Source organism: Myxocyprinus asiaticus, chromosome 9 (genome assembly GCF_019703515.2).
Source record: "Myxocyprinus asiaticus isolate MX2 ecotype Aquarium Trade chromosome 9, UBuf_Myxa_2, whole genome shotgun sequence".
Taxonomy (NCBI): domain Eukaryota; kingdom Metazoa; phylum Chordata; class Actinopteri; order Cypriniformes; family Catostomidae; genus Myxocyprinus; species Myxocyprinus asiaticus.
In genome coordinates, this window is record NC_059352.1 from 34,514,439 (window position 1) to 34,586,527 (window position 72,089).

The following is a 72,089-nucleotide window of genomic DNA, read 5'->3' on the forward strand; positions in this document are numbered from 1 at the left end:
TTGGTGTTTCTATACAAATTTTGTGAGACAGAATTACATAAGAAGAAAATCTATAAAACAAACTCCAGCCAATAGGCAGGATAAAAACAAAGAATGTGTAGATTCATCAACATAACTGTCCCGAAAGTGTGTTCCTCCACACAAGCTTCAGCTGCTAGCGGAACCAGCACAAAAAAAAAAGCAGAATTGATTTTTGAAATTTGGCCTGTCTCCCTTAGCAGATATCCAAGCCAGAACTCTGTGAGCTCGCTCGATTTCCAGCTTATGGCCTGTTATGTCGAGCAGACTCAGGAAAAGCCTGTCCAGAAATTCTACCATATTCTAAACCTCTGCTTGCTCAGGAATTCCAACAATTCGGATGTTGTTCTGTCGGTTACAATTCTCCATATCTTCCAACTTTTCCCAAATGCGTTCCAAATCTGCCTTGGTCGCTAGCAGTTTAGCATCTAATTCCCTCTCCAATGACTCCAGCTAATCGATCCGTTTCTCAGCATCCCCCACTCTTGTAACCACCTCAGTGAATTTCGTCTCCATGGCAGTGATCAATCGATGTATTACAGCAAGCTCCTCCAAGTCCGCAACGATCTTCGTTAGCACTGCCGTCACGTTCATCAATTGTCGCCAAATTTCCATCACCTCACTGGCCAAATTGACTCCTGGGCTTTCGGCCTGCTGCTCAGGGGCTTCAGCTTGAGCACGTAAGTGTCTTTTAATGTCTCCAGAGCCCGAGGATTTCGAATTCTTTGGCATATTGTTTTCCTAGAACAGTTAAGAATCAGGGTGTATCGAGTCTCACCGGTTCATGACACAAAAAGTTTTAAAACTTGCAAAGTGCACAGAGCTCGCCATTCACACGTCCGAACCTTGCATGGCGCCACACGACTCCCAATACACATTTCTTGATTGTAGTTTGTCTTTGTCATTGTTTCTTTAGTCAGGTGTGACTAAACATGTTATAGAATAGATAGAAGTTCATCTGGCCATCTGGCCAAGCTTTAAATATGATGTTATTGATACTGGTGACAAACAGATTATTGGCTTAATGCCCCTGGCACTGATCTGTGATCAGTTCAAATTAAGCAGGGGTTCTGGAAGTTCATCATGGGAGACCTGGACATTAAAAGTGAGGTAGTGGACAGAAAGGTGCAAAGGCACCATGTCTTTGTTCTTTACTAATAGCTCAGGACAGTTCCAAGCATCCCCCTCTTAGTCCAGTAACATAGTACTAGCAGACTACATATATGCTACATTTTTTTTTTTTTTTCTAAAGCTGATTTTTTTTAAATTAATTTATTAAATACTCAAACAGTTGTTAAAGATCTATTTCTAAGTGTCAGTGATAATCTTTGGTTTTATAACAAATAACTCTGTTTCTAAATTCATCCAAGTAATCAGTATTGGAGAATTGCAGTTTTTCGAGCTTCATTGTGTCACTGGTGTTACCACTTTTATTTTTTTTTATTTTTTTTTCATATTTAACATATAAATGTTTTTATATTTATTGACTGTTATTCAAGAGTAAGTATTTTAAGTATTGTATCATTATATTTGTATTACTGTCCATCAGATATTTGTATAATTATAGCAAAGATATGATGGTGTAAAAGAGCAAATGCCACACAATCACACTTTTCACAAACCTAATTAAAATGAATAAAAGCATAATTTTTTACATTATAACAATAATCCTTCTGTGCCTGTAACTACTTGCAGAATAGATTGATAAATAACATTTGTGAAATGTATTTAATGACTAAAAACTATAAAGTAACACAAGTGACAAAAAGATGACAAAAACTTTCTTTAAATTATTATTAAAAAAAAATATTTTTTAACCTGTTAAGCTGCCATTTATGTGGATTCATAAAGCCAAGGGGCTTACCAATAAATGTAACCTAGGTTCAATGTTTAAAAATAAAATGTTTTAAATACACCAATTGTGGATTTTTTTGTAGTATGACCATTTTAAGTTATTCTTATTGGAAATTCAGATGATGAGGAATTATTTTTGGAAAGACAAGTGTGCTGAAAAGATGTAGGGGGCGAGTACATTCTTGTTCTAGAAAGCAAAGTTTCTCAGCTGCTTTGTGACATCAAGAATTTCAAAAAGTCTTTTTGGCCGAAAGAGAGAGACTGTAGATTTTAAATGTGTATACACACTGAAATAGAAATAGACATGGGCTAAAATTAATAAGACTTTAATGGGGTCTTTAAGAGTTTGTTGGCTGTGCTATTTGTTTAGAGATCATTGACAGTAGTTTGGAGAAAGGTCTAAAAGAATATGCTGAAATTCTAATCGTGATTCTTTACTTAATTCCTAAACAAAAAACTCAAAATGTCACCGACCCAGATGGGACTCGAACCCACAATCCCCAGCTCCGGAGGCTGATGCCTTATCCATTAGGCCACTGGGTCATCATAATGCACAAGGTATTTTGAGTGGTTAAAATGCATACTTCATGGAATTTCCTTTCAAAGTTTGCAGTTGACGATCATCAATGGAGAATTGTACAACAAACGGCTACATTATTGGGACGGTGTTGTCTTTTTCTGTTAAAGTTTGAGCTCTTCATATGGGGTGGTATCAAATCTCGGAAGAACTTCGGTTTTCGTTAAAAAAAAGAAAAAAAGAAAAGAAAAGAAAGGTATGTTCGACTTGAACTCGATTTACCGATCGGCGAGATTTGCCGTTTGCAGTCGGGGGGAGGTGTTGAAAAGAGAGCAGCCAAACCGGACACTTTGCGCTTCCCGTCGTTGTCTGAACCGACACCATTCACAGAAGATCACGCGATGTTTGCAGACGAAATGTGATTCAGATACAACAGATGGTTGAATTTTACACAAAATAATCAGAAACATTATTCATTTGAAAGGTTTATGTGCTGCATAATACAGTGCATGTTGGGCGTGCAAGAGGACGTGTGTAATCGTATCCGATATCTTCTTCAGAAAGATGGTTGGGCATGTCAAGAACCATTGTCCAATCACTGTTGTTCTTTCATCGTTGTAGCATTGCCCATAAATGCGTCACCGCCGGTAACGAGGAAATGGTAAGCGCCTTGAGTGTTTTTCTGAAAACTAAGTTAAATTCTTAATTTAAAAAAAAAAACTGTTTTAAACGATTCGGTTTCCAGTATTAGTAAGCGCGTCTCATCGCAGCTATTTTAACAGTTTGTATCACTAGTGCTAAAGAGGAAAGACTTACTTGAGTCTGGGTTAGAAAGCGGCTCAAATGAATCCGAAAATCTCAATGGTCTGTAACACGTTGCGTGTGTTAAAATATTTGATCAAATCCTTTTACCTACTTTCAACAGAGCAAAATGATTTCTACCGGGAGTGACAATGTCGCCCGTCTTAAGCAGTTTAAAAATAAAGGAAAAGATGCTAACCTAAGTCCTCTAATAATCCAGCAGGCTACGTCCGGTTTACAGATTCGTTAGTATTTGTGACAGTGTTTCATTTTCAATTGAAGGAATTAAGACAAAGGAGAATCAAAGTCATTGTGGATATCCGAAAGGCAAAGAAACTTGATCAGATGTTGAAAAGGAGAAATGTCAGCTGTGTTTCAGATGATGCCGTCTCCAACAACAACAAAAAAGTGACCCAGAATGCACAGGTAGAGTTGACATGCTGTAATTGTTGCATGAGTTTGGGTGTTGTAGGCTAATGTGTGCAGGTAACTCAAAGGTTTGTAGGTTCAAACCCCCGGATGGATTGAGTTATCACACTTAACCTCAGGTTACTTCAGGGGGTCAGTCTGTGTTCTACACGTACCGTATGTCATTCATATTTAAAGTCATCTAAATATCAAGTATTAAATTAAACAAAATCCTTTGCTTTACCACAGTCCTAACAGCACTGCAGCGTCGAGGAGATTTTCTGGGGCTTAAACAGCCAAACTCTCGATCATCAGTTACAAGCCACAAGCAGCAATGTAGGAGACTATTCAAAACAGAATCGCGCCACCTGGACAGTGCCGTCACAGATGCATTTAATTTGGAAGTTTGAACATTCTGAAAATGTCCAGCATTTGTATATAGTCATACTATGACACTGTGCCCTTCACCTTGGTTCATCCAAATGCTTTATGGATGACTCTGGTTTTGAAGTATGTGTTACGTCTTCATGACAAATATTTTACCCATTTGTAACAGCACAACAGTCAGGTTTCCGAAAGTAAAAACCCCATAATTTTTTTCTCACGTAGGAGAATAGATTTTTTTTACGAAAACAAAAACCTATCAAAACTAACTTGACCTGAGCTCTGAGGTTGTTAATTGATGGTATGCTTCTGTTGAAGCCACCAGTCCATGTTATTTCAACATAATTTTTTCAAAATCGAATGTAGTAGCAGAACCACATGGATCCAGCAGAAAAAGATCCACCAATCAGAAAATCGTGACCAAAAAATGTTAGAAGAGCCCATGTGGAAAATTAATTTGTATTAATCCTCATTATGCTTAGTTTCTTTTCTATTATTTATTAACTGTAAATTGCTTTCTGTAAATGAACCAAACATGTTCAGAAGCTTAGATAAATAGTTTCTCTTTGTGTAGCTAAGTCAACTGAAGTTTCTTTGTATGGCCATCTCTGCCAAGGTCAGAGAGGAAAAGGGAGGCAGAGAACTGTGTCTTATCAGAGGACACAGCGATGAGTGAAAAACATATTATTATGGAATGTGCTGAGAAAGACTAGTATGGATGAAAAATAAAGCATTTCAGGACAGGAACCTGTCCTTGTAAGGTGAAGAAAGATAGGAGGTTCTATGGTAATTACTTTTAATATTTAGCCAATCATTTAATTGATTCTTTGTCTTCTGAAAAATGAATATGCATGATTGTGTTGGATAAATATTCTGCATTTTGGAACTAACCCTTGTAGCTCTCTGAGGTATACTTTGGTAGTAGGAGGGCTACCTGGGCTCGTGAGTAAGAATAAAGATTTTCTTTGCTTGAGCTTTACCACTGGAGTGGCCTGATTCAATTTACAGGTGAATTTCCACTACATATCTTGTCATCCCATAGGCGGGCTCCAACAGCTCAGCGGAGTGACTGACTGACAACAACTGGACCAAATTTGAAGAGATCTAAAAAAATAAAATAATTGGACGAGACACCCACCTAACTACAGCAGTTGCTCACACTGAGTGACAGAGCCAACGACCCGGTGAGTTGATTTAATATATTTGGCTATTTTGGTAAATTAAGCATAAGAAAAGGAGTCGACTCTTAAGTGAACTGGGTTCACAGTTGCATAAAGCATTACAGAGATAGTTCTGATCAGAGGGGAGTTCCTGGTGAACTGGAGAGTTCACAGTTGCATATAGCTTTAAAGTTCGTGAATTTACTAGGATAATTTCTAGTATGTAGCTTACAACCTTCTTAGTAGATGTACTAAGACGTAAGAAATGGAGGGAAGGCTCTCAGAAGAGCTCTATAGAAAATAAAAAAATAAATAATAAAAAAATATATTAAAAATAAAAAACAATTATAATTTAAACTTAAAGGAGTAGTTCACCCAAAAATGAAAATTTGCTGATAATTTACTCACCCTCAGGCCATCCAAGATGATATCTGAGTTTCTTTCTACATCAAAACAGAATTTAAGAGTTTTAGGATTTCATTTCATGCCTTTTCATCTAAACAATGTAAGTGAATGTACTCCATTTTTTTGACGGTCCAAAATGCATATTTAGGGTGCATCAAAATAATCCACATGACTCCAGTCGACAAATAAAGTTCTTCTGAACACAAACGATTGATTATTTTGAGAAACAATACTTATATACTTTTTAACTACAAATGTTCGCTTCTGCACATCTCTGTGACGCGCGCTTATGAGAGGGATGACGTAAGCTCGTTGGTATGGTCACGCGTCACAAGGAGGAGTCAGGAAGCGCGTCATTGTTTACATTTTTTTTTTTTATTACTATTATTTGGAAATTATTTATTTTATATTGTTTTGAAATTGTTTTGGACTGTTTTGGTTTGTGAACAGTGCTTGTTCTTTGCTCTGTGCAAGTTTCTGTTGTAAACAATGACATGCTTCCTGACTCTTCCTCCACGTGACGCGTGACCTTACCAACGAGCTTACGTCATCCCTCTCATGAGCATAAATAAATGGGTTCCTCAAAGAGAAAAGAGAACACGGGACCTTTGAGAGAAATGGAAAAGGTTTATGGAGAAATAGATAAAAAAAACAAGTAAAGCTATGGCATAAATGGACAAAGGGCAAGTTCCCAGAAAATGGCACTTTAAGTGTTACAAAGTTAGAAGAGTGTAGGTGTTTATTGCAGAGCAGGAATACAAGAGGTGGAATAGATTGGAATGAATTTACAAAGTGGGAAAATGAGGCTAAGAAAAGACTTTTAGGTGAAAATAGACTGAAAAGAGAGCAAACCCTCGTCAGCTGACATCACTGGAGCTTCATCCTCTAAGCCAGCGGACCCAAGAGCAACCGTGAAAGAAGAACCAGTCTCTTCTCAAACCATATCTAGAGTGCATAGAGGTCACAGTACAGAAATGAGAGAGAGACCCAGTAAAGACCATCACACCTCCAAATCAAGAAAAACGAAGATGGAGGAAGACAACGACGATGAGTTCAGTGACAGCTTTTTTAACCTGATGATGCAAAGATGCAAATGCCATTGATCCAGTTTCCGAACCCATGGGCGGACAACCAGCAACAACATATGTGTACCGGCCACTTGAGCTGGCTGAATTGGACTCCATGGTTAAGGATATTACAAGCTCAAAAACCAACACTGAACAATGTATCTGGGACTTAGAGACTCTAGATGACATGGTCAAACTGACCAACCCAGAATGGACTAAAGTGATGGCTTGTGTTTTCAGACTGAAATGGGAACGTCTTTGTAAAGATCCAACATACCCATGGGATCCACGAGGCAAACGACCACTGACCACTGCCCCACCTACTGGACCCAACTCATGGATCATATAAGAGTGGAATTTCCTGTGACAAAGGACTAGGACAAAATGAATAACTGCAAACAGAAACCCGAAGAGACAGTGGATGATTACGTGGATCGGGTAGTCCAGGCCGTCAAGGATCACTCTGGACTGAATGATGAATGCGACAGGTCTCAAGTATGCCAGACAAGTTATAGCACAAGGACTAGACAAAAAGATCGCTGACATGACAAAGAGCAGTTGCATAGGATGGCAGAACAAGAATCTATAGGACTTTATTGACCATGCCAAACATGCTGAAAGCATCCTACATGACAGACAGTCTAAGACTCAGAATTCACTTGGTGTGTTGGACGTGGAGGACAGGGACGAAGCAGAGGCCAAGGTAGAGGTAAGGGTGCCCTAGGCACCTGTTTTAATTGCGGCCAATACGGCCACAGAACAATGAAGCAGGAATATAATCTCCCAAGATTCTCAGTGAATAATCCGAAATAAAAATAGGATGAGGAGGGAGAGTGGACTGGTAAACAGTGTGAAAATGAAAGTCAATGTATAATTCAAGCTCCAAAATTTGACCGATGACTTAGAAAAATTACCCATTCATTGAGTTTTCTGTGTGTAGTAAAAATATGATGTTTCTTGTCTATACTGGTGCCACCTATTCAGTGTTGTCAAAGGGCTCTTTGCCTTCTAAACCCAGCTCAGATTTGATCAAAACCATAGGCGCCTCTGATCTCCATATTTTTCTGAACCAATAGTTGCAAAATTGGGAAATAAATCACTCAAACACAGGTTCCTCCTGTCAGAGCACTGTCCAGTAAATCTAATGGGCAGAGATCTGTTAGGACGACTGAATATTCAATTTGATTGCTCAGACCACAGCTTTCAAATTACAAGCACTGAAATTGGCCTTTACTCACTACAGATCATTTCCAGCTGTTTTTATTCGTGGAATATTCCAATGTTCATCAACAGCTGTATGCAACATTGAATTTAACTGATTGGGAGTAACCAGAATTCTTGCATTGTACCAGTCTATTCTCCCACACGGGCCCAGACTTGTATGAAAAATATTGGTTCCCTGGGCCTATCAGTGAATGTTTTTTATTTATTTATTTATTTATTTATTTTTTTGCGCAATTAAAAAAGCACTCAAAATAATATTTTCATTATCATTTTTAAATTAACAAGTTTACAGCATTAGTAACCTCTTTTTATAAGACATAGAGCTACAAGACAGACAAATAAAGAGTTTGTTCTCTGTTAATATGAAAACAGAATGTTTAAATGCAAATGAAATACGCGCTCTTAAAAGTTCTCAGAACAGACATGGTGTAATTAAAAATATACAATATACAGTATGTACTGAAATTTTTTTTTATTGATTCAAAGATATATAACAAAGAAAAACACAACATGTATACATTGAATCAACATTTAACCCCCACTATTACCCCTCCCCAATCACCAACCCCACCCTGACCCACAACGAACACCCCTGTGATCACATATAAGAATACACACACACAAAAAAAAAGACAAAAGAGAAAAATAAATTATCATACATACATTTTTTTTTTTTATTTTTATTTTTTTAGTCATTAACAATTTTTATTGATTCCACACTCAAATCAACATAAACAGCACATGAAAACACGGAATCAATTTTCAACAAAATACACCCCGCTCCCTCCCTCCTTCCCCCCACCCACCCAACACACAACCCAGTGGTCAGACACAGAATAATAACAGACACGCATACAAGCAAACAGTCCAAAAAAAAAATAAATAAATAAATATATATATAAAAAAAAATACTCATATAAAAAAAACAAAAAATTGCCCAACAAAAAAGAAAAAGGGTTCGACACATCAATTAATTACATATACACCATTTAAACTGTCCTTCTCCACTGTTCCTCCCTGGCACCCTCCAAGAAGGCCAAATAAGTGCCCCACTTCTTCTCAAAGGCACCCAAGCTGCCCAGCCGCCTATGCGACATCTTTTCAAAGGCCGCCACTGTGCCCAATTCGGTGCACCACTCATGAAATGAGGGTGCACCAGCCGACTTCCATCCCCCAAGGATCATTTTCCTGCTGATCATCACACTGGTAAGGACCCAGTTTTCAATGTGTGTGTTCCCTAAGTTAACCCCTGCCCCATCCCCCAAAATACAAAGTCTGGGGCAGAATGAAATCTGAGTGCTCAGGATCTCACAGACATATCCTCGACCAAAACTCTTGAATCTTAGTACAATACCAAAAAACATGGGCTATGTCCCCATCCTCTGATTGGCATCGCCAACAGGTGGGTGTATCTTTAAGACCAAGCCTATGCAATCTAGAGGGAGTCCAATAAAAACGATGCAGAATCTTAAATTGAATGAGGCGCATCCATGCATCCCTAGACATAGACTTGGCATTTTTTAAAATCCTACCCCATTCTTCATCCTCCAGTACTAAATTCAAGTCTTTCTCCCATAACGTCTTGAGAGATGTCAAAACCCCATCCCCTAGACTCTGAATTAGCCAGGAATAGTACGCTGAAGCCTCGTGACCCTTTACAAAAGCCGCTAGTACTATCTCAAGAGTGTCTGCAGCTTTAGGGGGCTGTGTACTACACCCAAAGATGGTACAAAGTAGATGGCGCAGCTGTAAGTACCTGAAGAATTGAGATCTGGGAATCCCAAACCGGTGTGTAATATTTTCAAAGGATCTCAATGCTCCATTTTCATACAGGTCACCCAGCATAGCAACTCCCTTCTCAATCCATTCTGTCCAGCAAAAAGGGGACTTATTAATACACAGTTTAGGGTTTAACCAAATACTTGCGGCAACGTTCAGGTAAATGTCCGAATTGAGCACGCGGGAAACCCTTGTCCACACTAACTGCATGTGTGAGATAACAGGATGTGTCTTTAGTTCTCCGGGCAGCTTGGTAGAAAGACATTGCAATGGCAAGATAGGGGCAAGAAGTTCTTGTTCAATGCAGAACCAGGGAGGGGCTCTTTCAGGTGGAAGCGCCCAATGAGCCAAATGTCTGAGACCGAATGCATAATAATAAAACGAAATCTTGGGTAAGCCTAGCCCACCTTTGTCAATCGGCCTATGTAACTTATTGAATTGTAATCTGGGGCGTTTACCATTCCAAATGAAGGACTTTGCTATGCTTTCAAATTGCTTGGAATAAGAGAGGGGGACATCTACCGGGAGAGACTGTAGCAGGTAGTTAAATTTTGGAATACAGTTCATTTTAATAACATTAACCTTCCCAATCATCGATAAATGTAATGAAGCCCATCTACCCACATTGCGTTTTATTAAGGGGTCAAAATTAACTCTAACTAAATCAGACAAATTTGTGGGGAATAAAATTCCCCAAATACTTAATGCCCTGTTTGGGCCACTGGAAGGCGCCTGGCTGGAAGGCCGTTACTGGACAGTACGCTGTCAGAGACAACGCTTCGGATTTAGACCAGTTGACTTTGTATCCTGAGAATTTGGAAAAGGAATTAATAATTCTGTGGAGGCAAGGCATAGATTTATTAGGGTCAGAGACAAATAATAAAATATCATCTGCATAAAGCAGAAGCTTATGCGCCACGCCTCCCGCCACCACCCCTGGAAAATCATCCTCCTTTCTTATTGCGGCTGCTAATGGTTCCAGGGCAAGACAGAACAATAATGGGGAAAGAGGGCAACCCTGCCGAGTGCCCCTATCCAGAGTAAAATTATCTGAAATTAATCCATTTGTTTGTACTGCTGCTACAGGGTGTCTATAAAGTAACTTGATCCAACCAATAAACGTACTCCCGAACCCATAGATTTCCAAAATCTTAAAAAGATAATCCCATTCTACCATATCAAACGCCTTTTCTGCGTCAAGTGAGATGGCAGCGACCGGAGACTGATCATTCGCTCAGAATCAAGAGAATTGTTTTGCTTAGTCGTCAGTTTAGGGAGTTCTAATGGTTCCACAAATTTTCTAATATCTTCAACAGTAGACGAAGACATGGAACTATAGAGATCAAGCTAGAACTCTTTAAAAGCATTATTAATATCAATGGCTGAGGTAAAAATTTCACCACCAGCAGATTTCACTGAGGGAATGGTAGAAAAAGACTCTCTGCTTTATATATCTAGCCAAAAGCTTCCCTGCTTTGTCACCCAACTCAAAGTATGACTGTCTTGCCCTGAACAACCAAAACTCCACTTTCTGCGACAAAATAGTATTATATCTGTATTTCAATCGGGTCAATTCTCTGAGACCATCAGACAACATTCGGCGCTTCAGCTCTGCCTCAACACTTTTAATATTTCTTTCCAACTCCACGAGTTCTCGTACTTTGGATTTTTTGGTGAACGAGGCATACTGTATGATCCGACCCCTGAGAACCACCTTAAGTGCCTCCCAAGCCACGCCCACAGAGGATACCAAGGACCAGTTGGTCTCCATATAAACATTGATTTCAGTCTTTAACATTTGTTGGAAATCAGGATTTTGCAAAAGGGACACATTAAGGCGCCAACTATATGATTTCTTTTTCTCTATATGTGGCAACACCTCTAAACTCACCAGGGCATGATCTGAGACTAAAATGTTTCCAGTTGAGCAATCAACAACAGATGAAATGAGGGATTTGGATATCAAAAAAAAAAAAATCTATTCTAGAATAAATCTTATGGACTGATGAAAAAAAATTTATAGTCCCTACCAGATGGGTTCAAAAGTCTTCAAATATCCGTAAGACCAAGATTTTTACACATCCTGTGAAGCGTCAGTGTTGCTCCAGGGGGCTTGCACACTTTTGCTTCACTATGATCAAGGACTGAGTCCATCAAAAGATTAAAGTCTCCTCCCAATATTATATCATGAGGGGTGCCAGCGGCTTGCAACATCCCTTCCAGATCTATAAAAAAGTCCTGATCATCAACGTTAGGTGCGTAAGTATTAGCCAAAATAAATCTTTGCCCTTGAATTTCAACTAACACAATAATGACTCTCCCTAATTTATCTTTAATCTGTTTGAGACATTTGAATTGTAAATGTTTATTTAACAATATAATGACTCCCTTGCTCTTACTTGAGCCAGCACTAAAGAATACATGTCCACCCCATATCTTCCCAAATGTTTCAGCTTCATGCGGGGAGAGATGTGTTTCTTGAAGAAACACTATATCATATTTCTTATGTTTAAGAAAAGAAATAACCTTCCTTCTTTTTATGGGGTGCCCCAACCCATTCACATTCCATCTGGAGAGAGACAATCCACTCATATTAACATTTGACATATTGATATAATAGAAAAAATAAATTGTGTGTGAAAAACAAAATTATACAGACCACAGTCCCCATTAGTGAAACAATCAAACCCCGAACATCCCTCCAAACAAAACAAACTGAAAAAAGAAAAACGTGCGCATTAACCCCGCACACAACAGCGCCAACAGAAAAAAGAAAAACGTGCGCAAAAACATGCGCATTGCGCGGGCACGACAGCGCCAACCGGCGACAATCCCTCTAAACTCAAAAGGTCCATGAATGCACATGAGTCCCCACGACAACTTTGCCATTGGATTGCTCAATTTTGCCTCACAAATTTGTGAGGCAAAATTACATAACAGAAAATACTTTGTAAAATAAACCCAGCAAATAGGGAGAATGAACACAAAGAATGTGTAGATTCATTCACAGAACTGTCTCAAAGGTGTGATCTTCCATAAAACAAATTCCAGCTGATATAAAACCGTTCAGATATGTTCAATGAGCCGGCTGTTATGAGTTCAGTGGATGACGTAATAATTCCAATGTCTCGTAAAAAAAAACTCAACAAAACAAACTACAGCCAGCAGGAGGAATGAGCATGAAGGACGAACAGATTAATCCACAGCTGTTCCAAAGGAGTATTATTCAATAGAACAAGCTCCAGCCGTTAGGGGGAACCAATACAAAAAGAAACAAAACCGGCATCCTGGTTCCCCAGATGGTCGAGTCAATTCACTCGGAGGCCGCATAAACGTATATACCATGACTTACACAATCCGTCAGCTTTATAAAAGACATCCTTTGTGTGAGTATGTAGATATTTTGCGGTCATCCGTAGTGTCCACTCTCAATCTGTCCGGGAACTTCAATGCAAATGTAATCTTTCATCAATGCAAAAGTTTCTTTAAGGAAAAATGTTATTCACAAAACAAGCTCCAGCCGCTAGGCAGAGGCAACACAAAAAGCCCAAAATGTCGCCCAGCTTCCTCAAGAGTAAGTACAGCAAGTCAAGCCAACTCACATGAGAAACATCCAATGGTTTACTCAGACATTGATTCTATAAAAGACATTGCCAGATATGGACATGTAAATACTTTGCGACCGACCTTCGTTTCTATTCTCAGTTTGGCCAGAAACATCAGAGCAAACGAGATCTTTTTCCGATGTAAGAGTTTCTTGCATTCCTTGAACCGATCACGTTTCTCTCTTGTCGAACTCGCAAAGTCCGGGAACAAGAAAATATTATGGTTCTTCCAAGAAAGCTTCCCTTTGCTCCTTGCCTGGCGCATCACAAGATCTTTATCGGATGATCTCAGAAATCTGGCCAGAATTGATTGGGAGCTATCTCCCTCAGCAGATCCACGAGCCGGGACTCTGTGAGCTCACTTGATTTCCAGCTTGTGGCCTGTTATGTCGAGCAGCCTCGGGAAAAACTCGGGAAAATGCTCAGGAATTCCAACAATTCTGACATTATTCCTGCGGCTTCTATTCTCAAGATCTTCAAGCTTTTCAAGGAGATGTTCCAAATCAACTTTGGTCGCGGGTGTATTAGCAGTTAATTCCCTCTCCGAAGATTCCAGAAAATCTATTCGTTTTTCAACATCAGTCACTCTTGTACCTAACTCAGAGAATTTTATTTCCATCGCCGTAATCGATCGATCGTATTACAGCGAGATCCTCCAAGTCAGCAAGAATCTTCGTCAACATCACCAACATGTTGGACAACTGACACTGGATCTCCTCTTCTGCTGCGCCATCCAAATCGAGTCACTGGTCTGTAGGCCTGTCGGGGCTTTCATCCTGAACACGTAAGTATCTTTTAATGTCTCCAGAGCCTGAGGATTTTGACTTCTTTGCCATGTTTTGCAACAAAGGACAAATGTGTAACTGGGTGTTTCAAATTTCACCAGATTATAACATGAGAATAATCGAAAATTCAGCAAAGTGCGCAGAGCTCGTCGCTCACACGTCTGCTCCTTGCATAGCGTCACGTGACCCCCCCCCCCCAATTATCATACATAATTAAAATTATACTTCTCTCTCCACAGCCCCTCCCCGAGAGTCCCCCAAAATCGCTAAATAACTGCCCCATTTCCTATCAAACAAATCTCAAAACCCCAGCCTTCTACATGACACCTCCTCGAAATCTGCCACCCTCCCCATCTCTGCACATCACTCCGGAAATTAGGGCATACCAGCTGATTTCCATCCCCTTAAAATAAGCTGTCTGCCAATCATAACACTGGTCAGAACCCAATTTTTTATATTTATCCCCATATTGATGACTGCCCCATCGCCCAAAATACTGGGGCAAAATGAAATTTGAGTGCCCAATACATCACACATAAAACTCTGAACCTTCAACCAAAATTCATGGATCTTAACACACCACCAAAAAAACATGGGTTGTGTCTCCATCTTCTGATTGGCATCGCCAGCAGGTGGGTGTGTCTTTAAGACCAAGTCTAGGGGTCCTACATGACGCCATGCGAAGGGCAGACGTGTGAGACAGCTCTTCGCACTTTGCTAATTATTGTAATTATTTTCATGATATAATCCAGTGAAATTCGATACACCCAGTTACACATTTGCTGTTTGAGGTAAACATGGCAAAGAAGTCAAAATCATCGGGCTCTGGAGACATTAAAAGACACTTATGGGTTCAAGATGAAAGCCCAGATGGGCCTGTGGGACTCTATTTGGAAGGCGCGGCGGGAGAAGAAATCCAGTGTCAACTGTCCAACATGTCGGTGATGTTGACGAAGGTACTTAAGGACTTGGAAGATCTCGCTGTAATACGTCGATCGATTACGCCGATGGAAAAAAAAATTCTCTGAGTTAGGCACAAGAGTGACAGATGTTGAGAGACGAATCAATTATTTGGAGTCATCAGAGAGGGAATTAGCCGCTAATCCGCCCGCGACCACAGTTGATTTGGAACATGTTCTTGAAAAGCTTGTTTAGAGAATAGAAGCCGCAGGAATAACGTTCGAATTGTGGGAATTCCTGGATGAGCTTTTCCTGAGTCTGCTCGACATAACAAGCCATAAACTGGAGGTTGAGCGAGCTCACAGAGTCCCGGCTCACAGATCCGCTGAGGGAGAAAGGCCCCGATCGATTCTGGCCAGAATTTTGAGATCATCCAATAAAGATATCATTGTGCCAGGCGAGGAACAAAGGAAAGCTTTCTTGGAAGAATCACAGTATTTTCTTGTTTCTGGACTTTGCGAACTCGACAAGAGGGAAACGTGATTGGTTCAAGGAATGCAAGAAACTCTTACATCAGCGGAAGATAACTTTTGCTCTGATGTTACCTGCCAAACTGAGAATAAACACCAAGGATGGCTGCAAAGTATTTACATGTCCAAATCAGGCAATGTCTTTTATAGAACAATGGGTGAGTAACCATTGGGTGTTTCTCTTGTGAGTAGATTGACTCATTGTACATACAGTGCATCCGGAAAGTATTCACAGCGCTTCACTTTTTCCACATTTTGTTATGTTACAGCCTTATTCCAAAATTGATTAAATTTATTATTTTCCTCAAAATTCTACAAACAATACCCCATAATGACAACGTGAAAGAAGTTTGTTTGAAATCTTTGCAAATTTTTTAAAATTAAAAAATGAAAAAAAAAAAATCACATGTACGTAAGTATTCACAGCCTTTGCTCAATACTTTGTTGAAGCACCTTTGGCACCAATTACAGCCTCAAGTCTTTTTGAGTATGATGCTACAAGCTTGGCACACCTATTTTTGGGCAGTTTCTCCCATTCTTTTTTGCAGGACCTCTCAAGCTCCATCAGGTTTGATGGGGAGCGTCGGTGCACAGCCATTTTCAGATCTCTCCAGAGATGTTCAATCGGGTTCAAGTCTGGGCTCTGGCTGGGCCACTCAAGGACATTCGCAGAGTTGTCCCGTAGCCACTCCTTTGTTATCTTGGCTGTGTGCTTAGGGTTGTTGTCCTGTTGGAAGATGAACCTTCGCCCCAGTCTGAGGTCCAGAGTGCTCTGGAGCAGGTTTTCATCAAGGATGTCTCTATACATTGCTACATTCATCTTTCCCTCGATCCTGACTAGTCTCCCAGTTCCTGCCGCTGAAAAACATCCCCACAGCATGATGCTGCCACCACCATGCTTCACTGTAGGGATGGTATTGGCCAGGTGATGAGCGGTGCCTGGTTTCCTCCAGACATGACGCTTGCCATTGAGGCCAAAGAGTTCAATCTTTGTTTCATCAGACCAGAGAATTTTGTTTCTCATGGTCTGAGAGTCCTTCAGGTGCCTTTTGGCAAACTCCAGGCGGGCTGTCGTGTGCCTTTTACTGAGGAGTGGCTTCCATCTGGCCACTCTACCATATAGGCCTGATTGGTGGAGTGCTGCAGAGATGGTTGTTCTTCTGGAAGGTTCTCCTCTCTCCACAGAGAAATGCTGGAGCTCTGTCAGAGTGACCATCAGGTTCTTGGTCACCTCCCTGACTAAGGCTCTTCTCCCCCGATCGCACAGTTTGGCCGGGCGGCCAGCTCTAGGAAGAGTCCTGGTGGTTCCAAACTTCTTCCATTTATGGAGGCCACTGTGCTCATTGGGACCTTCAATGCTGCAGAAATTTTTCTGTACCCTTCCCCAGATCTGTGCCTCGATACAATCCTGTCTCAGAGGTCTACAGACAATTCCTTGGACTTCATGGCTTGGTTTGTGCTCTGACATGCACTATTAACTGTGGGACCTTATATAGACAGGTGTGTGCCTTTCCAAATCATGTCCAATCAACTGAATTTACCACAGGTGGACTCCAATCAAGTTGTAGAAACATCTCAAGTATGATCAGTGGAAACAGGATGCACCTGAGCTCAATTTTGAGTGTCATGGCAAAGGCTGTGAATACTTATGTACATGTGATTTTTCTTTTTTTCATTTTAATAAATTTGCAAAGATTTCAAACAAACTTCTTTCACATTGTCATTATGGGGTGTTGTTTGTAGAATTTTGAGGAAAATAATTAATTTAATCCATTTTGGAATAAGGCTGTAACATAACAAAATGTGGAAAAAGTGAAGCGCTGTGAATACTTTCCGGATGCACTGTACTCTGACTTTCAGAGGAAGCTGGGCATCATTTTTGTTTCTTTTTGCGTTGGCTCCGCCGAGCGGTTGGAGCTTGTTTTGTTTAAATAACATTACTTCGGCACGAGAGTCACGTGACGCCATGCAAGGAGCAGACGTGTGAGCGACGAGCTCTGCGCACTTTGCTGAATTTTTGATTATTTTCATGTTATAATCTGGTTAATTTTGATACACCCAGTTACACATTTGCCCTTTGTTGCAAAAAAATGGCAAAGAAGTCAAAATCCTCGGGCTCTGGAGACATTAAAAGACACTTACGTGTTCAGGATGAATTCCCCAACAGGCCTACAGACCCCGGGGACTTAATTTGGATGGCACGGCGGGAGAGGAGATCCAGTGTCAGTTTTCCAACATGTCGGTGATATTGACGAAGATTCTTGTGGATCTCGCTGTAATACGTTGATCGATTACGGCGAAGGAAATACAATTCTCTGAGTTAGCTACAAGAGTGACTGATGTTGAAAAACGAATTGATTTTCTGGAACCTTCGGAGAGGGAATTAACCGCTAGTCCGCCCGCGACCAAAGTTGATGTGGAACATCTCCTTGTAAAGCTTGAAGATCTTGAGAATAGAAGCCGCAGGAATAATGTCAGAATTGTTGGAATTCCTGAGCATGAAGAGGGCAGAGATATGGTGAAATTCCTAGATTAGTTTTTCCCGAGTCTGCTCGACATAACAGGCCACAAGCTGGAAATCGAGCGAGCTCACAGAGTACCAGCTCACTGATCTGCTGAGGGAGATAGGCCCAGATTGATTCTGGCCAGATTTCTGAGATCATCCGATAAAGATCTTGTGTTGCGCCAGGCGAGGAGCAAAGGGAAGCTTTCTTGGAAGAACCATAATATTTTCTTGTTCCCGGACTTTGCGAGTTCGATGAGAGAAACGCGATCGGTTCAAGGAATGTAAGAAACTCTTACATCAGAAAAATATCTCGTTCGCTTTGATGTTTCCAGCAAAACTGAGAATAGAAACGAAAAATGGTCGCAAAGTATTTACATGTCCAAATCTGGCAATGTCTTTTATAGAATCAATGTCTGAGTAAACCATTGGATGTTTCTCATGTGAGTGGGCCTGACTCGCTGTACTTACTCTTGAGGAAGCTGGGTGACATTTTAGGTTTTTTGCGTTGCTCTGCCGAGCGGCTGGAGCTTGTTTTGTGAATAACACTTTTCCTTAAAGAAACTTTTGCATTGATTAAAGATTACATTTGCATTGAAGTTCCCGGACAGATTGAGAGTGGACACTACGGATGACCGCAAAATATCTACATGCTCACACAAAGGATGTCTTTTATAAAGTCGATGGATTATGTAAGTCATGGTATATACTTTTATGCAGCCTCTGAGTGAATTGACTCGATCATCCGGGGAACCGGGATGCCGGTTTTGTTTCTTTTTGTATTGGTAATGGCTGGCGCTTGTTCTATTGAAAAACACTCCTTTGGAACAGCTGTGGATTAATCTGTTCGTTCTTCGTGCTTATTCTTCCTGCTGGCTGTAGTTTGTTTTGTTGAGTATTTTTACGGGACATTGGAATGATTACGTCATCCGCTGAACTCATAACAGCCGGCTCACTGAACATTCGTTTGTCTGTCCGAGGAATCTGAACGGTTTTATATCAGCTAGAATTTGTTTTGTGGAAGATCACACCTTTGAGACAGTTCTGTGAATTAATCTACATGTTCCTTGTGTTCATTCTTCCTATTGACTGGGTTTATTTCACAAAGTATTTTCTGTTATGTAATTTTGCTTCACAAATTTGTGAGGCAAAATTGAGCAATCCGATGGCAAAGTTGTTGTGGGGACTCATGAGCGTTCATGGACCTTTTGAGTTTAGAGGGATTGTCGCCGGTTGGCGCTGTAGTGCGTGGGGTTAATACGCACGTTTTTCTTTTTCTGTTTGTTATGTTCGGGGGTTGATTGTTTCACTAATGGGGAATGTGGTCTGCATAATTTTTTCACACAATTTTTTTTTTTATTATATCAATATGTCAGTTGTTAATATAAGTGTACTATCTCTCTCTCCACATGGAATGTGAATGGGTTGGGGCACCCCATAAAAAGAAGGAAGGTTATTACTTTTCTTAAACGGAAGAAATATGATATAGTGTTTCTTCAAGAAACACATCTCTCCCCGCAGGAAGCTGAAAAATTTGGGAAGATATGGGGTGGACATGTTTTCTTAAGTGCTGGCTCAAGTAAAAGCAAGGGAGTCATTATATTGGTAAATAAACATCTACAATTCAAATGTCTCAAACAGATTAAAGATAAATTAGAGTAATTATTTAGCTGAATTTCAAGGGCAAATTCTGATTTTGGCTAATATTTACGCACCTAACGCTGATGATCAGGGCTTTTTTTTAGATCTTGAAGGGATGTTGCAAACCGCTGGCACCCCTCATGACATAATATTGGGAGGAGACTTTAATCTTTTGATGGACTCAGTCCTTGATCACAGTGAAGCAAAAGTGTGTAAACCCCCTAGAGCAACATTGACGCTTCACAGGATGTGCAAAAATCTTGGTCTTGCAGATATTTGGAGACTTTTGAACCCATCTGGTAGGGACTATACATTTTTTCCATCAGTCCATAAGATTTATTCTAGAATAGATTTTTTTTATTTTTTTTTTTTATATCCAAATCCCTAATTTCATCTGTTGTTGATTGCTCAATTGGAAACATTTTAGTCTCAGATCACACACTGGTGAGTTTAGAGGTGATGCCACATGTAGAGAAAAAGAAATCATATAGTTGGTGCTTTAATGTATCCCTTCTGCAAAATCCTGATTTCCAACAAATGTTAAAGTCCGAAATCAATGTTTATATGGAGACCAACTGGTCCTCAGTATCCTCTGTGGGTGTGGCTTGGGTGGCACTTAAAGCGGTTCTTAGGGGTCGGATCATACAGTATGCCTCATTCATTAAAAAATCCAAAGCACGAGAACTTGTGGAGTTGGAAGTAAATATTAAAAGTGCCGAGGCAGAGCTAAAGCGCCGTATGTCAGCTGATGGATCTGATGGCACTAGATCTATGCCTTGCATCCACAGAATTATTAATTCCTATTCCAAATTCTCAGGATACAAAGTCAATTGGTCTAAATCCGAAGCTTTGGTGCTGACAGCGTACTGCCCAGAAATGGCTTTCCAGCCGGGTGCCTTCCAGTGGCCCAAACAGGGCATTAAGTATTTGGGGATTTTATTCCCAGCAAATTTGTCTGATTTAGTTTGAGTTAATTTTGACCCTTTAATAAAAAGGTTTTCGAGCGATGTGAGCAGGTGTGCTTCATTACATTTATCGATGACTGTAAAGGGTAATGTTATTAAAATGAATTGTATTCCAAAATTCAACTACCTGCTTCAGTCTCTCCCTGTAGATGTCCCCCTGTCTTATTTCAAGCAATTTGATAGCATAGCGAAGTCCTTCATTTGGAATAGTAAGCGCCCCAGGTTAAATTTCAATAAGTTACATAGGCCAATTGACAAAGGTGGGTTAGGCCTACCCAAGATTTAGTTTTATTATTATGTGTTCGGTCTTAGACATTTGGCTCATTGGTCGCTTCCACCTGAGAGAGCCCCTCCCTGGTTTTGTATTGAAAAGGATGTTCTTGCCCCTATCTCGCCACTGCAAAGCCTTTCGATCAAACTAGCCGGAGAGGTTAATTTGCACCCCGTTATTTTGCATTTGCACTCGTTATGGACAAAAGTGTCCAGAGTTTTTAATTCGGATATTTATTTAAACGCAGCCTCGAGCATATGGCTGAACCCTAAACTATGTATTAATAAGTCCCCTTTTTGTTGGTCAGATTGGATTGTGATGGGGGTTAATACACTTGGTGACCTGTATGAGGGTGGAGTATTGAGACCTTTTGAAAATTTGGTTCAACATTTTGGCATTCCCAGATCTCAGTTTTATAAGTATTTACAGCTTCGCCACATACTCTGCACTGTTTTTGGGAGTGGCACGCACCCCCCTAAAGCGGCAGGTGCTTTGGGAGAGGTGATTGCTGCTTTTGGAAAAGGCCATGAAGCATCAGTGTATTACTCCCTACTAATTCAGAGTCTGGGGATGGAGCCTTGACTTCTCTCAAGAGAGTATGGGAAAAAGATTTGAATTTGGTATTGGAGGATGGAGTGTGGACTAAGATTCTTAAAAATGTCAAGTCTGTATCTAGAGATGCAAGGGTCCGCCTTATGCAATTTAAGATTTTACAACACATTTTATTGGACCCCCTCTAGATTATATAGGCTTGGTCTTGAAGACACACCCACTTGCTGGCGATGCCAGTCAGAAGTTGGAGACGCTACCCATGGCTTTTGGGGGTGTGTTAGGATCCAGGAGTTTTGGTTGAGGGTTCAGAGGTATTTGCGTGATGTTTTGAACACTCAGGTTTTGCTCTGTCCCAGACTCTGTATTTTGGGTGATGGGGCGGTCATGCATTTAGGGGATAATCACATAAAAAATTGGGATTATGACCGGTCTCATGATTGGCAGGCAAGTAATTTTAAGGGGTTGGAAGTCAAGTGGAGCACCCTCTTTTTCGGAGTGGTGTGTGGAAATGGAGAGGGTAGCTGCATTTGAAGAGGCGGTAAATAGAAGGCTGGGGTTTAGGGACCTATTTGCTAAAAATGGGGCAAATATTTAGTTTTTTGGGGGGACTCTTGGGGAGGGGATGTGGAAAGTGTAGTTTAGTTTAATCATGTATGTTTATTATTATTATTTTATTTATGTATTTGTGTGTGTGTGTGTGTGTATATATATATAATATATATATATAATATAATATTTTTATTTTTTTGGATTGTGTGTGTGTTATGTGGGACCACAGGGGTGTTCGTTAGGGGTCAGGGTGGGATTGTATTAGTAGGGTTAAATGTAAAATGTTGATTCTTTATATATGTGCTGAGTTTTTTTCTACTGTCATATACAGATGAATCAATAAAAATGTTTATTACAAAAAAATAAATAAAAAAAATAACATTACTTTGGACAGTTATGGATGAATCTGTCAGTTCCTTGTGCTTATGCCTCTTGTTGGCTGGAGTATGATTTGTGGAGTATTTTCGAGAGACATTGGAACGATTACGTCATCTGCTGCACTCATCAGCTGGCTCACTGAAGATTCGTTTGTCTGACAGAGGAAACTGAACGGCTTTATATCGGCTGGAATTTGTTTTGTGAAGGAACACCCCTTCGAGACAGTTCTGTGAATGAGTCTACACATTCTCTGCGTTTATTCTGCCTATTGGCTGGGGTTTGTTTTACAAAATATTTGATGTTATGTCATTTTGCCTTACAAATTTGTGAGGCAAAATTGAGCAATCTGATGGCAAAGTTGTCGCAGGGGCTCTCGTAGGCATACATGGACTCTTTGAGTCTAGAGAGATTGACGCCGGTTGGCGCTTTCGTGTGTGGGGTTAATGCGCACATTTGTCTTTTTTCTGTTTGTTTTGTTCGGGGGGAAGTTTTGGGTTTTATTGTTGCATTAATGTTGAAATGTGGTCTTCTTAATTTTGTTTTTGGCACACAATATTTTCTATTATATAAAAATGCCAAATGTTAATATGAGTGTACTATCTCTCTCCACATGGAATGTGAATGGGTTGGGGCACCCCATAAAAAGAAGGAAGGTTATTTCTTTTCTTAAACGGAAGAAATATGATATAGTGTTTCTTCAAAAAACGCATCTTTCCCAGCGGGAAGCTGAAAAATTTAGGAAGATATGGGGTGGACATATTTTCTTTAGTGCGGGCTCAAGTAAGAGCAAGGGAGTCATTATATTGGTAAATAAACATTTACAATTCAAAAGTCTCAAACAGATTAAGGATAAATTAGGGAGAGTCATTATTGTTTTAGCAGAAATTCAGGGGCAAAGTCTGATTTTGTGGAACCATTAGAACTTCCTAAACTGATGACTGAACCAAAAAATGATCTTGATTCTGAGATAAACTTGGAGGAGCTTGACGAGGTAATTAAGGCCCTGCCTACAAGCAAGGCTCCGGGGCCAGATGGCTTTGCCGCTGAATTTTTTAGATCTGATGCTACAGAATTGGCTCCACTTTTGTTAGAAGTTTTTACGGAATCATTAAAGAATGGAAAGAATGACAGCCATGACACAAGCCCGAATCAATCTGATTCTTAAAAAGGACAAAGATCCAAGCAAGTGTAAAAGTTGCTGTCCAATTTCCCTGATCCAGTGAGATGTAAAAATATTGTCAAATTCTGGCTAACAGATTAAGTTATGACATCTCTAATACATATAGATCAGGTGGGGTTTATTCGGGGCCGCAGTTCTTCTGACAACATTAGGTGTCTCATTAATATCATGTGGTCAGTGGCGAATGATCAGACTCCGGTCGCTGCCATCTCACTTGATGCCGAAAAAGCATTTGATATGGTAGAATGGGATTATCTTTTTAAGATTTTGGAAATATATGGGTTCGGAAATATTTTTATTGAATGGATTAAGTTAGATGGAGACACAACCCATGTTTTTGGGGGGTGTGTTAAGATCCAAGAGTTTTGGTTGAAGGTTTAGATGTGACGTTTTGGGCACTCGAAATTCATTTTGCCCAAGGGGGTTAAATGTTGTCTCAATGTATATATGTTGTGTTTTTTTCTTTCTTATGTTTGAGTCAATAAAAAAAAAAATGTTAATTAAAAAAGTGATGTCTGATACAAGTTTGAATTGGGTCCAAGCTTTGCCATTCTTTATGTGCATTTGGGGATGTCAGAATAAACAAACAGGTCTGAGCCCACTGGAAGTGTTCACTGGCCTTCCTATGAGACTGACTGCCACTCTCCCTTACAGATTCCCACAGCAAGAAGGCACCCTGCATCAGACAGACGATCAGATGGTGAAATATATGTCTGAACTATGCAAAACTGTCCAGTCTATTCGTTCAGAGGTCAAGGATGCTTTTCCATCTCCAACAGAGGGTGCCATCCATAAGCTGCAGGTTGGAGACTGGGTCCTGGTGAAAGAATTCAGATGGAAAGCTTGGCACTGCCCACGCTTGTTGGGACCATGGAGAATCCTCCTGACTACTCCAACGGCTGTTCGAGTAGCTGAGAGGGATACTTGGATTTACTGCTCGCATTGCCGTAGGGTAAACCCTCCTGAATTCACAATAGGCGTGCCTCTAACTCTGGCAGAGGTGGAAGAGTCCCCTAGGGGGATCAACAAGGGTCTGGAAAATTGAGGGGGCACTGAAATTGGGAGTAGGGCAGAAGAAAGAAGACACAAGGACACATGATCAACATAGACCCAAACAAAAAAGAGGAAGAATCACCCAGGACATGGTGGTACAGACTGTTTGGGCATTCACCCAGCTGTTTTGGTGCGACACGGGTGGTATCACTGTCCTGCTTTTGAGTGATCAATTGAAATGAAACTGTTCAATAAGTCAGTGTATTCAAAACACAGTTATCAAATTTGGTTCATTTTAATGTCCAAGGTCAATATGTCTTTAACCAAAACTATATCAGACACCTACTGTGAAGACTAACTCTGATCTTTTTCCCATATTCTGATGACTACGATTTTGATGATGTTAAAACAATCATTTTTTAAACACTAATAATTTTGTTAATCTATCTGAATTTGAACATATAGGTTCAAAGGGAGGAATGTGGAAAATTTATTTGTATTAATCCTCATTATGCTTAGTTTCTTTTCTGTTATTTCTCATTAACTGTAAATTTCTTTCTGTAAATGAACGAAACATGTTCAAATGCTTAGATAAATAGTTTCCATTTGTGTAGCTAAGTCAACTGAAGTTTCTTTGTATGGCCGTCTCTGCCAAGGTCAGAGAGGAAGAGGCAGAGAACTGTGTCTTATCAGAGGACACAGCCGAAGAGTGAAAAACATATTATTATGGAATGTGCTGAGGAAGACTTGTGTGGCTGAAGAATAGAGCATTTCAGGACAGGAACCTGTCCTTGTAAGGTGAAGAAAGATAGGAGGTTCTGTGGTAATTTTTATATTTAGCCAATCATTTAGTTGATTCTTTGTCTTCTGAAAAATGAATATGCATGATTGTTCAATAGTCTGCTTTTTGGGACTAACCCTTGTAGCTCTCTGAGGTATACTTTGGTAGTAGGAGGGCTATCGGGGCTCATGAGTAAGAATAAAGATTTTCTTTGCTTAAGCTTTACCACTGGAGTGGCCTGATTAATTTTACAGGTGAATTTCCACCACACCCAGCAGCGCCCGCCCACTCCCATGACAAACTGCGAATGGTGCAATCGAGTCTGTCTCCCTACACTTTTAAGCTACTTATATATTTGTGAATTAGGAGTGTAATGGTTCAAATATCTAATTGTTCAGTTGTATCACGGTTGTTGGGTCACGGTTTCGGTACGGTTCGGTATTTGCTTTGCTCAGGAAAAAAAACTATTACTGCCAAATCCAAAGAATACTCTATTTGGTAAACACTTCAACAGGTTTGCCCTTAATAAAAGTCGTGGTTTTACAACAGTAACCAAAGTTTAACCATGTTATTTGTAGTAAAATCATAGTAACCACAAAAACATGGTTACAATACATAGTAAAATCATTATTACTATATGGAAACTAAAGTATTACTGTTATAAAACCATGGTTAATTGTATCAAAACCATGATGTTTGCTCAGAAAACCATGGTGACAGCAGTCATGGTTACTACAATATTACTAAAGTAAAACCATAGTTAATTTTCATCAGGGTCCTTAACTAAAGAACAAACATTTTCTCTAATTACTAAATCAACATTTTAACTTAATACCTGCATTATTAAGCTACATGCATCAAAATAAAGTGCACTTCAAACTCATCCCAACATATATTCCATATTCGGAAGCTGTACATCATTATAAAAGGAATAACCTTGCTATTAAAATGGATACGAGAAGGGATTATGTGATAATGCTGCTCGAGTATTTTAATCATACGTGGAAATCCCACATGAACACCCCAAGTGCTTTAGTTATTGTTTCATGTCTGTCCGAATTTGCACTGAGTGCCTGAGTGTGTGCAGTTTCGGCTCACATTTATGATTGTCTGGGTGATGTCGGCGTAAATGATTAATAATGTATCCATGAATTACTATAATGCCATTTTAAAGCCATTAATCAAAGTGCATTATTGACGTTTGCGATAGATTACAGCCACGCAGGAAGGAAGAACTCGCTTGCACGTTTTAAACCCTTCCGCGCATTATTGATAAATATTACCAGTATATGGCACTCGCACCGAGCGATGTCTGCAAACTGCCTTTTGTAAATGTTTTTTGACCATCGCTGTTGTAATTGACTGCAAAAAGAATATATTCCCAGAAAGGAGAAACACAGGGGGCTTCTTTATCAGCGGCTCGATTTATCCGTGATGTCATCGAGTTAACCCACATGAAACACAGGCGGAGCGTCCATCTACAGAGACATTCAGGTGCATTAGCGGAGATTGTAACTGTGCCTGTCTGTTTGATACTTTGTTTTCTTCACCAAACCTTGTGCTCTAGATGCGTCATTAAACTTGAGGTGAACCGCGGTGCCAATTGCTTACCGAACCGTACTGTTTTTTTTTTTGTTGTTGTTGTTGTTGTTGTTGTTTTTTTTTTTTTTTACTGAGAACTGTTACACCCCTATTGTCTGAATATTTTGAAACTCAGAGTACTTTATGAAATCCTAATGGGAAAAAAAAATTAATGGGAAAAATACCTCTGAAACCAAGACAGCTGAAAAAGTGGACATTGTTGCGCTCTATTGATGTCCACAGGAAGCTCAAGAAAAAAGAATCCCCCAATCAGCCAGATTGTGGATGCTGGCCTTGTTGCTAAATTTGTGAGCTTTCTGGGATTGGTTGAGTGTCCCCCAATCCAATTTGAGGCAGCTTGGGCCCTTACCAATATCGCCTCTAGGACCTCTGAGCAGACCAAGGCTGTAGTGGAGGGGTGTGCAATCCCTGCTAATAGTAATAGTTCATTCAGGCTTTGTTTTAGGTCAGATGCACTTCCCATGCACTTCTGGTGTACATTTGATCTCTTCACAGTTAATTATTTTCTATCCATTGCTCCTCTTTAGCCCAGCTACTGAAGGAATGTCACCTGGACTCTCTCAAACCTGTGCCAAAATAAAGATCCAGCCCCACCGATGGCTGTAGTTGAGATGTTGCTGCCTGTGCTGCTCCATCTGCTTCAGCATGATAATAGAGAGGTGCTGGCTGACACTTGCTGGGCCATTTCTTACCTAACTGATGGGCTCAATGAGTGCATTGCTGGTCTTGTGGCTCGTTTGGGGCAGCTCCTTGGATGTGGGGATATCGCTATTGTGGTATGCGTATGACATCTCAAACTATGCTGAACCTGATACATTGTCAGAATTGACAATTATCTTGTTTTTGTACATATCTATATACACACACTGATGAACCAAAACATTATGACCACTCACAGGTGAAGCAAATAATGTTGATCATCTTCTAACAAGGCCTAATGTCAAGGTGTGGGTAGAATAGATAGTAAGCAAGCAATCAGTTCTCATAGTCAATGTGTTGAATGCAGGAGAAATGGGCAGGAGTAAAGACCTGAGTGACTTTGAAAAATATATATATTTTATCCCCTTTTCTCCCAAATTGGAATGCCCAATTCCTACTACTTAGTAGGTCCTCGTGATGGCACGGTTACGCACCTCAATCCGGGTGGCAGAGGACAAGTCTCAGTTGCCTCCGCTCCTGAGACCGTCAATCTGTGCATCTTATCACGTGGCTTGCTGTGCATGACACCGTGGAGACTCCCAGCATGTGGAGGCTCATGCTACTCTCCACGATCCATGCACAACTTTGAATCCAACGTGCTACATTGAGAGCGAGAACCACTAATTGCGACCACGAGGAGGTTACCCCATGTGACTCTACCCTCCCTAGCAACAGGGCCAATTTTTGTTGCTAAGGAGACCTGGCTGGAGTCACTCAGCATGCCCTGGATTTGAACTCGAGACTCCAGGGGTGGTAGTCAGTGTCAGTACTCACTGAGCTACCCAGGCCCCCCAAGACCAGAGTGACTTTGACATGGGCCAAATTGTTATGGCCAGACGACTGGGTTAGAGCATCTCTGAAATGTCAAGGCTTGTGGGATGCTCCCGGTCAGCAGTGGTGAGTACCTACCAACAGTGGTCTGAGGAAGGACAAACCGGTGACGTGTTGGGTGCCCAAGGCTCATCTATGCGTGAGGGCAATGAAGGCTATCCCGTCTGGTCCAAATGGACAGAAGGTCTGTGACACAAGCCACAGAAATGTTTAATGATGCTTACGGGAGGAATGTGTCACAACACACAGTGCATTGCACCCTGCTGTGTATGGGGCTGCGTAGCCGCAGACCGGCCAGAGTGCCCATGATTACCCCTGTCCAGCCTACAATGGGCACGCAAGCATCGGAACTGGACCTTGGAGCAGTGGAAGAAGGACGCCTGCTCCGATGAGTCCCGTTTTCTTTTACATCTCATGGACGTGTTTCATGGCACATCTAATGTTTTGGAAATTCTTTGGTACCCCTCGACCTTGATTGGTACCTCTTCCCAATGAGATCCTGCACATCCTTTGTAAGCTCTGTGGACCATGGCTTCAGCAGTAAGATGCAACCAAGAAGAGTCCAAGAAAATCCTACAGAAACAGCTGATTTTTATCCAGGGTTAATCAGCATAACTTAATTGATGACTGGAGGATTATAATTACTTTTGAGTAATAGTTTAAATGTGATTGTTAATTCCAAACATTGTCACATGCCTCATTATAAAAGGGTGTGCACACTTATACAACAGGCAATTTTAAGTTTTAAATGTTTCTGTTTTTTTCTTAAAAGTTTCTGTTTGTTTCTTCCAATAATTTTGTTGGTTTTAATATCACATTAAAGGTGGAAAAAGGTCTGATCACTGACAATGATGAAAGAGCCTACAGAGAGAGACTGACACGCTGGTGTCAGGAGCACAGCCTCTCCCTCAACATCAGCAAGACCAAGGAGCCTGTGGTGGACTTCAGGAGAAAAGACAGAGAACACAGCCCCATCACCATCAATGGAGCACCGGTGGAGAGAGTCAGCAACTTCAAGTTCCTCGGTGTCCACATCACTGAGGAACTCACATGGTCTGGCCACACTGAGGCCGTTGTGAAGAAGGCTCACCAGCGCCTCTTCTTCCTGAGACGGCTGAGGAAGTTTGGAATGAACCAACACATCCTCACACGGTTCTACACCAGCACTGAAGAGAGCATCCTGACTGGCTGCATCACTGCCTGGAACGGCAACAGCAACGCCCTCAATCACAAAGCCCTGCAAAGAGTGGTGCGAACAGCCAGACACATCATCGGAGGTGAGCTTCCCTCCCTCCAGGAGATCTACACCAGGCGGTGTGTGAGAAAAGCTCGGAGAATCATCGGAGACTCCAGCCACCCTAGCCATAATAATAATTAATAATAATTACATTTATATAGTGCTTTTCTAGGCACTCAAAGCGCTTTACGTAGTATATAGGAATCTCCTCAACCACCACCAGTGTGCAGCATCCACCTGGATGATGCGACGGCAGCCATAGTGCGCCACGGGTCCATGTTGTCATTATTGCCATGAGAGACTTGCACAACTTATAGTGGGATGGGTTGTCACAGCACTGTTGTGAAGACATGCAGGGCATTCACTGATAGGCGTGAATCCGTGAGCGCTGAATGTCGTGCGTAATTAAAAGAAATTCCACCAATGATGCAAGTTATAACATCCATGTAACACCATAAATTATATATATATAAATATATATATAAATAATTTTTTTCTTCTTCTTAAATCATCCCGTGGGCCACATGTTTGACACCCTTGCTCTATACAGAAAATAAAGAGATTTCTGGATCACCTTTTTGAATATTTTCTTTCGATAATGGCCATATATTATAAAATGGTTATAATTTGAGACATTGAAAACTAATACAAATATGAATGTCGGGGCCTGGGTAGCTCAGTGGTAAAGACGCTGGCTACCTTCCTCTGGAGTTCGCAAGTTCAAATCCCAGGGCGTGCTGAGTGACTCCAGCCAGGTCTCTTAAGCACCCAAATTGGCCCGGTTGCTAGGGAGGGTAGAGTCACATGGGGTAACCTCCTCATGGTCGCTATAGTGGGGCGTGTGGTGAGTTGAGTGTGGATGGCATTAAGCCTCCACATGCGCTATGTCTCTGGGATTCGTCCTCCACCACCCGCATTGAGGCGAATCACTACGCGACCATGAGGACTTAAAAGCACATTGGGAATTGGGCATTCCAAATTGGGAGAAAAAGAAAAAAAAAAGATGAATGTCATCTTGAGGGGGGCCACATTTGCAATCAAATCGTAAATAATTTACAGGGAACCCAGCTGAAACTCCACTTGCAGTGCTGCCTCTGCTACACACCGCATATGACAAAAAAAAGTTCTAAATGAGAATCCTAACATCTGGTTTGTATTTCCAGAGCTTCTTGTTGTCAGTGGTGTATCCAGGACATTTTTACTGGGGTGGCCAAGATGGGGCACAGGCCTAGTGTGGGGTGGCGATACCGGGAGAACATTTATGAATGGCACATGATCAAAATTTGTAAATATCGCATTGCTATGCTTCAACTGTACGTGAACACAGATGCTGGGGTATTTGGCAGAGAGAAATTCCTACATGCATGACAGTAGGCAGAGTCTTGGCTTTGAGAATATTCAAGCCATGGATACTGTTTATACCGGACACTCTGGAAGCACCTCTTCCTGTTACCTTGCAGTGTCCGAGGAAATACTTTCAGATGAGGCTGTGTTGGACTTGCTGCTCTAGACTGTGAAACATCTGCAAATAATAATCAAAATCAGTCCATCACTGTGAGGCTAACTGGTGCAATGTATCAATGCATTGTTACATCATTTTATAAGGCATGTCATATAAGCAAGAATGTAACATTCAAATTACATTCAAAAGGATTAGTTACAAAGTAAGTAACAGTCAGTATTACAACTTGTTCTGTGATAATTGCATAGAAGGCACTCATAATGTTGTTTAGACTGAAAGATTAAATGTCAAAACATACCGTGAGGTCTGAGTGGGGCAGCATGTGCTTTTATAGCCTGAAGAGCCTCTTCATCAATGGCATCAACATCACCTCTTGTAATGTCATTAGAATCACTTCCCCCACTAGATGAAGAACCTGAAGTGATAAAAATAATAACCATCACATTCATAGTTTGCTCATGGACACATCGATGTGACTTTTCTTCCTGTATCTTTTTATATTCTGAATTGAGATATTAATAATATTGTGTATGCTAAAGTGTGGGTTTGCTCTGTATTAGCAAATGAATATCATACACTGAGCAAAAGTGGATCACCCTTTTTAAATTAAATCAAATATGAGCACAAAAAAACAAGTAACTATTCATGGAACTCAGAAAAGGAAGCAACTGAATTTGACATACTATTGTGAGGTGAAGCAGGTGGTGCTCCAGACACTCCTGGATCACACTCATCTCCCACAACTTTCTGTTGTGAATGTGGCCAGTCAACTAAAGTTGAAGCTGCAGTGTCTGAATACAAAGAGACATCAGGTTGGAGGCTTTTCTATATGTCTTTTGCTTTGTACACTCTCTCTTTCTCTGCATTGCCGGTGGAGTTAGGATGATATTTGTGTGTGATGATTTATATTAAAACTATTTTTAATCTTCTGCTGCAGCGATATTTGATCATATGATTGTACCTGAGTGACAACTTGAATGTTAAAGTACATGGCAAATTCATATATGTTCATCCAGAAGTCACAGGGTATATCTAAACATGACTTAATGTGCTGTGCAGGGGGAGCTGACTGATCACTGCTGTATCCAGGCAGTGAGTGGGCTTTTCCACTGCTGCTGGAAGTAGCTGCATCTGGTTCTGACTCTTTTCTTTTTTTGAAGAAAAAGATTTGAAAATCTTTGGTTCTGTTCATAGCCGTTATCCTGGGGGAAATGCATTTCAATCAATCATTCATCAATTATTCATTCATTTATTAGTTATAACTGCACTGTCCAGCAGAAATATTGTTAAATTGGGTACGAGGGCTTATAGGTGTCTGTCTGGAAACCCCAAAATTGCAGATTGAGCTCTGTATACAGTAAAAAACAAAACTCTATTTACAGTGTCTACACAGGTTTATTTTCCACATGTTCTGATAGCTTCAATTACTTTGAATATTACCAAATAAAATAGTTAGTCAAATCATTTGCGGCATTTAAGTGCAATTTGCCCTGCCTCTGCATATTTAAAATGTCAAATAAGGTATAAAAACTTTGAAGATTTTATTGGTCTGACTGACCAATAATACACATAAAGAGCTCATAAATAACTCATGTAAAGATTTAAAGTACAGTCACAGCACAAACTCTTCCATTTCACACACAGGTTAGCCATATATAACTTTAGCTATTGAACATATACATCTGTAAAACGCTTTACACACGTCCATCATTAAATCAGAAAACATGGCATTTCATATTTCATGTCAATATCAAGATAACATGCTGAATGTGGTGTAGGGTCTAGCTTACTCTTTAACCTAGCTACTGTTAACATGCTACATGAATGTTTTCACATTCAGATGGAAATTTGGGATAAATTAAACGTTAGATTAGATGAACGTACCTCTCAATTAACAGCTTTCTTTTTGACCACAAATCGACGTCATCAACTCCTTGGAAGTTGGAGGTAGATGCTAGCTCATGTCAGCTTCGTGCTTCTGACCGACCGTTATGCCCGCTGTCTGCGACCTGCCCCTTCCCCCACTGACCAAAGATCAGCTCACACAGCTTCAGTCCCACCACTACTATAATGGTCAGAAATATAAAACTGACCCTGGGTCAGTGTGGCTCTAAATCAACAAATTACCTGAGATGTCATCTTTGATTGACAGGTGTTTCTCTTGGTTCATCGTTCTTGTGTTGATGAACATGATGAACTACCAATCAGTTCTGGGGTGGCCACAGGGTGGCCAATGAGATTTCAGGGGTGGCCCAGGCCACCCCAGGCCACCCCCTAAAATCGCCACTGCTTGTCATGTCTGATAAGATCAATTTATGAGAGTTCCCAAAGAAATATAACAATATAAAATAAGCGTAAAAAGAATTTGTGTATATTTTTAATGTACTCATGCTGTTATTTTTCAGTAGGTAGAAGATGAATCATTTGCTCCAGGAACCACTTCTGAGGGTTACACTTTCAAGATAACTAATAACGGAAGTACTTTCAACTTTTAAAACACTTACTCCTTTTCTTTTTTTCTTTTTATTTGAATGTGTTTTCTTGAAGCAGATTTGTACATAAGGACATATGCCTTTTTACTTTTTACTGTAAATACATATTTTAATAGCTTGCCCCTTTATGTCTTGTTGTGAATCATTTGGTGACTTGATAGGGATGATATTGTCTGCATAGATTATCTTCAATTAAATCCGTTTATGTGCCACTGACAAAAATGTGACCATTCAAAATGTGAAATTCTTTAGTTTGCGACCAAAGCAAAATATACTAATTGGTTTCTTTTTTCCATATAAAGTGTCTACCATACTTTCTTCAGTATTAACCCTTACATTTACAAAGTGTTTTCCTAAATGGTCGAAATGTATTATAAACACTGCTTCAAAAAAGATTTTATATAAAAGGAGTCCTACACTCCTTTTGTATTTTTATGAAGTCAGTCGTATACTGATGTCATGGATCTCTACTGCTGCATTGTTACCATGTGGTGTCGCTTTCGCCTTCTGTAACTAAAGCCGCCTTTTGACTGCATCCATATGGAGACCCTTAGAGGACAGGGTGGGAACTTTTTTTCTCTGTTGTCGAGACTTTTTTTGTGTTCCCTTGCAATATTTTTGTGTTCCCTTGCAATAGTTTTGTGTTCCCTTGCAATTGTTTTGCATTTTCCTCGCAATAGTTTGCATTCCCTCGCAATAAGTTTGGGTGCCCTCGCAATAGTTTTGCATTCCCTCATAATACATTTACCATAGTTTTAATGCACTAACCATATTAGTGCCTAAGCACTGAAAGTTGTTCTTCTAAGGATTATTAGGGCCTAAGCACTGAAAATACGGAGTCCCTATTGTTTTTCTAAGGATTATTATTAGGGCCCAAGCACTGAAAGTGTGGAGACCCTATTGTTTTTCTAAGGATTATTATTAGGGCCCAAGCACTAAAAGTGCGGAGGCCCTGTTGTTCTTCTTTTTTATTCATTTAGCATTTTTTTATTGATTCGTAGATATATAACAAAGAAAAACACAACATATATATATATTGAATCAACATTTAACATTTAACCCCCACTATTACCCCTCCCCAATCACCAACCCCACTCTGACCCCCAACAAACACCCCTGTGGTCACATATAAGAATACACACACACACACAAAGAAAACAAAAAAGAAAATATAATAATCATACATAATTAGAACTATACTTCTCTCTCCACAGTCCCTCCCCGAGAGTCCCCCAAAAACGCAAAATAATTGCCTAAATTCCTATCAAACAAATCCCAACACCTCAGCCTTCTACATGACACCTCCTCGAAAGCTGCCACCCTCCCCATCTCCGCACACCAATCCGGAAATTAGGGCGCTCCGTCCGACTTCCATCCCCTTAAAATAATCTGCTTGCCAATCATAACACTGGTCAGAACCCAATTTTGTATGTGTTTATCCCCCATATTGATGACCGCCCCATCGCCCAAAATACAGAGTCTGGGGCAAAATTAAATCTGAGTGCCCAATACATCACATATAAAACTCTGAATTGGCTAACTGATTAAGTAAAATTATGACATCTCGTATACATATTGATCTGGTGGGGTTTATAAATTCAGGGATTCAGGTGCAGGCCGCAGCTCTTCTGACAACATTAGACGTTTCATAAATATCATGTGGTCAGTGGCGAATGATCAGACTCCGGTCGCTACCATCTCACTTGATGCCAAAAAGGCGTTTGATATGGTAGAATGGGATTATCTTTTTAAAATTTTGTAAATATACAGGTTTGGGAATACTTCTGTTGGATGGATTAAGTTACTTTGTAGACACCCAGTTGTGGCGGTACAAACAAATTGATTAGTTTCAGATTATTTTACTCTGGATAGAGGCACACAGCAGGGTTGCCCTCTATCCCCATTATTGTTCTGTCTTGCCCTGGAACCATTAGCAGCTGTGATAAGAAGGGAAGATGATTTTCCAGGGGTGGTGGCAGGAGGTATGGTGCATAAGCTTTTGCTTTACACAGATGATGTTTTATTATTCATCTCTGACCCCATTAGATCTATGCATTGCCTCCATAGAATTATTAATTCTTTTTCTAAGTTCTCAGGATACAGAGTCAACTGGTCTAAATCCGAAGCTTTGGCTCTGACAGCATACTGCCCAGTAATGGCTTTCCAGCCGGGCGCCTTCCAGTGGCCTAAACAGGGCATTAAGTATTTGGGGATTTTATTCCCAGCAAATTTGTCTGATTTTGTTAAAGTTAATTTTGACCCCTTAATGAAAAGGTTTTCGAGCGATGTGGGCAGGTGGGCTTCATTACATTTATCTATGATTGGGAAGGTTAATGTTATTAAAATGAATTGTATTCCAAAATTCAACTACCTGCTACAATCTCTCCCTGTAGATGTCCCTCTCTCTTATTTCAAGCAATTTGATAGCATGGCGAGTTCGTTCATTTGGAATGTTAAGCGTTCCAGATTACACTTCAATAAGTTACATAGGCCAATTGACTAAGGTGGGCTAGGCCTACCCAAGATTATGTTTTATTATTATGCATTCGGTCTCAGACATTTGGAGCGCCCCTCCCTGGTTTTATATTGAACAGGAAGTTCTTGCCCCTATCTTGCCATTGCAAAGCCATTCTATCAAACTAATTAAGTTACACCCCGTTATCTCACATTTGCACTCAGTATGGACAAAATTGTCCAGAGTGTTTAATTCGGACATTTATTTAAATGTTGCCTCAAGCATATGGCTGAACCCTAAATTATTTATTAATAAGTTCCCTTTCTGCTGGTCAGAGTGGATTGTGAGTGGGGATACTACACTCAGCGACCTATATGAGAGTGGAGTGTTGAGATCTTTTGAGAATTTGGTTCAACATTTTGGGATTCCCAGATCTCAGTTTTATAGGTATTTACAGCTGCGCCACCTGCTCTGTATTGTTTCTGGGTGTAGCAAAACAATACAGAGCAGATACTCTGTATTGTTTTGCTCCCAGATACTCTGGGAGAGGTGATTACTGCTTTTGGAAAAGGTCATGAGGCATCAGTGTATTACTCCCTGCTAATTCAGAGTCTGGGGGACGGAGCTTCAAGAGATTATGGGAGAAAGATTTAAATTTGGTATTGGAGGAGGGAGTGTGAGCTAGGATTCTAAAAAAATGTCAAGTCTGCATCTAGAGATGCAAGGGTTCACCTTAAGCAATTCAAGATTTTACATAGATCTTATTGGACCCCCTCTAGATTGTATAGGCTTGGTCTTAAAGACACACCTATCTGCTGGCAATGCCATTCAGAAGTTGGAGACACAATCCATGTCTTTTGGGGGTGTGTTAAGATCCAAGATTTTTGGTTGAAGGTTCAGAGTTGTTTTGGGCACTCAATTTTACTTTACTACAAACTTTGTATTTTTGGCGATGGGGTGGTCATAAATTTGGGGGACAAACATATACAAAATTGGGTTCTGACCAGTATTATTATTGGCAGACAAATTATTTTAAGGGGTTGGAAGTCGAATGGAGCGCCATCATTTCTGGAGAGGTGTGTGGAGATGGGAAAAGTGGCAGCTTTCGAGGAGGTGGCAAGGGAGAAGGCTGGGGTTTGGAGACTTGTTTTCAGAAAATGGGATAATTATTTAGCAGTTTTGGGGGACTCTCTGGGAAGGGATGGGGAGAGAGAGGTCTAGTTTAATTATGTATGTTTATTATATATATATATATATATATATATATATATTTGTGCATGTGTGTGTGTGTGTGTTTATTATTTTATGTGACCACAGGGGTGTTCGATGGGGGTCAGGATGGGGTTGGTGATTGGGGAGGGATATTAGTGTTGGTTAAATGTTGATTCGGTGCTACTACCCCTGGGGTTCACTAGTTCGCTAGTTCGAATCTCAGGGCGTGCTGAGTGACTCCAGCCAGGTCTCCTAAGCAACCAAATTGGCCTGGTTGCTAGGGAGGGTAGAGTCACATGGGGTAACCTCCTCGTGGTCGCTATAATGTGGTTCGTTCTCGGTGGGGCGCGTGGTGAGTTGAGCATGGTTGCCGCGGTGGATGGCGTGAAGCCATCTCCGTGGCAACGCACTCAACAAGCCACGTGATAAGATGCGCGGGTTGACTGTCTCAGACGCGGAGGCAACTGGGATTCGTCCTCTGCCACCTGGACTGAGGCGAATCACTGTGCGACCACGAGTACTTAGAGCACATTGGGAATTGGGCAATCCAAATTGGGAGAAAAATAAAAAAAATAAAATGTTGATTCGGTGTTTATGTGTTGTGTTTTTGTATAATCAATATAAATGTTTAATTACAAAAAGATATTAGCATTTTTATGTTTCGCCACAAGCTAGCGCTGTCCTGAAACTTGTTGAGCACCTTCAGGGCATTGTGCCGATGACACATACCGAGTTTCTTAACGATACGCCAAAGCATTTGTAAAATACAGCATTTTACAACAAAATTCAAAATGGCCAACACCCAAAATGGTCGACATAGGCAAAATTGGTATAATTCGACACGGTATGCCCCACAGAATCTAAAGAGTCCAGTTTCATGATTTTAGGACAAACTGTTCAGAAGTTTGTAGAGCCGAGGAGGGCGGAGCCGGGCTGGAATGACACACGCCCGGTCCCCAATCAGCCTGATGGGGCGCGCAAGGGATAAAGGCAGCCGGGGACGACAGTTCGAGAGAGAGAATTACAGGCAGCTGTACTGTGTGTGTTTATGGTTGTGTGTTTTTGTTTAAGTTGTTCATTAAATTATTATTTAAGTTCTCAAGCCAGTTCTCGCCTCCTCCTTTCCCTCGAACCCCCTTACAAAGTTATAAGTAAAAATAATATTTATTTTTTGTATCTCGTAACCAGTATGTGACACTGTGCCAAAACTGCTCAGGTACACTCAGGTCAAGGTTGTCATAACACACACCAAGTTTGGTCTGAATATGCTAAAGTACTGCAGAGGTATAGGGTAACCGTTGATTTGGAGTGCTCGTCGTCATCTATGAACACCTTTTTGTCAGCATGGTATAAAGATGATCTGAGACAAATTTGGTGAAAATCAGACCAACCGTCTAGGAGTTCGAATAAGTAGGTTTTCAGTTAAATTAATAATGGGCGACACGAAGTTTGGTCGATCATGACAAAGAAGGAATCTATCAAGAACAGAGTCATAACAATAGGCTAAAATTATCAAAAGTTATTAGCATTTTAATATATTTAGTTATATTTTTTTACCACAAGGTGGCGCTGTCCTGAAACATGTTGAGCACCTTCAGGGCATCGTGCCGATGACACATACCGTGTTTTGTAATAATACACTAATGTGTTTGTAAAATACAGCATTTTACAACATTGGTTGGTCAAATCAGGGCATGATGTCTATAACACATACCAAGTTTTGTCACAATCCGTCAAAGCATTGTGGAGATACAGCCTCAAATTCAATTTTGTGCATTCTTTGTTGAATTTGTTTAAGCCCCATTCTAAAATGGTTTGGTCTATCAAATTCTTTTAATAAGTGTTTGTCCTGAGTGTCTCCAGATGACGCATGTCAATTTTTGTGTGATTCGGACTTACGGCCTAGGACGAGTTTGAAAAGTAGGTTTTTCTGAAAATTCAAATTGGCGGAAAATCTGGTCAGGTGGAAATTTAAACCATGGTATGTTTTTTGTCTCTAGGACTTACAGTTCAAATGTTATTAGCATAAACATGAGTGAAATTTTGAACTGTTGGTGGCACTAGATGGTTTGAGATAAAGACTCCAAATTTGCAAGGGTAGCGCATTTCATAACTTTCCCGCAAACAGTTCTCTGGGCTGCTATAGGAACCATATACAGAATAATAATAATAATAAATATAGCCACAAGCAGCAATCATCAGGGTCCAAGCAAATGTGAAGAAATAAACAAAACAATCAGAATTGAAAGAAATGATCCAGTGGATGCCAAATAATAGAACTTGACAGAATACATCCTGCTTAAACGAAATTTGTTGAAAATTGGATACCAAAATTTTGAAGCTGTAAAAATGCACATAAAGGCTGCATCAAATTAATCCATATGACTCCAGTGGTTGAATCCATATCTTTTGAAGCAAAATAATTCTGGAGTTATGGCCCAAAATGTAATTTTCAAATGAACGAAACCAGAAGTCTCTATGATGTTTTGGTGCAGAGATATGTGATTTGTTACATGGTTGCTAGGGTAACCCATCTGGTTGCTAGGCTGTTATCAAGTTAATACTCAAAAGTCTCCTTGCGACACTGAGTCAAATGAAAGAAACCGGAAGTGTCTACGATATTCTGGTGCAGAGATATGTGATTTGTTGCATGGTTGCTAGGGTAACCCCATCTGGTTGCTAGGTACTTACCAAGGTAATATTCAAAAGGCTCCTTGTTATCCTGAGTCAAATGAACTAAACCAGAAGTTTCTACATTGTTCTGGTGCAGAGATATGTGATTTGTTACATGGTTGCTAGGGTAACCCATCTGGTTGCTAGGCTGTTATCAAGTTAATACTCAAAAGTCTCCTTGCTAACCTCAGTCAAATGAACGAAACCAGAAGTTTCTACGTTTTTCTGGTGCAGAGATATGTGATTTGTTACATGGTTGCTAGGGTAACCCCATATGATTGCCAGGCAGTTACCAAGGTGATACTCAAAAGGCTCCTTGCTACCCTAAGTCCAATGAATGAAACCAGATGTCTCTACGACATTCTGATCCTGAGATCCCCATCTAAGCATTATGAATGGAAGTCAATGGTGTTTGGTTGCACTAAATGGTTGCTAGGACATGGCTAAGTAGTTTCCATGATGATATTTGAAGAAAGATTGCTCACCCAAGTAAAACGAGCCAGCTGTCATTTCTCTAGGACATTCCGATCCAAAGATATCACTCTCAGACATTTGTAATGGAAGTCAATGGGGTTTGGTTGCTAAGGTGCTCTAAATGGTTCCTAGGACGTGGCTAAGTAGTTTCCATGATGATACCTGAAGTCTGATTGCTCACTCAAGTAAAATAAGCCAACTGTCATTTCTCTAGGATATTCTGATCCTAAGATATCACACACAGCCATTTTGAATGGAAGTCAATGGGGCTGGTTGCTAGGGTGCTCTAAATGGTTGCTAGGGCGTGGCTAAGTAGTTTTTCAAGTGGATACTTGAAGACTGATTGCTCACCCAAGTGAAACAAGCCAACTGTCATGTCTGTAGTCCATTCTGATCCAAAGATATCCCTCTCAGCCATTTTTAATGGAAGTCAGTAGGGCTGGTTGCTAGGGTGCTCTAAATGGTTGCTAGGGCGTGGTTAGCCAGTGACCAGAGAGATTCTTATTGGCTGATTACTAACCTGAATCAAAAGATCCGATCCCCAAGTGTCTTCAAAATTCTGTTCTGAAGATATCCTTCTGAGCCATTTTGAATGGAAGTTTACGGAGATGGTTGCTAGGGTGCCGTAAATGGTTTCTAGGGCGTGGCTACGCCATTTCCAAGATGATACTTAAAGACTGATTGGTAGCCTGAGTGAAACGAGCCCGCCCCTATGTCTCTACGACATTCTGTTTGGGAGATATGATCACACAAAATTCATTGTCTTGTCATAGTAGGAAAAAAACAATTGTTTTCATGGATAAGAGCCTTGCCATAGTATGCCTATGGGGCACTTCTGGGCTGGTTTTAAGGCAGCATTTTACAGTTTTCGGATGCAGCCATATAGAAATAACGCGAGACAGAAACGGGGATAATGGAAAAATAAACACATAATATAATTCCAGACATATGTAAACATATCCCTAAAACAATGTGACAGTTAATCATGTCTGGCAACTTGACAAATATGTTTTCAATATTTTTAGGTTATGTCAAAATTAAAGTGACATTTGATTATCTATAATCATTTTGGAAATCACAGATTTATTTGCAAACTAATATTATAAAAGTCAGAAGACATTGTCAGTGTACCACATGTCTTCAAACACTCATAAAAGCCTTAGACTTTTCTTATCCTGTGGCTCCCTCTGGTGGACAAAAAATAGTATTACAGCTATCATTGGTCAGATGAATGGCTGATTATTTAAACTTTGCTGTTAGCTGTTCATCATAAATCCATAAAAATTAGTGTGATTCCTCAGAATGTCCTGGATTTTTCCAAATGATATTTGAGTGATATGTTAGCCTTTGGGCCATAGAAGATGCAAACCAATTTTCAACATCACTGATCATACAGCTGCAGAGTTATGAGCGTTTTTCAGTTGTAGCACCCCTATAGGCGGAATTTGACATGACTTGGCATGCAGCCTCAGAATTTTGTGTTGTCTATGTGTATCTACTTTCGCTACGTTTGGACTTTTATTTTGGTAGATATAGGTCAATTTCGATAACACGGACGACAACTGACTAGTTCTTTGTCTCATATCTTCGTAATGCTTCGAAGAAATAAAATTCTTTCCACAGATGATGCATACCAAATTTCGTGCGAATTGGCTGTACGGCCTTGGAGGAGTTCGAAAAAGTAAATTTTCCCGAAAATTCAAAATGGTGGAAAAATTTTATAGACGGAAATTTAATCGGAGATATACGTTTTGTAGACCTTGACTCAAAGATTCAGAGGAAGAATTTTGATCCTAGCCCTTACGCAAAAGTGCTTATTATAGACGGGTGTGTGTTGGTGCCTGAGTAGTGGGGGGCATTTCTGACCATCCCACCAAGTTTGGTGTCTCTGCGACTTACGGTCTCTGACGCCCAGACACTTTTAAGGCTTTTTTTGGGGGGGGGGGGATTTGTGCTTTTTAAGTCCTCGTGGTCATGTAGTGATTCGCCTCAGTCCAGGTGGCGGAGGATGAATCCCAGTTACCTCCGCATCTGAGATCTTCAACCCATCTTATCACGCGGCTTGTTGAGCGCGTTGCCATGGAGACATAGCACGTGTGGAACCACAACGAAGCACATTATAGCAATCACGAGGAGGTTACCCCATGTGACTCACCCTCCCTAGCAACCAGGCCAATTTGGTTGCTTAGAAGACCTGGCTGGAGTCACTCAGCACATCCTGGGATTCAAACTAACGAACTAGTGAACTCCAGGGGTGGTAGCCAGCATCTTTACCACTGAGCTACCCAGGCCCCCTAAGAATACTATCTTAACAATTTAAGAACACTCCCAAAAGAGCTGTTCGATAATTTAGAATTAATGTAAACTAGAGGGAGTTGGTCAGCTGATTTATCTGAAGGATTTGTGAGAGTCTGGACAACTAGTAGAGTCTTTGATCATCAACACAATGAAGACAGTTGTAATAAAATTAATGAAATTTATTAACAATAGATATGCAAGAGTAAATACCACAATGATTAATAATGCTAATAATGAATGTGCACTGCTAAAGGATAATAAACTAATAACCTAAAAGGAAAGTACTGAATTCAACAATAAAACAAATAAATGATTTTAACACAGAGTGGATAAATGCAATGCTGTTGAACTGAATGTTGCAATGGGAGAGAATTGTATGGGAATGCACCTTATGGGAAACCACCTAATGGCTCTGGCAAAACGGTGATAAATAATGCTTATTTATCATGAAACAAATAATATACCTATTATTTGTAACAAGCTGACCCCAGGTAACTTGTCTAAGCAAGTTAGAAAAACATATGCTGCAGGTATAAACTAATGCCAAGGTCTCTAGAAAGAGGTTTGGTAAGTTTATATTTAGGTTCCACACAGTCGCGTGATCAGTCCGGCAACAGAGACGTCTTCCACTGGTGATGCGGGTAGCGTGCAGTGGGAAGGGCACAGAGTTGCGATCCAGTAGTCGTTGCCACGCTGGGCTGGAGGATGCGTAAATATAAACTTACCAAACCTCTTTCTAGAGACCTTGGCATTAGTTTATACCTGCAGCATATGTTTTTCTAACTTGCTTAGATAACAGATTCATAGTTTCTTCACTCTGTGGTACTATTTATGAATAGGATTTGTTGCAGTCAGAGGTGGACAAAGTACACAACTCCATTACTTGAGTGAAAGTACAGATACTACTGGTCAAATATTACACCATTACAAGTGAAAGTTGTAAAGACAGATTTTTACTTAAGTAAAAGTACAGAAGTACTTGGTTTTAAAGTACATAAGTATCAAAAGTAAATTTCCTTTTTTATGTTAACGCATTGTTTTATTATTGTTGCATTGTTGTATGTAATACTTACAATACCTTATGCCTCTGAATCAACCTACTGAATACACTGACTAGCTTGTAGTATCTGTGGAATAAAGAGCTTTTAGAATGTTACAAAAATATATAGAAATGAAACAACTGAATTGACAAAAAAGACAGCCATAATCATCTTCATTTTTTTATTTAACACTCCTACCCACCCCCACAAAAGCAGCATGGTAGTGTTCTCACACAGCTCTGGCAGTGTTCACACATCTATGTGTATACATTTATCCACATTTGAATCAAGCGTACAGTGAAATTGCTGTAAATACAGACTGATCAGAAAAAATAAAATAATCCAATCAGCTTTAAAACCCAGCTACACAACCGTAGCTATATAACTGCCCAACAGCAACACTGCTTTAAAAAAAAAAAAAAGCAAAACAGCAAGACTTATTTGACATCAAGACAAGAACTTCAAACAATTTGTTGTGACAACAACGATACTGTCTCTCACATGTCACTAGGAGAGAGAAATCTTATGGTTGAATCAGTCAAACGTATAAAAGTCCTTATTCATCTTCAGCTGGTTCTCAAAGTTATGTGAATTAATTGCTCCCCTTCTTGGGCTGAAGATCAATCCAGCTGCACTAAAAAGCCTTTCACAGGCCGCTGAGGCAGGCAGGGCTGTGTTCAGCTTGAGCAACAGGTTGGATAAGGCTAGATAAGATGTTAACATAGTCATACCTTCAGCTGTATGTTAGGTATGCATCCAGTTGTTTGGATGTCTCCTGTGTGCACGTATGCTTGATATTAGAGAAGAAATCCTCTTCATCAGAAGTGCTTGAGGAGTTGTCAGCAGGTTGAAGACTCTCATCATGATCAGGAAGATGTTCCTTTATGTAAGTGAGGCCTAAATCAGAAACAATTATAGGTTAGTCATTTTTTATTTTTTTTATTATCATCTTTTCATCATGACTAAGTTGTATGCAAGTTAAAATAAATAAATAAATAAGTAAATTAGGAAATAATGGGCCATTTAGAACATTTCTCTTACCAAGTTTGAGGATGGATTCATCACTGGTCCAGGATGTTTCGAACTTTGGATGAATAATGGCTGCAGCAACTAGCTCGGGATCAGACATCATGTTCCCAAACCGTTTTTTCAACCATCTAGGAGGGCATCAACTAGCGGCTTGCAGAATCTCAGCGATGCTCTTGTTTTCTCAAGCTTGGTGATGAGGGTAGTAATAATAGGGAGAAGCCATCCCATCTGAATGTTGGAATCTCCTTGTAATATGTTTGTCGCCTTCGCAACTGGACTCATGGTGGTGGTATATTCACCCAAAAAGGCCATTTAAGCTGGACTGAACCTAACGCAAGCAAAAGAAAACCAATCATAAACTTTTTTTCCCCAAATGTAAACAGAACCACTATGCATTCAAGCATATTTATTCTCACAAAGTGGTCATTAAGGATTACACATGAATTGGCTTTTTTTTTTTTTTTTCTGATGCAGAAAGGTTGTAGGTAATGAAACAAAAAAAGAGAACACAGTTTCCAGACAAACGCTACTTAAACAGGAACTTTGAGTGCAGCACAGACAGCTCTCACCGCCCCCTCTCCTTGATCTTTAAGGATTCCCAGCCTCATATTTTCTCTTGCTGTAGTCAGTTCACTATATTTCTTCAACTGACATCCATGCTTCCTCTATAAAAGACAGTGTATAATTTTAGTTAAAAAGGCCCCAGATCAACTCAGACTGGCATTAAAAATCACATTCAAATATATTGACATTACAGGTCATCAATAATCAATAAGACTTATGGTAAATAACATGTAACTAGAGCTGCACAATTCTGGATAAACTGAGAATCACAATGTTTTTGTTTCAAATAAAGATCATGATTCTCCCATGATTCTGAATGCCAACTAAAGAAAATAACATGTAATTTACTAGAAGTTCTGACAAAATATTAATTACTGCAGTCTATTTAAAAATGTTTAATTGATTTGAATGAATGATTCAATGACTCACTCAAGTACTTCACTTGTTTCATTACTGGATGAATCAACATTTTTGAACGAATCTCTTGAATGAATGAGTCAATGACAAATACATCTTTTTAACAGTCACTTGTCGCCATCTGGTGGCGAAACAATGTAATCGGTACAATCATTATTTCAAGCGTCAAGTTACTTTCAAAAGGTGTTTGCCCTATTTTGATTGTAGACATCAGTGTTTATGTGCGAATTGTAAACTTTTATCTAAGTACTTCTGTGATAATTTGAATATTTGTAACGCAGAAAGAAATAATGATACCGTGTGGTAGAAAAGACTGTTTATGAAGCTACCTATACATGATAACTGCTCTCTCTGGCTCAGCGGCAGCACCAACGCAGATTTGAATGTTCCAGTATGATTTTTGTCAAAGGTTTAATAGACAGGCGAATCGTTATCATTTAGGAAAGAGATCGTGTGGGTGTTTGAATCGAGATCGCGATCTTTTTATGATTTAATCGTGCAGCTCTACACATAACTATAGTAATTATGCAAGGTAACAACAACAACAAAAACTATAAAAGTTACACAAAGTTTTGAATTCACGCTCTTGCATGTTAACTAACGTCATTGTCGAACCTTACCTATGCGTCAGCGGGGTATCCACAAGGCTATGGCAACTTGGCTGGCAAATCCATAAAAAATAATTTGACCGACCATATTTCATACTGAAACTTTAGCTCTGAAGCACAGATAATTTCAAGCTTTCACAAGAAATTAAAAGTTTACATACCTCAATATGCTTCCGCAGGTTGGACGGCAGGTTTTTGAAGGCTGTGATATGGTTCGTTTTAGGCGAACAAAGCAAACATTTAAAACGAAAAGAATCTTTAACATTTTCAGAAAACTGGAACATTTTCTAAGTATGGCCATGGGTGCGCCGAGGAACCGCCATCTTCCATTTTGCCAACTAATGGAAGATGGCGGTTCAAAATATGCTGGGAAATCACTGTGATATGGTTCGTTTTAGGCGAACAAAGCAAACATTTAAAACGAAAAGAATCTTTAACATTTTCAGAAAACTGGAACATTTTCTAAGTATGGCCATGGGTGCGCCGAGGAACCGCCATCTTCCATTTTGCCAACTAATGGAAGATGGCGGTTCAAAATATGCTGGGAAATCACTGAACTTCACGACACATGACCCTACAAGAGTGATTATTGATAGGCTGTCTCACCTGCAAAAAAAAAATCACGTTTTAAAGAAAAAAAAAAAAAAATTATCCACTGATTTTCAAAGCTGCTACATAGTAACAACTTTCTACTCGAGGACCTTGATAGAAATGTAGTGAGTGAAAAGTACGATATTTGTCTTTCAAATGTAGTGAAGTTAAAGTCACAAGTTTCCAGAAAAAATTATACTCAAGTAAAGTACAAATACTCTAAAAGTGTACTTAAGTACAGTACTCAAGTAAATGTATTTCGTTACTGTCCACCTCTGGTTGCAGTTGAATTGTTTGCAGTAAATAGAGTTGTTGTTTAAGCTTTGTACCATTTTACAGTGGCATAGTTCTGGTAACTGCCTAGTGTTGTGGAGCATGGAAGACTTTTCTCCCCTCTCTGTAAGAAAACTCTCAAAGTCAGGAGTTCCAGGTGTCAAATGTTAGAGTTTATTGAGCAAACCAACAAACCCAAGATGTCAGCTGAGATCTGACTCTCTTGGTCAAAACCCTCCTTTTTTTATACAGTTGTTATCTAGCATTACCTCATGTGTACTCCCTCTTAATATTTTTTGTATCCAATGGATTCTGTTTCTCACCATTATTTCACAGAGCCTCTGACTTCTTTTCAATGGTGGGAACCTGGCTTTTAATCTGTAAAAAATAACATTTATCATGAAAGTATGCATTCTAAGTGAATAATACATCACAATCTGAGCATTATATAGTTACTTTGATTATTGGTTGTGTTAATCTTTAACTTTTGCTTGCTTCCCAGAGTTTCTCATGTCTCAGCACCATTGTTCTTTGCTACAGCTGAGTGTTTATTGCAACATCAGCACTTTCAGTAACCTCATATGCCCTCTCCTGGGTCACACAAAGTCCAGGCTTTCTATGTTAGTTCTTTTCTATGTTTTTAGTTCATGTTGATATAAAAATCTACTATACTAGCAACCAGATGGGGTTACCCTAGCAATGAAGTAACAAATCATATATCTCTGCACCAGAACATTGTTGCGACTTCCGGTTTCATTAATTTGTCTCAGGGTAACAAGGAGCCTTTGAGTATCACCTTGTTAACTGCCTAGCATCCAGATGGGGTTACCCTAGCAACCATGTAACAAATCACATATCCCTGCACCAGAACAATGTAAAAACTTCCAATTTTGTTCATTTGACTCAGGATAGAAAGGAGCCCTTTGAGTATCACCTTGTTAACTGCCTAGCAACCAGATGGGGTTACCCTAGCAAAAAAGTAACAAAAACATCGCTTCACTAGAACATCGTAACGACTTCTGGTTTCGTTCATTTGACTCAGGATAGCAAGGGACTTTTGAGTATCACCTTAAAACTGCTTAGCAACCAGATAGGGTTACCCTAGCAACCATGTAACAAATCACATATCTCTGCACCAGAACATTGTAGACACTTCCGGTTTCATTCATTTTACTCAGGATTGCAAGGAGCCTTTTGAGTATCATCTTAGTAAATGCCTAGCAACCAAATGGGGTTATCCTTAGTAACAAAGTAACAAAACATATATCTCTGCACCAGAAGATCATACAGACTTCTGGTTTTGTTCAGTTTATTTAGGGTAGCAAGGAGCCTTTTCAGTATCACCTTGGTAACTGCCTAGCAACCAGATGGGGTTACCTTAGCAACCAAGTAACAAATCACATAACTCTGCACCAGAACATCGTAGCGACTTCCGGTTTCAATCTTTTTGTCCCAGGGTAGCAAGGAGCCTTTTGAGTATCACCTTAGTAACTGCCTAGCAACCAGATGCAGTTACCCTAGCAACCAAGTAACAAATCACATATCTCTGCACCAGAACATCGTTGACACATCCGGTTTCATTCATTTGACTCAGGGTAGCAAGGAGCCTTTTGAGTATCATCTTAGTAAATGCCTAGCAACCAAATGGGGTTACCCTAGCAACCAAGTAACAAATCACATATCTCTGCACCAGAACATCGTAGAGACTTACGGTTTTGTTAATTTGTCTCAGGGTAGCAAGGAGCCTTTTGATTATCACTTTGGAAACTGCCTAACAACCAGATGGGGTTACCCTAGCAACCAAGTAACAAATCACATTTTTCCCAATTTTCAACAAATTTAGTTTAGGCAGGATCTATTCTGCCAATTTATATTATTTGTCATCCACTGGATCATTTCTGTCAATTCTGATTATTTTGGTTATTTCTTCACATGTGCTTGGACCCCGATGATTGCCATTTGTGGCTATATTTAGGGGTCCAAGCACCGAAAGTGCAGGAAACTTATTGTATTTGTTCCGATTTACTTATTATTTTTCTTATGCACCGGAGGTGCTAAAGCCCTATTGTTTTTGGAATGTTTTTTCACAATTATTATTATTATTATTATTATTTTTATTATTATCATTAATTTAATTTTAAACTCATTCACCCATTTATAAGGCATTCACCATGCTTGAAAACTCAAGAAACTTGGCACACACATATCAGACCTGCGAAAAATCTAAAAGTTATGTAGTGTTTAGGCTTAGGTGTGGTCGAGGAGCTCTACAGCATCTCCAAACGCAGGCAATGGTTGGGATGAAGTTGCTCAGATGTGCACAAGACTTGGTATGGTTACTGCTCTCATCATGTTAGACAAAGTTCACTTGGTTGTATTTGACTCCACCCAATAGGAAGTCAGCCATTTTGGATGGAATGTGGGATTTTCACATTTTCCCATGGTGTTTTGAGGGGCTTACGATGGCTGAAAACCTATGAAAGTTTACACATACATTTGTCTTAGGACATCTTTTGATTTGATATTGCAATTCAGCATAGATGTGCCTCATCGGTTCCACAGTGCCCCCAGTTCATAAATGCTTATTACTTTTTTCAAAATTCTTGAAACTTGGCACACCCATGGCAAGATTTTAGAATTCTTTTGTCATTTGTCTTGAGTGTGGCCAGTGGACTCCATAGCGCCCCCTAACATTTTGAGTGAGTTTATCGCTGTGGTTGCCACAGAGTTTGTCTGATATTCACAAGTTTTGGTGAGGACATTGTTCTCACCATGACAGACATATTTCCTATTGGCTTGTATTAGCTCCACCCAACAGGAAGTCGGCCATTTTGGTTTGTTTGAAAAATGCATGCTCTGGAATTTGAAACACTCCTCCTAGGGATTTCATGTTACAGGTACCAAATGTGCGCGACATCATGCCAAGACATTGACGATGCTAAATTCCGAAAGGATTTTTGATATATCGAATGGTGTTGCCATGGCGACGCAATAAAATAACGTAAAAAATTGGAATAAGGAAATGTCTCATATCTTCTGCGTGCAGAAAATTAAAAACATCAAAATTGAGCCAAATGTTTGTTCTTGATGTGGCTATTGTAGGTCATGGTCATAGTGCCACCAACGGCAGAAGGAAGTGTGTCACTTTTAACAGACTTTGAAATATCCCTCTTATTTTTTACCTGAATTGCTTCAGAAAAATGTAGAATAATGTCAAGACAGTGCAGATTTAAAATTCTGAAGGGATTCTTGAAATCTCAAATACTGTTGCCATGGCAATGCATTAAATGTCATCATTAATTTTTATGTATATTTACATGTTTTGAGGTATTTGGCATGCTTCAATTTTCTAGTTTATTGTTAAACATATTTCTTATTTTTTATATAAATAAAATATAATAAAAATATGACCTGAAATGTAATAATACTAGAAAACCGATGTCATATTTCTAACCCAGGTCTGAGTGGCAATTACAAGAAATGTCCAATAGAGGTCAGCCAAGCTCCATTGTTGAATGATTCCCAAACACACAGTGACTCACTCTCGCTCAGGGTTGCCAGATAATAGGGCAAAACACCCCAAGCAGACATTTATACTTGCACAAATAGGAAATATTTCACCTTTTGACATACTTAATTTATGCAATCTGGCAACCTTGCATGCAATTGCAGCCTCTCTCTCTCATCTTCGAAAAATAAATAAATAAAATACTTAGCCCTCAAGTGTGCAATATTATGCTCAAAGAAAAGTGTGATGCAGCAAATCTGCGTCCATTTGTGAGGCTGCATGTGTTGTTCAAGATGGTGCCATGGATGGCCGCCTCAGTTCTTTTGTTGTTTTTGTTTGTTTGTCCTGTGTTTAGTAGTATTTTTCCAGTCAGTTTTACCAGGGACGAACTGCTGAACATTGGGCAGCATATACCAGACAACATTTTCCCGGTTTTTGAATATTCAGATGTTTTGCTGGACAGTTCAGTCGGAGGCGTGGCTGTGTTTAAACACGCTAGGAGACACAGGCGAGGGAGACGAGCAGGCGCGCTGGTCAGACTTCAACAGCGCTGGCGAGTATTCATCTAGGGAATCTCCGCTCTCTTCTTAACAAAACGGATGAACTACATCTCCTCACCCACACAGACAAGGACTTTTCAAACCCTGCTGCCTTGTGCTTCACAGAAACCTGGCTGAGTGAAGCCATTCCGGACAGCACGATACATCTGCCCGGCTTTCAGCTGTTCAGAGCGGATTGCATCGCAGAGTTAACGGGGAAAACGAGAGGCGGTGGAACATGCTTTTACATCAATGAAAGTTGGTGTACAGATGTAACAAAGGTAAAAAGGATGTGCTGTCCTAATTTGAAAGCGCTCTTTATTAACTGTAAGCTGTTCTACTCTCAGCGCTGCAACAGCTCACTGATCAAATCACAGACACAGAACAACAATACCCAGACTCAGTTATTATTATTCTTGGGGATTTTAACAAAGCAAACCTCACACGTGAACTGCCCAAATACAAACAGCACATTACATGCCCCACCTGAGACAGTTAAATACTGGATCACTGCTACACAACAATAAAGGATGCATATCGCTCTGTCCCTAGAGCAGCTTTGGGACTCTCTGATCACTGTCTGGTTCATCTTCTTCCAAACTACAGACAGAAACTAAAATCTGCTAAGCCTGTAGTAAGGACTGTAAAGAGATGGACCAATGAAGCAGAGCTGGAACTACAAGCCTGCTTTGACTGCACTGACTGGAGTGTTTTTGAGGCTGCAGACACCAACGAGCTCACAGATACTGTTATATCATATATCAGTTTCTGTGAGGATATGTGCATCCCTACTAGGACTTATTTAACATTTAACAACGACAAACCATGGTTTACAGCAGAACTCAGGCAGCTTCGTCAGGCCAAAGAGGATGTGGGGATAAAGTCTTGTACAATCAGGCCAGGAACACACTGAATAAGGAAATCAGAGTGGCTAAAAGAAGATACTCTGAGAAGCTGAAAAACAAGTTTTCAGTTAACGACCCTGCATCAGTGTGGAGTGGCATGAAACAACTTACAAATTACAGGACTCCTACCCCCAACCCTGTGATGGATCAACAACTGGCTGACGACCTGAATGTGTTCTACTGTAGATTTGAAAGGCCCAATCTCACACCCCACACCCGCTCTGACCTTCACTTTACACAAACACCAACACCTCCTGCAACCCCCCTCCTGCTACTCAACCTGCACATAAGATCTGTGAAGATGATATGCAAAAGATAAGGAAAGCACAGGGCCCAGATGGCATTTCACCTGCATGTCTTAGATCCTGTGCTAACCAGCTGGCCCCCATCTTCACACAGATCTTCAATAGATCACTGGAGCAGTGTGAAGTCCCATGCTGCTTCAAATGCTCCACTATCATCCCCATCCCAAAGAAACCAAAAATCACAGGACTTAATGACTACAGACCTATCGCCCTGACGTCTGTGGTCATGAAGTCATTTGAGAGACTGGTGTTGGTCCACCTGAAGGACATCACTGGACACTTTCTAGATTCCCTTCAATTTGCTTATTGAGAAAATATGTCTGTGGATGATGCAGTCAACATGGGATTGCAACATCTGGACAGACCAGGGACATATGCAAGGATCCTTTTTGTAGACTTCAGTTCGGCTTTCAACACCATCATCCCAGCTATTCTCCGGACTAAATTACACCAACTCTCTGTTCCCACGTCTATCTGTTGGTGGATTACCAGCTTTCTGGCAGACAGGCAGCAGCTTGTGAGACAGGGGAAATTCACTTCCAGCACCTGTACAATCAGCACTGGTGCCCCCAGGGATGTGTGCTCTCCCCACTACTCTTCTCCCTCTACATCAATGACTGCATCGCCAAGGACCCCTCTGTCAAGCTCCTGAAGTTTGAAACTGCCTCATCCGAGATGACGATGGGTCTGCATACAGAAGGGAGGTTAAACAGCTGGCTGTCTGGTGCAGTCAAATCAACCTGGAGCTGAAAACAGTGGAGATGATTGTGCACTTTAGGAGGAACACCCCAACACTGACCCCCTCACCATTCTAAACAGCACTGTGGCAGCGGAGTCATTCAGGATCCTGGGCACTACCATCTCACAGGACCTGAAGTGGGAGACCCACACTGACCCCATTGTGAAAAAGGCCCAGCAGAGGTTGTACTTCCTTCGCCAGTTGAGGAAGTTCAACCTGCCACAGGTGCTGCTGATACAGTTCTACTCAGCAGTCATTGAGTCTCCTCTGCACTTCAGTAACTGTCTGGTTTGGTTCAGCTACGAAATAGGATATCAGAAGACTACAAAGGATTTTGTAGTTTGGATTGCTGAGAGGATTATTGGTTGCCCCCTGCCCTCCCTTCAAGAACTATACACTTCCAGAGTGAGGAAAAAGGTTGGAAAAATCACTCTGGACCCCACTCACCCTGCCCACTAACTTTTTGAACTTTTGCCTTCTGGCCGACGCCTCAGAGCTCTGAGCACCAGAACCGTCAGGCACAGGAACAGTTTTTTCCCTCAGGCTATCCATCTATATATATAATTATAATTTTATAATAATTAATTATAATTATATGTTTTTGCACATATACAGTGAAATTCTTTTTTTCAAATATCCCAGCTAAGCTGGGGTCAGAGTGCAGGGTCAGCCATGATACGGCACCCCTGGAGCAGTTAGGGTCAAGGGCCTTGCTCAAGGGCCCAACAGTGGCATCTTGGTGGTGCTGGGGCTTGAACCCCCCAACCTTCAGATCAGTAACCCAGAGCCTTGACTGCTGAGCCACCACTGCCTATATATATATATATATATATTTATTTTTTTGTGTCTATTGTGTATTCTATATATACTTTATTTTCTTTTCAACATTATTTTTTTTATTCAATTTTTAATTTGTTTTTAAATGTCTTGTTGCTGTATTGTATTGTTGTGTACTGGAAGCTCCTGTCACCAAGACAAATTCCTTGTATGTGTAAGTATACTTGGCAATAAAGCTTATTCTGATTCTGATTCTGATTCTGAAAAGGATGACGCCTGACCAATTCATTGGCTTATATCTTCGTATTGCTTTGATGAATAAAAATTATTTTGATAACTTTTTGTCAGGAGGGTTCATAGTAGACACACACCAATTTTTGTGAGAATCGAATATACGGCCTAGGAGGAGTTTGAAAAAGTTTATTTTTTAGAAAATTAGAATAGCGGAAACATTTTATAAAATGCAATAAAACGAAGATATACATTTTGTAGGTCTTGGTGCAAGGAATTACAGGAATTTTAATTTGGAGATTATTCAACTCAGTTGCAGAGTTATTGGCGAAAAGGTGAATGTCCTTGTTATAGCGCCACCTTGTAGCCAATTTTCATAAAACTTGGTACACAGCCTCATTCTGACACTGTCTACAAATATCTCAAGTTTCGTAATGGTCGGCCATACAGATTTGATGTTATTAGCTGCTGAAATTTGATTGGGTGATGGCGGACATGTTTTTTTTTATTTGTCTGACTGATATTGTAGGATATGTTAGCCTTTGGCCTCTACAAGATGCATACCAATTTTCAACTTCATTGATCATACGGTTGCGGAGTTATGAGCGTTTTTTAGTTGTAGCGCCCCCTAGGCGAAATTTTTCGTGACTTTGCGTGCATCCTCAGAATGAGCTGTTGTCTATGTGTATCAATTTCATAACATTTGGCCTTTTTGTTTGGTAGATATTGGTCAATATGTACAAAATGGACGACGCCTGACCAATTTGTTGGCTTATATCTTCATAACGCTTTGACGAATCAAAATTCTTTTGATAAATTTTTGTCAGGAAGGTCCAAAGTAGACAAACACAGATTTTTGTGCAAATTGGACATACGGTCTAGGAGGAGTTTCATGAATTTTCATGACGGGAATGAAATCGGAGATATACGTTTTGTTCATCTTAAGCCAAGGAATCCAACGATATAAGACATTTGAGTGTGCAACAAACAGTTTAGGAGTTATGGCCAAAACATAAAAAAAAGATCACTATAGCGCCGCCTTGAGGCCGATCGGGCCCAAACTTTGATATGCTGTAGTACTCTAGGGGACTACCTTCTCAAGTTCCAGCTCTCAATGACTTACGATTTGGTCTGCATGGTCTGTTTTAGGGCAGAATAATACAAATAATAATAATAATAATAAATATAGCTGTGAGCAGCAATTAACGGGGTTCAAGCGGTTTATGGCCTTTAAGCACATGTGTAAAAAGGTATTATGTTTTATTTAACAATCATGTAACCACCTAGATCATAGATGGAATAGACCATTTACAGCCAATACAGGCAATTTACTAAGGAAATACATGGTTTTTAAAGCTTTTTAAAGCTCCTAGCGCCAGCTATGGTCCGATCTCCATAAAAGTCTGCATGCTTGTTTAGAATCATATGTTGCATGTGCGCACCTAATTTCGTGAAGTTCTGAGTTTTTGTTTAGGAATTATGGGCTTATTTGTACACTTGACCACACCCATTTTCTAAATGACACTGTTATAGCTACCCAAAGGTCCCAATTTGAAGGCTTCTTGCTCTTGCAAACGAAAAAATGCTGTGGTGGTGGTGTAGTGGACTAAACCACTGAACTGGTAAGCAGAAGGCTGTTGGTTCAGTCTCTGGATAACAAGCTCTGCGAGCTGAAAGCGCGTATCTCTTTCCAACGAGAGACGAGGGACTGCTGCGTTATCTGCCTTACGGAAACTTGGATGTCTGCGGAGATTCCAGACTCAGCCATTGAACCCGCGGGGTTTTCCATGCTCCGAGCGGACAGAGCGAAAGACCTCTCAGGTAAAACTAGAGGAGGTGGTGTATGTTTTATGATCAACAAATCCTGGTGCGATCAGAGGAACATACATTCTATCAAGTCTTTCTGTTCTCCTGATCTGGAATTTCTTATGCTTCTGTGTCGACCATTCTGGCTACCGAGGGAATTCACAGCGGTCATTATCACTGCTGTGTACATTCCCCCACAAGCCGACACAGACCAGGCACTCAAGGAACTGTATGGGAGTATAAGTGAGCAGGAAACCGCGCACCCTGAGGCCGCGTTCATTGTGACCGGGGACTTTAATAAAGCCAGTTTAAAATCAGTCGCACCAAAATATCACCAGCACATTAGTTTCAACACACGAGGGGACCGGGTTTTGGACCATTGCTACTCTCCGTTCCGGGATGGCTACAAATCCCTCCCCCGCCCACCATTTGGAAAATCGGACCACTCTTCCATTCTGCTTCTGCCCGCTTACAGGCAGAAACTGAAACAGGAAGCACCCACCCTCAGAACGATCCAGTGCTGGTCGGACCAATCAGACTCTACGCTACAAGACTGTTTTGATCGCACGGACTGGGAGATGTTCCGGTCCGCCTCTGATGACGACATCGAGCTTTACGCTGATAGCGTAATGTGCTTCATCAGAACGTGTGTAGAGGAAGTGATTCCGACCAGAACTGTGCGAATCTATCCGAATCAGAAGCCGTGGATCAACAGCGATGTTCGCGCAGCACTTAATGTGCGGACCTCCGCTTTTAATTCCGGGAACGCGGAGGAGCATAAACAAGCCAGTTATGCCCTCCGAAAAACTATCAAAACAGCAAAACGCCAGTACAGGAGTAAGATTGAAGGACAGTTTAACACCACCAACTCTAGAAGCATGTGGCAGGGAATTAACATCATCACGGACTTTAAAGGGAATAAAAACTCCGCCATGAACACCGCTGCCTCTCTCCCAGATGAGCTAAATACTTTTTATGCTCGTTTCGAGGGAAATAACACCGCCCTCGCGGAGAGAGCTCTCACGGCCGAAGCTACAGAGGTTAGTTCACTCTCCGTCTCTGTAGCGGATGTAACCCGATCATTCCGACGGGTGAATATCCGCAAAGCCGCGGGTCCAGACGGCATTCCGGGCCGCGTCATCAGAGCGTGCGCGAACCAGCTGGCTGGTGTTTTTACGGACATTTTCAACCTCTCCCTCTCTTTGTCTGTAGTCCCCACATGCTTTAAAACATCCACCATTGTGCCTGTTCCAAAACAATCGAAAATAACTTGTTTAAATGACTGGCGTCCTGTTGCTCTGACCCCCATCATCAGCAAATGTTTTGAGAGACTAATCAGAGATTACATCTGCTCTGTATTACCACTCAATCTTGACCCGCTGCAGTTTGCTTACCGTAACAACCGCTCCACTGATGATGCCATTGCATCTACAATACACACTGCTCTCTCCCACCTGGAAAAAAAGAACACTTATGTGAGAATGCTGTTTGTAGACTACAGCTCAGCATTCAACACCATAGTGCCCTCCAAGCTAGATGAGAAACTCCGGGCTCTGGGCTTAAACAGCTCGCTGTGCAGCTGGATCCTGGACTTCCTGTCAAGCAGACGCCAGGTGGTTAGAATAGGCAGCAACATCTCCTCATCACTGACCCTCAACACTGGAGCCCCGCAGGGCTGTGTTCTCAGCCCACTACTGTATTCCCTGTACACACATGACTGTGTGGCAACACATAACTCCAATGCCATCATTAAGTTTGCTGATGACACGACGGTGGTAGGTCTGATCACTGACAATGATGAAACAGCCTACAGAGAGGAGGTGCACACTCTGACACACTGGTGTCAGGAGCACAACCTCTCCCTCAACGTCAGTAAGACAAAGGAGCTTGTGGTGGACTTCAGAAGAAAAGACAGAGAACACAGTCCCATCACCATCAATGGGGCACCAGTGGAGAGAGTCAGCAGCTTCAAGTTCCTGGGTGTCCACATCACTGAGGAACTCACATGGTCCGTCCACACTGAAGTCGTTGTGAAGAAGGCTCATCAGCGCCTTTTCTTCCTGAGACGGCTGAGGAAGTTTGGAATGAACCGCCACATCCTCACACGGTTCTACACCTGCACTGTGGAGAGCATCCTGACTGGCTGCATCTCCACCTGGTACGGCAATAGCACTGCCCACAACCGCAAAGCACTGCAAAGGGTGGTGCGAACTGCCAAACACATCATCGGAGGTGAGCTTCCCTCCCTCCAGGAAATATATACAAGGCGGTGTGTGAAAAAAGCTCGGAGGATCATCAGAGACTCCAGCCACCCGAGCCATGGGCTGTTCTCACTGCTACCATCAGGTAGGCGGTATCGCAGCATCAGGACACGCACCAGCCGACTCCATGATAGCTTCTTCCCCCAAGCAATCAGACTTCTGAACTCTTGATCTCCCACGATCAAAATACATCATCCCTGCACTTTATTACTCTTTTATCTCACACCGGACTGTCATAAATTATATTACTGTCATTATATTATGTCTCTCTTAACAACTGACTATCAACCGACAGCCTGAATGTCAATACAGTACAATACTGTACATTCTATATATATACTTTTTTCATATATATTTTAATTTTTATTGAATAATGTGTATCTATATAGTATCTATATAGTAAAAAACAAAAAAAAAACAAAAAAAACAAAAACAGCATATTGTATACTGTGCAATGTATGTTATTATTGTATATTGTTGAGTGTAATTGTGTATAACAGATGTTTAAATTGTGTTGTGTTAATTTGATGTTTTAAGTTGTGTAATTATGTATAACAGATGTTTAAATTGTGCTGTGTTAATTTGATGTTTTAAGTCGAGTTTAATTATGTATAACAGATGTTTAAATTGTGCTGTGTTAATTTGATGTTTTAAGTCGAGTTTAATTATGTATAACAGATGTTTAAATTGTGTTGTGTTAATTTGATGTTTATTGTAGATTGGCGTATGTCTCATCACTGTCACGACTGCTATGTTGATCGGAACTGCACCCAAGAATTTCACACACCATTGCACTTGTGTATATGGCTGTGTGACAATAAAGTGATTTGATTTGATTTGATTTGATTGGTTCAATCTCCACAGCCACCCCCATTGTGTCCTTGAGCAAGGCACTTAACTCTAGGTTGTTCCAGGGGGATTGTCCCTGTAATAAGGGCACTGTAAGTTGCTTTGGATAAAAGTGTCTGCCAAATGTTAAAAAAAAAAAAATGCTGCCTCCAAATGCGTCCTTAATTTCCCGTGAAATGAAGGATACAATAGATGGATCCTTCGCGGCCTTGCCTACCCCAGAATTCATTGTGCGCCAGTGACGACAGGATTTTTTTGAGAAATTTCCGAATTGCACTTTTAAATGTAAGTATTAGGTTTCAACTTACTCAAATATCTAATGATACAAATGTAAAAAAAAACAAAAAAAACTTTAAAGTGGTTCAAATGTTGACTTATATCTTACTAAGATGCGATTATATATAGTTTATACTCTCTATTATTATTATTGTATGTGTAAGCATACTTGGCAATAAAGCTCATTCTGATTCTGATTCTGATAATTGCAACAAAATTACAAGGCTAAATGACTTCTGTGCTCATATTAAACTTTACCTAGACCAACTTAACACCTAATGCATTGAATTAATTTGTTAATTTAATTTAAAGCAATTTTAGGGATATATAAAATGGTAAATGACTTCATTACAGTATAATCTTCAGAGCTACATATTTTTTCAATAAATAATTATATTAAATTATAGCAAAAATTTAAGTTTTTAATGAGTCGTCAATGAGAGTTGCCTCATCCCTGGGTTGTCTGTCTCAGGACCGCTTCGAAGCCCGTCCGGTGTTCTTGACAGCCAGTTGGTGGGCAGGCGGTGCTGCCTTCCTGCGGGAGGATCTTCATCTCAAAGACAGGCGTACGGGCTCCAATGGTGGGGGAGCCAGAGCCGGCACCGCAGGCGGACGGCCCTGGCGAGAGGCAGATGGGGCGCGGGACTTCGGAGGCCTATAGGCGGCCAAGTCACGCTGCAGCAGCATGTGTTTGATGGCCTCCATCTGTTTCTTCACCGTCGAGAACTGGTTGGCAAAATCCTCGACAGTTTCGCCAAAGAGCCCCCCTTGGGTAATGGGTGCATCGAGAAAACTGACCTTCTGGGCATCACTCATCTCCACAAGTTTGAGCCACAGGTGCCGCTCTTGGACCACCAAGGTGGACATCGTCCAGCCCAGGGCGCGCACCATAACTTTCGTCGCCCGTAGAACGAGGTCGATCGTGGTACGCAGTTTCTGAATAAGCCCTGGCTCGGTCCTACCCTCGTGCAGATCTTTGAGCACCTTGGCCTGATGGACCTGCAGGATGGCCATGGCGTGTAGAGCGGAAGCGGCCTGACCTGCGGCATTGTAAGCTTTCGCCACGAGTAACGAAGAAAACTTACATGCCTTGGAAGGGAGCCTTGGTCAGTTCCTCCAGGTGGCTGTGCCCCACAACGGCGCGCTCTACCTGGGGAAGCTCGACATATCCCTTAGCTGCTCCGCCGTTGAGGGTAGTTAGGGTGGACGAGCCGGCAAAGCGTGTACAGGCAGAGAAAGGTGCCTTCCATGAATTTGTGAGCTCCTCATGCACTTCTGGTACGAAGGGCACTGGGGCGCGGCCGTGAGTCGTCTATCCACGAACGCTCAGGGCAGGGCGGAGGGTTCCACTCAAGCCCGATGTTCATGGCTCATCCACCTCATCCTGAGCTCTACTGCCCGAGAGCAAAAGCCCACCCTCCGATGCTGTAACCAATAACTCATCCTCGTCGTGAGCTCTGAACGAGATATTAAATCCACCCTGAGGTGAACCGCCTACCTCGCTCGTGAACTCTACCGGGAAGAACGAGCATGCTGGGGCTGGGAGGTCCGTGGGGATTGATCCAGCAGGAAAACTCCCATATCCACATCCAGAACACAAAGAACAAGTCTGAATGAGTGGTGCATGCCATCTCCTTTTATACCTGTATGTCCGCGGCGGAGAGTGGCATGCTCGCCAATTTTCATTGGCCTTTTCTGAATAAAGCAAAGGTGATTGGGACTCTCAAGAGCGAACCCCTAGTGTCACTACATCGACACAATGTCGAGTGAGTGACAGACAGGGAATTTTTTTTCCTGTGATTCCTTGTGTCATGACAAAGGGTTTTGCGACCTTCAAATTTTTGCTCCGTCCCTTCATTTTCCCGCTATTTTGGATTGTTTGAAAAAAATTGAAAACAAACTCCTCCTAGGCCATTCACCCGATCGGAAACAAACCAGTGCAGATAGATTCAGCAGTGTCCCAATATGAATATTTATCAAGGAATTTTGAAATTGATTCATCGTCAAACAGTATGCCAAAATGTACATAGTGGGCGGGGCCACTTTTACTAAAATAGTTATAACTCTTGAACGGAATGAGATATTATCACCAAATTTGGTACACTTATGTATGAGGTCCTTCTGAGGACACACACAACAATCGCACATCTCTGCCTCTTGGTGGCGCTATAATGGTTAAAAAATTGCTCCAACTATGGAACCGATGGTCCGATCGACTTGAAAATTTGCTTGCAGTTTATTTGTACAAGGTGTCATCAAGGTCTATGAGGACAGTCGCATATTTTGAAAAGCATCAACCAATCAGCTTTCAGTTGCTTTTAAATAGTCAATTTGTATTATTTGGCATCCACTGGATCATTTCTGTCAATTCTGATTATTTTGTTTATTTCCTCACATATGCTTGGACCCCGATTTTTTTTTTGCTTTTTTTTTTGTTGTAATTAACATTTTTTTATTGATTAAAAAAAGACACAACAGAGAAAAACACAACACATACACACCGAATCAAAATTTAACATTTAAAACCCACTAATATCCCTCCCCAATCACTAACCCCACCCTAACTCCCAACAAACACCCCCGTGGTCACATAAAATAATACACACACACACAAATTTCATATATAATAAACATACATAATTAAATTAGACTTCTCTCTCCCCATCCCTTCCCAGAGAGTCCCCCAAAACCACCAAATAGCTACCCCACTTTCTGACAAACAAGTCCCCAAACCCCAGCCTTCTACCTGCCACCTCCTCGAAAATGACGGCGCTCCGTCCGACTTCCAACCCCTTAAAATCATTTGTCTGCCAATCATAATACTGGTCAGAACCCAATTTTTTATATGTTTGGCCCCCAAATTTATGACTGCCCTATTGCCCAAAATACAAAGTCTGGGGCAAAGAAAAATCTGAGTGCCCAAAACATCACACAAACAACTCTGAACCTTCAACCAAAAATCTTGGATGTTAACACACCCCCAAAAGAATGGGATGTGCCTCCAACTTCTGATTGGCATCACCAGCAGGTGGGTGTGACTTTAAGACAAAGCCTATACAATCTAAAGGGGGTCTAATAAAATCTATGTAAAATCTTGAATTGCATAAGGTGAACCCTTGCATCTCTAGATGCAGACTTGAAATTTTTTAGAATTCTAGCCCACATTCCCTCCTCCAATATCAAATGTAAATCTTTCTCCCATAATCTCTTGAGAGAAGTTGAAGCACCATCCCCCAGACACTGATTTAGCAGGGAGTAATACACTGATGCCTCATGACCTTTTCCAAAAGCAGTAATTACCTCTCCCAGAGTATCTGCCACTTTAGGGGGGTGTGTGCTACTCCCAAAAACAATACAGGGCAGGTGGCGGAGCTGTAAATACCAATAAAACTGAGATCTGTGAATTCCAAAATGTTCAACCAAATTCTCATAAGATCTCAACACTCCAATCTCATACAGGTCACTGAGTGTAGCAACCCCCCTCACAATTCACTCTGACCAGCAGAAAGGGGACTTATTAATACATAACTTAGGGTTCAGCCATATGCTTGAGGCAACATTTAAATAAATGTCCAAATTAAACACTCTGGACACTTTTGTCCATACCGAGTGCAAATGCGAGATAACGGGGTGTAACTTAACTTCTACGATTAGTTTGATAGAAAGGCTTTGCAATGGCAAAATTGGGGCAAGAACTTCCTGTTCAATATAAAACCAGGTAGGGGCTCTCTCAGGTGGAAGCAACCAATGGGCCAAATGTCTGAGACCAAATGCATAATAATAAAACAAAATCTTGGGTAGGCCCAGCCCACCTTTGTCAATGGGCCTATGTAATTTATTGAAATGTAATCTGGGACGCTTACCATTCCAAATGAAGGACTCCGGACTTCGAGGGGGACATCTACAGGGAGAGATTGTAGCAGATAGTTGAATTTTAGAATACAATTCATTTAATAACATTAACCTTCCCAATCATAGATAAATATAATGAAGCCCACCTGCCCACATCACTCGAAAACCTTTTTGTTAATGGGTCAAAATTAACTAAATCAGACAAATTTGCTGGGAATAAAATGCCCAAATACTTAATGCCCTGTTTAAGCTACTGGAAGGCGCCCGGCTGGAAAGCCGTTACTAGGCAATACGCTGTCAGAGACAAAGCTTCAGATTTAGACCAATTGACTCTGTATCCCAAGAAATTAGAAAAGGAATTAATAATTCTATGGAGACAAGGCATAGATCTAATAGGGTCAGAGACAAATTATAAAATATCATCTGTGTAAAGCAAAAGTTTATGCGTCATACCTCCTGCCACCACCCCTAGAAAATCATCTTCCCTTCTTATTGCGGCTGCTAATGGTTCCAGGACAAGACAGCACAATAATGGGGAAAGATTATTACTCCTATTTACTCCTATCCAGAGTAAAATAATCTGAAATAAATCCATTTGTTTGTACCGCTGCTACCAGATGTCTATAAAGTAACTTAATCTATCAAATAAAAGTATTCCCGAACCCGTATATTTCCAAAATCTTAAAAAGATAATCCCATTCTACCATATCAAATGCCTTTTCGGCATCAAGTGAGATGGCCGTGACCGGAGTCTGATCATTTGCCACTGACCACATAATATTGATGAAACGGCAATTGTTATCAGAAGAGCTGCAGCCCCGAATAAACCCCACCTGATCTATATGAATAAGAGAGGTCATAACTTTACTTAATTGGTTAGCCAGAATTTTTGACAATATTTTTACGTCTAGCTGGACCACGGAAATTGGACGGTAAATCTTACACTCGCTTGGATCTTTGTCCTTTTTAAGGATCAGACTGATCCGGGCTTGTGTCATGGTTGGTGGAAGCTTTCCATTCTTTAATGATTCCATATAAATTTCTAACAAAAGTGGAGCCAATTCTGTAGCATAAGATCTAAAAAATTCAGCGGCAAAACCATCTGGCCCTGGAACTTTACCTGCAGGCAAGGCCTTAACTACCTCACCAAGCTCTTCCAAGTTTATCTCAGAATCAAGATAATGTTTTTGCTCAGTCATCAGTTTAGGGAGTTCTATGGTTCCACAAAGTTCCTAATATCTTCATCAGTCAACGAAGACGTGGAACTATAGTGATCAAGATAAAATTCTTTAAAAGCATTATTATTATCAATGGCCTAGTTAAATATTTCCCCACCAGCAGATTTCACTGAGGGAATGGTAGAAAAAGACTCACTCTGTTTTATGTATCTTGCCAAAAGCTTCCCTGCTTTGTCTCCCGACTCAAAGTATGACTGTCTTGCCCTGGCCTGAATAGCCAAAACTCCACCTACCGCGACAAAATAGTATTATATCTGTATTTCAATTGGGTCAATTCTCTGAGGCCATCAGATGACATTTGGCTCTTCAGCTCTGCCTCAGCACTTATAATATTCCCTTCCAACTCTCCAAGTTCTTGTGCTTTGGATTTTTTGGTGAATGATGCATACTGTATGATCTGGCCCCTAAGAACCGCCTTAAGTGCCTCCCAAGCCATGACCACAGAGGATACTGAGGACCAGTTGGTCTCCATATAAACAGCAATTTCAGCCTTTAACATTTGTTGAAATTCAGGATTTTGCAAAAGGGATACATTAAAGCACCAACTATATGATTTCTTTTTCTCCATATTTGGCAACACCTATAAACTCACCAGGGTGTGATCTGAGACTAAGATGTTTCCAACTGAGCAATCAACAACAGATGAAATGAGGGACTTAGATATATAAAAAAAATCTATTCTAGAATAAATCTTATGGACTGATGAAAAATGTATAGTCCCTACCAGATGGGTTCAAAAGTCTCCAAATATCTGTAAGGCCAAGATTTTTACACATCCTGAGAAGCGTCAATGTTAAATTAGGGGGCTTGCACACTTTTGCTTCATTATGATCAAGGACTGAGTCCATCAAAAGATGAAAGTCTCCTCCCAATATTATATCATGAGGGGTGACAGCGGCTTGCAACATCCCTTCAAGATCTATAAAAAAGCCCTGGTCATCAGCGTTAGGTGCGTAAATATTAGTCAAAATCAACTTTTGCCCCTGAATTTCTGCTAAAATAATAATGACTTTTCCTAATTTATCTTTAATCTGTTTGAGACATTTGAATTGTAGATGTTTACTTATCAATGTAATGACTCCCCTACTCTTACTTGAGCCAGCACTAAAGAAAACATGCCCACCCCACATCTTCCCAAATTTTTCAGCTTCCTGCGGGGAAAGATGCGTTTCTTGAAGAAACACTATATCATATTTCTTACGTTATGGGGAAGTTTATACTGAATCATTAAAGAAGGGAAAACTTCCTCCAACCATGACACAAGCCTGGATCAGTCTGATTCTAAAAAAGGACAAAGATCCAAGCGAGTGTAAAAGTTACCGTCCAATCTCCCTGATCCAACTAGATGTAAAAATATTGTCAAAAATTTTGGCAACTCGATTAAGTTATGACATCACTTATACATATAGATCAGGTGGGGTTTATTAGGGGCTGTAGCTCTTCTGATAACATCAGGCGTCTCATCAATATCATGTGGTCAGTGGCGAATGATCAGTCTCCGGTAACACTACCATCTCACTTGATGCCGAAAAGGCGTTTGATATGGTAGAATGGGATTATCTTTTTAAGATTTTGGAAATGTATGGGTTCTGAAGTACATTTATTGGTTGGATTAAATTACTTTATAAACATCCTGTAGCAGCGGTACAAACAAATGGATTAATTTCAGATTATTTTACTCTGAATAGGGGCACTCGGCAGGGTTGCCCTCTTTCCCCATTATTGTTCTCTCTTGCCCTGGAACCATTAGCAGCCGCGATAAGAAAGGAAGATGGTTTTCCAGGGGTGATGGTGGGAGGTGTGGCGCATAAGCTTCTGCTTTACGCAGATGATATTTTATTATTTGTCTCTGAACCTACTAGATCTATGCCTTGCCTCCACAGGATTATTAATTCTTTTTCCAAGTTCTCAGGATACAAAGTCAATTGGTCTAAATCCGAGGCTTTGGCTCTGACAGCGTACTGTCCAGTAACGGCTTTCCAGCCGGGCGCCTTTCAGTGGCCTAAACAGGGCATTAAATATTTGGGGATTTTATTCCCAGCAAATTTGTCTGATTTAGTTAGAGTTAATTTTGACCCTTTAATAAAAAGGTTTTCAAGCGATGTGGGCAGGTGGGCTTCATTACATTTATCGATGATTGGGAAGGTTAATGTTATTAAAATGAATTGTATTCCAAAATTCAACTACCTGCTTCAGTCTCTCCCTATAGATGTCCCCCTCTCATATTTCAAGCAATTTGGTAGCATAGCGAAGTCCTTTATTTGGAATGGTAAGCGCCCCAGGTTAAATTTCAATAAGTTACATAGGCCAGTTGACAATGGTGGGTTAGGCCTACCTAAGATTTTGTTTTATTATTATGCGTTCGGTCTTAGACATTTGGCTCATTGGTCGCTTCCACCTGAGAGAGCCCCTCCCTGGTTTTGTATTGAAAAGGAAGTTCTTGCCCCTATCTCGCCACTGCAAAGCCTTTCTATCAAACTAGCTGGAGAGGTTGAGTCGCAGCCCGTTATTTTGCATTTGCACTCGATATGGACAAAAGTGTCCAGAGTGTTTAATTCGGATATTTATTTAAACGCAGCCTCGAGCACATGGCTGAACCCTAAACTATGTATTAATAAGTCCCCATTTTGTTGGTCAGATTGGATTGTGAGGGGGGTTAATGCACTTGGTGGCCTATATGAGGTTGGAGTATTGAGACCTTTTGAAAATTTGGTTCAACATTTTGGCATTCCCAGATCTCAGTTTTATAAGTATTTACAGCTTCGCCATCTACTCTGCACTATTTTTGGGAGTGGCACGCACCCCCCTAAAGTGGCAGGTGCTTTGGGAGAGGTGATTGCTGCTTTTGGAAAAGGCCATGAAGCATCAGTGTATTACTCCCTACTAATTCAGAGTCTGGGGATGGAGCCTTGACTTCTCTCAAGAGAGTATGGGAAAAAGATTTGAATTTGGTATTGGAGGATGGAGTGTGGACTAAGATTCTTAAAAATGTCAAGTCTGTATCTAGAGATGCAAGGGTTCGCCTTATGCAATTTAAGATTTACATAGATTTTATTGGACCCCATCTAGATTATATAGGCTTGGTCTTAAAGACACACCCACTTGCTGGCGATGCCAATCAGAAGTTGGAGACACTACCCATGTCTTTTGTGGGTGTGTTAAGATCCAGGAGTTTTGGTTGAGGGTTCAGAGGTATTTGTGTGATGTTTTGAACACTCAGGTTTTGCTTTGTCTCAGACTCTGTATTTTGAGTGATGGGGCGGTCATGCATTTAGGGGATAATCACATAAAAATTGGGTTCTGACCAGTCTCATGATCGGCAGGCAAGTAATTTTAAGGGGCTGGAAGTCAAGTGGAGCACCCTTTTTTTCAGAGTGGTGTGTGGAAATGGGGAGGGTAGCTGCATTTGAAGAGGTGGTAAGTAGAAGGCTGGAGTTTAGGGACTTATTTGCTAAAAAATGGGGCAAATATTTAGTTTTTTTGGGGGACTCTCAGGGAGGGGATGTGGAGAATGTAGTTTAGTTTAATCATGTATGTTTATTATTTATTTATTTATTTGTGATAGCCTTTCTATCAAATTAATCTGAGAAGCTAAGTTACATCCTGTTATCTCACACTTGAACTCAGTATGCACAAAAGTCTGCAGAATGTTTAATTCTGACATTTTTTAAATGTTGCCTTGAGCATATGGCTGAACCCCAAACTATGCATCAACATGTCCCCTTTTTGCTGGTCAGAGTGGATTGGGATGGGGGTTACTACACTCGGTGACCTATATTGGAATGGAGTGTTGAGATCCTTCCAAAATTTGGTTCAACTTTTTGGGATTCCTAGATCTCAGTTCTATAAGTATTTACAGCTGCACCACCTGCTCTGTATTGTTTTTGGGAGTGGTTTACACCCTCCTACAGTGGCAGATACTCTGGGAGTGGTGATTACTGCTTTTGGAAAAGGTCATGAGGCATCTGTGTATTACTCCCTACTAATTCAGAGTCTGGTAGACGGAACTTCAACTTCTCTTAAGAGATTATGGGAGAAAGATCTAAATTTGGTATTGGAGGAGGGAGAGTGGGCTGGAATTCTAAAAAACGTAAGGGTTCGTCTCATGCAATTTAAGATTTTACATAGAGTCTATTGGACCCCCTCTAGGTTGCATTGGCTTGGTCTTAAAGACACACCCACCTGCTGGCGATGTCATTCAGATGGAGACACAACCCATGTTTTTTGGGGATGTGTTAAGATGCAAGAATTTTGGATGAGGATTCAGAATTTTATGTGCGAGGTTTTGGCCTTTTAAATTTTATTTTGCCCCAGACTCTGTATCTTGGGAGATGGGGCAGTCATTAATTTGGAGAATAAGCATATGAAAAACTGGATCCTAACTAGTGTTATGATCGCCAGACAGATCATTTTGAGGAGTTGGATATTGATTCTGTATATGTGTGTACTATTATTTATATTTAATGGATGAATCAATAAAAAATGTTAATCGGAAAAAGAAAAGAAATAACCTTCCTTTTTTTATGGGGTGCCCCAACCCATTCACATTCCACGTGGAGAGAGATAAGCCACTCATATTAACATTTGACGTTTGACATAGAAAAAATAGATTGTGTGTCAAAAACAACATTATAAAGATCACGTTCCAACATTAGTGTAAGAATCAAACCTCAAACCTCCCCCCGAACCAAACAAACAGAAAAAAGAAAAATGTGTGCATTAACCCTGCGCACGACAGCGCACACTGGTGTCCATCCCTCTAAACTCAAATAGTCCATGTACGCCTACGAGAGTCCCCGCAAAAACTTTGCTGTCAGATTGCTCAAGTCTGCTCAATAAGCAGAATAAACACAAAAAACGTGTAGATCCATCCACGTAACTGTCCCGAAGGTATGTTCCTCCACAGAACAAGCTCCAGCCGCTAGCAGAACCAGCACAAAAAAAAAGTTCCGTTTCCTCAGACAGTCAAACGAATGTTCAGTAAGCTGGCCCATTCGGATGATAAATGAGTGCAACAAAAGACACAATCACTCCAATGTCCTGCAAGAGATGTTCCATAAAACAAACTCCACTCCACAGGAGGCATAAGCACCAAAAACATGCAGATTTATCCACAAGCTGTCCCGAAGAAATTATGACACAAAACAAACTCCAGCCGCTAGGCGTAACCAGCACAAAAGAAACAAAGAAGGCGCCCAGCTTCCTCGGGCAGTCGAGTGTATGTTCAGTGAATTAGGCCCACTAAACAGCAACATGAAAATCACCAAATGGCTTACTCACTCCAATGTTTTTATGAAGGACAGTGCTTGCTGTGGGCATGTAAATTCTCTACAGCCATCCTTAATATCTATTCTCTGTTTGGCCGGAAACATCAGAGCAAACACGATCTTCCATTGATGTAAGAGATTCTTGCATTCCCTGAATCGATCACGTTTCTCTCTTGTTGAATTCACAAAATCTGGGAACAAGAAAATGCTGAAAGCTTTCCTTTACTCCTCACCTCGCGTAACACGAGATCTTTATTGGATGATCTCAGAAATTTGGCCAGAATTGATCGGGCCTGTCTCCCTCAGCTGATCTCCGAACCGGGACCCTGTGAGCTCTCTCGATTTCCAGCTTATGGCCTGTTATGTTGAGCAGACTCGGGAAGTCGTCTAGGAATTTCACCATATCTCTGCCTTCCTCATGTTCGGGAATTCCAACAATTCGGACGTTGATTCTCCAAATCCCCCAGTTGTTCCCAAATGCGCTGCAAGTCTGTCTTGGTCACTAGCTTCCGGGATTTGCTTCCAGCAACTTTGCTCGCTGTGCGTAGACGCAGCTCTTGGGAGATGGGGCAGTCATTAATTTGGAGAATAAGCATATGAAAAACTGGTTCCTAACTAGTGTTATGATCGGCAGACAGATCACTTTGAGGATTTGGATGCCGGCTGAAGTGCCTCCATTTCAGGAGTGGTGTTCAGAGATGGCCAGAGTGGCAGGTGTAGCCTCGTGGCACAAGGAAGTAATCCAATACAATCTCCATCTTGCTGGACGAGTTGAGATTACTCTGTGTTCCACCGAACACTCTAACGGATCTGAAGGAGACCACTGAGCAATCCGCATCTTCATCCGTTTGCCTGCAGAAGTGAAGAGATAAAAGATTTCTCTTCCATCTTCAATCAAGTCGACGTCGCTGATTTCTCCGCCAGCCCGCCGAGAATCAGCAGCCGTACCGCCTGCCGATAGAGCGAGGAAACGGCCTCCCGTCATCACCCGAGCCTCGAGGAACCGAGTCAGAGTTAAAGGACGGATGAACACACATTCTACGTCCTCATCCGATTCAAGTGAGAGATTTACGTCTGGGCAGAGATAGAATATTATAGTGTGTTCTTGTGTATCAAGGTCATTGCTTGTACAGTTTATGGACCACCAAGTCCGCTCATTGCGGCTAATACTCAGGGTATTAATTATCACAAATGAGATTTGCTGTATTGTAGTCCAACCACACTGGACTGTTGTGCATTTCTGCCATCGCGGGTGAGACCGGCAAACTGAGTTTATCCATTAAAGAATAAAAGACCGCGGGACGGTTTACGAGCCGTCCATCGCGTCTCTGAGTGATAAACTAACAGCTGCTTTCTCTCCCATGATCGCGAAACCGGCTTTGGGGCCGTCACTTAATTCTCTCTCTTTCTCGTACTAACCACACACACACACGCGACCCCTCACAAACATTCTCACACACATATTTGGCTAGCAGATAGCTTCGTGATAAAGCTCAGCTTTGTCCCTAAGCTATCGTACAAGCGGATACACATGGTAACTGGTAGACGCCATTGACTGTTTTCTCTCCGCCCACATTCACGGCCAAATTCTCTGGCCGGAAGTCTTGCGTGACATACTCCTCACGAGAGTCACGTCTGCCATTTTGTGCGCGTCCCTCCTTACACACATACACTCGCTCTCACACACACACACCCTCATGTGTTATAGGATTATTTTGATTTCCATATCTAATCATAAATAAACTTTGTTATATTACAAAGAGAAGTGTTTTGGTTTGTTGTGCATACACCTGTGTCATTCTGACGGGATGTCAGTGCTCGGATTCAAGCCTTCATTTATTGTTTTTTTCCCGAAAATCGATATCTTTTATAATAATCCTTATTAATATTCTATTGATTTTTGATAATTGATAATTATTTTTGATGATTGTTGATTTTGAAGGATCAATAAGCTAGTGTTAATTTTAATTAATGTTTCATCGATGTTAATGATTGGTGATTATCTTTGATAATTGTTGATTTAAAGGATTAAAAAAGCTAACATTGATTTTAATAATTAATAATTATCTTTGATAATTATTAATTATTGCTAATAACCAAACCCACTCCTAAACGTAGCGCACTACATTTACTGGAGCCCCATATGAGGTTTTAATGAGTTAGATTCAATTAATTAATTTAAATATTAATTAATAATATATTATTATTTTTATTAATAATTATTAATTATTTCTGATAGTAACACTGATCTAAACAACCAGTAAAGCCCTACATAATAATTGGTGCCCCGTGTGAGGCATCCTACATGCCAGTTCTGTCACAGTGTGTA

General features: G+C 40.7%; 1 protein-coding gene and 1 non-coding gene across 6 annotated transcripts; one reads left to right on the forward strand and one right to left on the reverse strand.

The window, feature by feature from the left end:
- Positions 1-2,342: 2,342 nt before the first annotated feature.
- On the reverse strand, positions 2,343-2,415 carry trnar-ccg (transfer RNA arginine (anticodon CCG)). The gene has a single exon. It is a non-coding gene; the product is annotated as a tRNA-Arg (tRNA).
- A 328-nt stretch (positions 2,416-2,743) lies between these two features.
- Positions 2,744-33,398, forward strand: LOC127446057 (uncharacterized). 5 transcript variants are annotated; one of them, XR_007898095.1, is made up of 3 exons: positions 2,744-3,050; positions 5,025-5,166; positions 24,131-25,475. XR_007898095.1 is itself a non-coding variant. In XM_051706695.1 (2 exons), exons 1-2 carry the CDS (start codon positions 27,449-27,451, stop codon positions 29,758-29,760), a joined length of 735 nt encoding a protein of 244 aa, XP_051562655.1. In that variant the 5' UTR covers positions 27,174-27,448; the 3' UTR covers positions 29,761-33,398. The 5 variants fall into 5 exon arrangements, 1 of the variants encoding a protein (XP_051562655.1); XR_007898096.1 differs by lacking the exons at positions 2,744-3,050; positions 24,131-25,475 and adding exons at positions 3,058-3,616; positions 29,206-32,105; XR_007898094.1 differs by lacking the exon at positions 2,744-3,050 and adding an exon at positions 3,062-3,616.
- The last annotated feature ends 38,691 nt before the right edge of the window (positions 33,399-72,089 follow it).

Excerpts from the sequence above, each read along its gene's own strand:
- LOC127446057 (XM_051706695.1), top strand. The coding sequence starts at position 27,449 with ATGGCTGTAGTTGAGATGTTGCTGCCTGTGCTGCTCCATCTGCTTCAG. Across the intron at positions 27,629-29,205 it reads GTGGGGATATCGCTATTGTG|GTGGAAAAAGGTCTGATCAC; the intron begins GTATGCGTATGA and ends ATCACATTAAAG.